General features: G+C 42.3%; 1 protein-coding gene across 1 annotated transcript; it reads right to left on the bottom strand.

The window, feature by feature from the left end:
* Positions 1-13,897: 13,897 nt before the first annotated feature.
* On the bottom strand, positions 13,898-64,098 carry LOC147032053 (alpha-actinin-1). Its single transcript, XM_085869340.1, has 19 exons — positions 63,957-64,098; positions 60,200-60,286; positions 59,930-60,017; positions 57,353-57,431; positions 54,737-54,818; positions 48,745-48,830; positions 45,825-45,917; positions 44,979-45,209; positions 38,021-38,168; positions 30,266-30,416; positions 24,669-24,777; positions 24,302-24,442; positions 23,641-23,823; positions 23,301-23,435; positions 22,957-23,136; positions 22,625-22,771; positions 21,715-21,795; positions 17,580-17,738; positions 13,898-16,711 (listed from the first exon to the last, which is right to left on the bottom strand). The coding sequence occupies exons 1-19, from the start codon at positions 64,042-64,044 to the stop codon at positions 16,553-16,555; spliced, it is 2,427 nt and encodes an 808-aa protein (XP_085725466.1). The 5' UTR covers positions 64,045-64,098; the 3' UTR covers positions 13,898-16,552.
* Positions 64,099-72,089: the final 7,991 nt, after the last annotated feature.

The raw sequence follows: 72,089 nt of genomic DNA, 5'->3' as shown, positions 1-72,089 counted from the left end.
AATGCTTCCCTATCTGTTCCTTAATTAACTTCTCCAACTCCTTCCCCACTGTTGAAGTCAAACTAACAGATCCATAATTCCTTCATTCTTCTCTGGAAACTTTCTTAAATAGCGGTGTTTTACATTTCCTACTCTCCAATCATTTGGTACCTGTCCCGACTGCAACGAGCTGTTAAAGATATCCACGAACACCACGATGATCTGTACAGCTATTCTCCCTCCATCTTGTTCTCCTCCCTCCAAATTATTCACCATTTTTGGGATCATTGCTTAAAAAAAAGAGCGAACTCCACACTCCCACCGCACCCTCATGGGCTTTTCTACAAAATCCCTGCTCTTTCCCCATTGCTGGACCCAATTTATCCCTGGAAAATTAAAATCCTCCACAATTAACACCACTCCTTCTTCAGGCCTTTCTGAAATTTTCATGAACCCCTCCATCTTGTTCCTCCATTATGCCAGGAGCACTATAAGTGCATCCTACTGTTATCTTACTATTCTTACAGTCACTAATCTCAATCCACACAGACTACAGGACTTTTCAAAGTGATGTACGAATGTTAACGAGACCTCTCAGGCACGCGCTGTGTGCATTTTCAGTGACTCACTTCCACTAACTGGGACACTTTTAACCTGCCATTGCTCGGGCAAAATGTGCAAGTCAAAGTCTTTTGAACATAATTTTCAGCATTTAAATGAAAGAGTGGCAATTTCAAGGTGGTTATCCATAGTTGTTGTGTTCCTGGATGCAAATCGGACTCACGAAAATATAGAAAATCCGAGAAATATCCGTGGATGAGAGGCATCGAGTTCCCAACATTTCAAGCTAGCGGCGGCACCCAGATACACGGTGGCTATCCGTCGAGGTCCGAGGATGATGTCCATCCAGCAAAAGTGGTGTTGAAGATGATGATGATGATGAAATGGATGAAGATGTCATTTAAAAAGTCGATGGGCAGCAGTCAAAGATGACCCCACCATTAGTGTGCTCGTAGATAACTATTAAGACCGACGCAGGAGCCTCGGCTGCACCCACAATGTATACAGTCAAAGTATGTCGTCGTCATCGTCGTCGTCGGGTGGAGTTGACGCTCCATTCGTCGCCTGTGTTTTTTTTCTCATAATCCTGCATTCCATCGCGTTCAAACTTCTTAACTCCATCCAAGCACACTGTCCTGCATCCGGTATGATCAGCAGTGGTTTCTTCCCAGGTGTTCACATTTATCCCATACTTCTTCACGTTGGTCTTCAAAACATCTGAGAGTCGTTCCCTTTGTCCACCTGCGTTTCTCTGCTTCGGTAGCTGGGAATATTGGACACGTTTTTGCAGTCTCGAGTCTGGAATTTCACACAGATGACTGGTCCATCGCAGAATACGGAGAATGGAGTGGAGGTGTTGATGAACACGCTGAAGTGACTTGATATACTTTGGGTTGGTAACCCGGGTCTCACAACCCTATAAGAGAGTTGGAATTATTACCGCTTTGTAAACTTGTATTTTGGTTTTTGTTTTCAAGCCTTTATTGATGAAAACACGCGTTTTCAAACAACCATGACCTGCATTGGCAGATTTAAAGTGAGCCTGGATTTGTTCTTCAATGTTTGCATTTCTTGAGAGAATTCCACCGAGGTATGGAAAATGCTTAACTGACTCCACAGCCGTGCCATTGATTGTAATGGTTGGAGTGTGAGCGGCGCTCGAGTTTGTCGCTGGCTGGAAAAGAACCTTAGTCTTGACAACATTTATAGTGAGGCCAAAACGATGGTACTGTCGAAAACGAACGATGGTAGGTCGAAGTAAAATTGATAAAAGTAACTGCATTTATTCGGAAGACTGGGTAACAATGGCACAGTTGTCTCCATACTGCAGTTCTGATATTGTGACTGGGTAACAATGGCACAGTTGTCTCCATACTGCAGTTCTGATATTGTGACTGGGTAACAATGCCACAGTTGTCTCCGTACTGCAGTTCTGATATTGTGACTGGGTAACAAAGGCACAATTGTCTCCATACTGCAGTTCTGATATTGTGACTGGGTAACAATGCCACAGTTGTCTCCGTACTGCAGTTCTGATATTGTGACTGGGTAACAAAGGCACAATTGTCTCCATACTGCAGTTCTGATATTGTGACTGGGAAACAATGGCACAGTTGTCTCCGTACCGCAGTTCTGATATTGTGACTGGGTAACAATGGCACAGTTGTCTCCGTACCGCAGTTCTGATATTGTGACTGGGTAACAATGGCACAGTTGTCTCCGTACTGCAGTTCTGATATTGTGACTGGGTAACAATGGCACAATTGTCTCCATACTGCAGTTCTGATATTGTGACTGGGTAACAATGCCACAGTTGTCTCCGTACTGCAGTTCTGATATTGTGACTGGGTAACAAAGGCACAATTGTCTCCATACTGCAGTTCTGATATTGTGACTGGGTAACAATGCCACAGTTGTCTCCGTACTGCAGTTCTGATATTGTGACTGGGTAACAAAGGCACAATTGTCTCCGTACCGCAGTTCTGATATTGTGACTGGGTAACAATGGCACAGTTGTCTCCATCCTGCAGTTCTGATATTGCAGTGAGAGAGACTTTAGTTTTTGATTGAAGTCGTCACAAATTAAATAATTTACCAAATACTCGATATTGCATTTCTATACCATACGTGATTTCTGCGGCGACTCGAATAAGAAAGGCAGCCATAAAAAATTAAGAACAAGGTTGGTGCTCACGCGTGTCCCTGCTTAAGGCCCAGTCACACCTTGACGTTTTAGCCAGCGATGGCAACGTATTAAAATGTATGTAAAACGCTGGCTTACATTGAACTTTTGATGTTTTTTTTTTTTTAAGATTCGGACTTATTCATAACGACTTGGTGTTATGCATAACGTATTAGTAACGGACACAGAACGTTTCGTTGTGTTATAGATAACTTATACCAACGAATGCTGAACCTGTTGTCGGCCTACACAACCTATGCCCAACGATAGTCTAACTTACGCATAGCGCTGCACGCATCGCCGACGATGACGTGGCGTAGGTTATGAAAAGGCTGACGCACAACGATTCAAATCATAACCGCCGCAGAAATGGAAGTGTCAACATCGCAGTCACACCTTGGCGATCTTGCCAGCGTATGCCAACCTCTGAAAAATGCGTCTAAAACGCTGGCACACGTCGAATACGGTATGGGTAAGTTTGGTATACGTGAATAGAACGCTAAGGTACGCTATCATACGTCGTATTAAATGGAGTACGTCTTGTAATTTTAAACATGTTGAAAATTTTACGACGTACTTGCCGTATGACACACGCTCCACATGCGATGGGAATAAGTTGTTCGCACGATATGCGATCGTTGACACACATCGACACATGTTACTTGAAAGGTACTCATAAGTCGAAACACGTCAAGGTAATGGTTAGCGTCAGTGTTCCAGACTCCCGGTTTTTTTTTTTCTTCGGTATGACGGTGTTCAGTGTACAGTGCGGTTATGATTTAAATCGTTGAGCGGCAGCCTATTAATTATATTATATTATAACCGCACAAGAAATCGAAATGTTAACATCACCGTCATACTGAAGGAAGGAAGAAAAAATAAATAAATAAATAAATAAATAAATAAATAAAAAACAGGGAGTCTGGAACACCGACGCTAACCATTACCTTGATGTGTTTCGACTTATGAGCACCTTACAAGTAACGTGTGTCGATGTGTGTCAACGATCGCGTAACGTGAGTACAACACATTACTCATGGGTTAGAAATAAGTTTCGGGTACGCTAAACATTACCTCGACGTGTTTCGACTTATGAGTAACTCACAAGTAACGTGTGTCGACGTGTGTCAATGATCGCGTGATGTGCCTACAACTTCTGGCCAGCGTTATGCGGAACGTGTGAGTCATACGCTGGCATAAGTCTTAAAATTTCAAGCATGGAAAATATGACAACCGAAAAGTACAACGTTTAAAGCCAGCGTACAACGGCGTATGGCAGTGTTTTTCAGCGTGCTCTCAATGTCATCAAAACTTACCCATAACGTATTCAACGTATACCAGCGTTTTAGACAAATTTTCTGAAAATCGGCATAAGCTGGCTAAAACGTCAAGGTGTGACTGGGCCTTTAACGCCGGTCTTCATCGGAAAGTGTTCCCATTAGTTTCCACAATGGAGAACTTTTCCCTTCATAATCTCATGCAATTCTTTTAGGAGAGATAGATATTTTGAAAGGCAACCGAAACGTTGAAGTATCCTCCACAAGGCATTTCGAAAGCTTTTGCCAAATCAATATACACAATGTTCAAATCTTCGTGGTGTTCTTTGCTTTTCTCTAGTATTCGTATTTGTATTTGTCTGAGGCTTTAAAGAATGAATCAGCTGTTCCGTGATTTGGTCTTCAACTGCACTGGGATTCCGGTTGGAAATCCTCCGCCAATGGATTAAGTTTGTTGGCGAGAATTTGAGGCGGTAACTTTCCTGTTATCGATAGTTTTCGCAATTTGATTGATCTCCTTTCTTCTGATCGATGCTTACGATCATTGTATCTTTCAAATCTTGTGGAACAGTCGCTTTGTCCCATATGTTCAAAAATAATTGGTATAATTGACGTGAAAGCAGATATCCTCAGCACTCAAAGAATTCACAAGGAATTCCATCAGATCCGGGTGATTTATTCTTTGGTAATTGTCGAATTGCCTTCAACACCTCAATAAAGCGTGGAGGGAATATCGAGCTCTGCTTTAGTAGGACATTGTGGTGTTTCGTCACATTCCTCGTCTGTGACGGCGGTGTCTCGATTGAGGAGCAGGAGAAGTGATCTTTCCATCTATTGAGGACACCATCTTGGTCTGTTAGAAAGACATTTCCATCAGTTGATCAGACTGGCGCACCATGTTAGAAGATGGTCCACAGATAGCGTTGACGGTGTTGAAGATATTACACACGTCATGACTATCTGTGTACTGTTGAATCTCTTCAGCTTACTTTTTGCACCATTTATTCTTGATGTCATGAATTTGATGTTGGACTTCTGCATGGGGATCATGGTATGGATTTCTATTGGACTCAGAACTAATATTGTTTTGCCAGAATGTGAATGCAGATCGTTCACGATGTATTGTTATGAATTTGGAAGCTTACTGCACACAACAGCCATATACTTATAGAACAGTTATATCGGTGTGTGTTTCTAGTTAGAATCCATCCCCTGTGTCTAATGGGAATTAATTGTACGTGCGCTGTTGGTTATTTTATAGATCGGATTTTTTACATCACTTGCAACAACGACAACAACGCCCATCTTCGTTTTTACAACAACACTCTGCTCTCAGCATTCTCTACGCGCTCACTGGTATGCGGGCATGTGCGGAATTCCTTTGGAATGGAATTCCATTCCAAATATGGTCACGAAGAATTTCGCTTTGGCTGTGCGCCAAATAAGGGTATGCGTCATTTTCCGGCCAATGGGCGACGAGCAGACCAGAGCCGGGGCGGTCCTTTGCAAGAAGGCGGAGCCGCAACACGCGGTCCGCCCAATGAGAGCAGGCCACGGATGAGCGGACCGCGCTCCGAAGGACAGAAGAAGGAATTAACGATTGCGTCCCGTCGTCTCAAAGCGCTTCTGTCTGGTCTGCGCTGACTGCATCCCATGCATCGGTGGTGTCTCGTCTGGCGCATTGCAGCGAGCGGTCGACCATTTTGATCAAGGGAGATCACCTCATCTCGCCTCCTCTGGATTCGGCTGCCCTGGTCCATCCTTTGGTGACTGGTGCTCTGGGAAGGAGCGGACATCGAGCCGTGCGAACTCAGCCAGGTAGCCAGCACATTCTGACTCCCAGCCGAACTATCCTCCTCGGCTGGAGAGCCAAATAACAGACCCGATGGGGTCCATTTCTTTGGGTGTGTGTCTGAGTGTGGGCCGGTCTCGAAGTAGAATTGTTAAGTGCTTTTGTTGTACGTTATTTACATTTCTTATTCGGATAACTCTGCTCTATGCGTGTTCCCTTGCCCCCATGGTAAATAAACCCCCTCTTGTTGAATGTCCCAGCTCGTCCTTGTACGGGGTACGACTCGGATCCGGCTCGGTAACGGCCCGGATCGCGCAGATCCTGCCGAGGGTGAATTTCCCCGGTAGTTTGGATGACGTGGGTATTTAGGTAAATAGAAATTGGCAATTGACCCTATCCCACGTGGTCGACCTATTGGCGATCTTCGGTCTGATAAGGGACCCGTGACCTTTCGGATTTATCTGGAAGGTACGACCTAAATTCCGGGTGTTTGGTGGAGCCGACTCTACTGCTCCATCTCGCGGTCGGGGTGCTCGCCACCGAGACCCGGCACCACAACAGTATTAGCTGCTTGATGACTTTATCATTTTCATCAAAACAATCTCGATTTTTCTGATTCACGAAGCCAATTGATTCTTTACAATCCTCCAAATTATTGCTTTTTAAGGCCTGCCATTGTTCTTGCACCCATCCAGCGGTATTTGGAATATTGCAAAGTTTCTGTCCAATAAGAGTTCTCAGAAGTAGAATATTTTCTTTATCTTTCAGTGTTTATTTTCTTTCTTGACCTCTTGTTTTCGCCGTTCAGGGGCAATCTGCATCCATAACTTGGATCTTATCAAATGGTGATCCATCCAACAGTCATCTGCATCTCACATGGTCCTGGTTATCAGAACATCCTGACGGTCTCGGGCTCTGACGATTACATAGTCCCTGAGATGCCAATGTTTTAAACGAGGGTGCATCCAGGATGTCTTGAACTTATTATTTTGCCTCAATAATGTGTTGGTAATAATAAATCCATGTTCCACACATTTTGTATGAAGAAGCAGAACATTGTCAATTACTTTTCATACTCCTTTGCCGATTACACTGCTCCGCAGGACACTGTCTTTTCAAACAATGGCATTGAAATCATCCAAAGGAATTATTTTGTCATCAGTGGGAACATTTGTGAGAACTGCACGATGAGATGCATTGAAGTCCTCCTTGACCTCATCATCAGAATCAAGTGTCGGGGCGAAGAGCTGATGAGGAAAGCTTAGCGTGAATTCCTGAGAGGAAGACTTTCACTCGTAAAGGCATCAGTCTTTCATTTAAGCCTGGTATTGGCTTAATGGTTAAGGTGACTGACTTAAAATATTAAGGTCTTGAGTTCAAGCCCTTGTCGGGCTGTTGAATCAACACCAGATGGGTTGACTTGGCCCGTCATCCTTCTGAAGTTGGAAAAATGAGTACCAGTGTACTGGTAACAGGGGGCATTGAAACGCAGTTTTGAGTTGCTTTTTTCCTGAAACAATTGAAAATCATAAATGACGGTATAATTTGAAGAGGGAAAAATATTGAAATTTTTTTTCCCCACTCACAAAGTGCCAAAAAACCACTAAAGTGTCGATTTTAGATTTTTGCCAGTGACGTCACACTCAGAACACACCCTGATCCAACCGGTGGCTAACATAGAGAAACAGTGCATGTCGAGCTCAGATTCCCATACCAATTCCACCGTCATGATATTGAAACTGATCAGCAGAATTTTGAAGAAACTATTGGAGACAAAATTAGTGATGGAAACGCTTTCGGGGGAATTATGGAGCCGTATTGTTTCAAGCCTTATGCGAGCGATTCAGACAAAGATGGTGACAATGGAGGTGTGAGTGAAGATGAAAATGCTGGTCACATGTTTACTAAAGATGAGTAGGATTTGTTTTTCCGTTCAATTGACAGTTTATAAGGGCTTTTGTATTCATTGATAAATCAGAATATTACTCAAGCAGAAACATGGCACAACACGGACACGGCCCGGAAATGATGGTGGGAAACGGCACGGGTAAGAACGGTGGGAAACGCACGGCAATGGTGATGGGACATGGCATGGCACAACTCGGACATGGCCCTACATGTACACAATACGAACATGGCACAGACACAGCATGGACACCGCCCAGGCACACTCGGACACAACCAACAAAACGGGGGAGGAATGCTTTGTTCCACCGTCGCAGGCTGACCAGGTGTCCTGTATGTTACGGCATTGTCCCATTTCATACTTTCCCGGGATGCCATTTGTGTCTGTGCCACGTTCCACCATCATGTCCGTGCTGTCCCCCACCGTTATGTTTGTGGTGGTGCCTCACTGTCATGTCTGCAGTGTAGTGCCATGTCCGTACCATTTCCGTGCTGTGTCATGTTCCACCATCGAGGTGGGTGGTTATTTTATTTTATTTAGTATGTAGCCTGTGGCTGCTTCATTTTCTGGGGGCCCAGCTGTGCCACGAATGCAATGCCCCTATTAGCAGAAAGCTGGTACTCATTTTGCCAACCTCGGAAGGATAGGCTGAGTCTACCCACTTGGTGTTAATTTAACAGTAAGACAAGGGCTTGAACTCAAGACCCTCAGATCCTAAGCCAGCCACTTTAACCGTTAAGCTAACACCAGGCTTTGAGGTGGCAAGGTGAGATCGGATCGGTCACTCAAGCTACTTGTACCACCCATTCACCACTCAGGGTCTTCAAGCCATTGGTGTGGCATGAAACCGTCTCGGTTAGTATTACTATACAAGTACCAAGGACATGACGACTCGGCCTATTGTGGAAAATCGCATTGTGAGAAAATCGAAAATTATTCGTTTGAGTTCAATTGTACCATGATATAACCCCTATACAGTGCAGATCTGGTGATCTCCTTCCGTGTGTGACTTCACAGATAATCTGAAGAAGAATTCGATTTTTAATCGCAAAATTATACTTTATAAATCGCAAATCGGAAAAAGACACACTGACGATAATCGATTCTGTAAGGTATCGAGGGATAGATTAGTGTCGAGGTGGTCTGAGCGTTTGGGTTCCCCTGCACCCCAATCCTCGATATAAACTTTCCTGTGATCGTTTTTAAAAAGATTTCTTGTTTTCCCCACTCTGCTTTACTTTCTCTTTCTATGTATGCCTTTGAAATATGTATCTTTGTCTTTCCCAGCTCGTCATTGGAAGTCAACATGTGCCTTTGGTTTTCATCTGCAATACTTCTTGCCTATTCTGACAGCCATTTAGTCCTGTTATTTCTACTTGCTTTTGGGATGTTGTTTTTGGCCTCTTCTATCACAATGATTTCAAACTCTTGCAACAATTCTCTGGCGTTCTGTCAACCAAGTACACCTCACAAAAAGCTTTTTTCTTTTTAGCCTTTAGTAAGCCTCCCCCTAAAGTATGGGCAAAAGGGAAAGGTATATTATTGTTGAATGGTTTGTTTCTACATTTGGCACCCCCAAGTTTCCAACTTATCAATTTCCAAGCTGTATCTCAGAGCCGGCTGCTACTTTTGGAACGAAATTTTGCATCAATGATGGGAATATAAATTATGCAGGGTTGACCTAATTTGAAGGTCATGACCCAATTCGAGATTTAAACGTTTTTCACCAAAACTCGACAAATTTGTCCGATCGTAACAAAATTTCTCTCCCTTGATAGCTGAGCCCCGAGAAAAAGCAGCTTTTCAGCATAATTTACATCATACCCCTCCAGGTTAAAGGTCAAGGTCTTGCACCTCTAAGAGTGCTAAACCACCATTTAGGTTTTTCTCTCTTTTGTGCCAAATTCTGAGCTGTATTCAGAATGAAAATTTGCATGGGGCTTTCAGAATGAAAATCTGCATCAAGAACAGGAAGAAAAAGTTTGCTGGGCTGACATTTGACCTTGACCCAATTAGACATTTTAACATTTTCACTAGAACTTAACTTAAGGCCCGGTCACACCTTGACGTTTCAGCCAACGTATGCCGATTTTTGATTTTTTTTTCTAAAACGCTGGCACACGTTGAATACATTATGGGTAAGTTTTGATAACATTGAGAGCACGCTGGCATACGTCGTAGTACGTTGCCATACGTCGTTGTACGTTAGCTTTAAACGTTGTACTTTTCGGTTGTCCTCAAATTTTTTCATGCTTGAAATTTCACGACATATGCCGGCGTATGACTCACACGTTCCGCTACGCTGGCCACAAGTTGTAGGCACGGTCTGCGATCGTTGACAGACGTCAACACATGCTACTTGTAAGTTAATCATAAGTTGAGACACGCCGAGGTAATGTTTAGAGTACCCGAAACTTATTTCCTACCTATGATTAACGTGTTGTTGGCACGTTACGCGATCGTTGCCACATGTCGACAGACGTTACTTTTAAGTTACTCATAGGCTGAAAGACATCGGTATAATGGATCGTCCTTGCGTCAGCGTCCACGGCCACGGCCAGGACACTTATTTGCAGCATTCTTCAAACTTTTCTTCGGCATGACGAGGATGTTCACACTTCCATGTCTAGCTTGGCTATGATTCCAATTGTCCATCGGCAGCGTCTATTTAAAATAGTCGAGTTTGAGCGTTTTAACACGTTCAGAAGAAACGTTTCAAATTTCCAAACCCCAGCGTCAAAAAAAAAAACAAAAAAAAAAAAACAAAGGCGAGTGACAGCAATTTAAATCGTTCATTGTAAACAATGAAAATAGTTGAGTGGTACCGTTTAAAAGTCGTTGAGTGTAAAAAAAAATCCAATTGTTGAGCGCAAGCGTCTACTTTCAATAGTGGAGATGCAGCCATTTAAATCGTTGAGTGGCAGCCTATGAACCTACCCGTGGACACGCGGACGCAAGGAGGATCCATCATAACCCACACCCTCCCCCTCACACTCACCTACTACTGCCAACATGAACAAACTACTACTAATACTAATACTAATACTAATACTAATACTAATACTAATACTGATACTGTTACTGCTGACATGGACATCGACTCAAAAAGGACTCGAAAACACTGTTGGGTTCCCCTTTTATGAACACCATTTTTATATACCAATTCCCAAAATCGCTGGGAACACGTCTTTATATGGCAGTTGTAACCTAGAAACACGTTCATTTATTTTTTTTGTCGACCGGAAGACGTCATTGGAATACGTCTACATACATCGATGTGTGTTGGGGCTACGTAAAGAATTGGTTCAAAGCACGTCAAACATAAGTTAGAAATAAGTTTCGCGTAAAAAAGACATTACCGCGACGTGTTTCGACTTATGAGTAGCTTATAAGTAGCCTTTGTGGACGTGTGTAAGCGTCCACATATCGTGTGTAAAACTTATCCCCATCGCATGCGGAACGTGTGTCATACGCCGAGTACGTCGTAAAATTTTGAACATGTTCAAAATTTCTTGACGTTCTCTACTTACTACGACGTATGATAGCGTATTTAGCGTTCTACTCGCGCATACCAAACTTAGCCATACCGTATTCGACGTGCCCCAACGTTTTAGACACACTTTTTGTTACGTCGGCATACGCTGGCAAGATCGCCAAGGTGTGACCGCGATTTTGACCCTTCCATTTCTACGGCAGTTATGATTTGAATCGTTGTGCGTCAGCTTTTTAATAGGCTACGTCACGACATCGTCGGCGATGCGTGCAACGCGCTATGCCTAAGTTAGACTATCGTTGGGCATCGGTTGTGTAGGCAGACAACAGGTTCAGCATTCGTTGGTATAAGTTATCTATAACACAACGAAACGTTCTGTGTAGTTACCAATGCGTTATACATAAGACCAAGTCGCTATGAATACGTCCGAATCTTTAAAAAAAAAACATCAAAAGTTCAACGTAAGCCAGCGTTTTACGTAAATTTTAACACGTTGCCATCGCTGGCTAAAACGTCAAGGTGTGACCGGGCCTTTAGGTTTGTCCGATTAGAACAAAATTTCCCTTTTTAGATAGCCCAGAACAAGGCACATTTATGTTTAATTTACATCATACTGCTCCAAGTTGAAGGTCAAGGTCAAATGGTGGTCTGAAAAACACTTTTTTGTCATCGCTTAATTTTCCCAAAGACCGCTTGGCCTTCCAAGAAGGTCTTGCAACATAATCGCGTACCTGGACTGATGTGCACCTGATATTTAATTTGTGTGCTTGACATACTTTTTCGGATTGTGACCGAATTAACGGAAAAAAACACCTTTTTCATTGTAACTTGAATAATATTCATCATATTTTCATTTTGTTGACTTTTATGGATAGATTACATTATTTACACATTTTATAGAAGGACACATTTTCTGAATTTACACTCTATCCCAAAATGTTGAATGTCAAGGGGGATATGGTGGTCCGAAAATAAATGTTGGCATCATTGGATCATAGGCCAAGGGTAAGTTGTGGTCGATCACCCAGTGGAAGCCTCGCACGGTTGGGGGAGGCTTACCCTTAGCAATCGCTTTGTCATTGCAGATATCGAGTTGCATATTGCTTAGATACGTTTTCAAGGTCATATCTGGTTGGCGTTCCCCCTCCCCCTCCCCCTTTCTCAATCGGACTCATAGTTTTGCCACAAGGAGTTTATGATCTGTCCCATAATCTGTGCCTGCCAGAGTATTGGCACACTGCACAGCACTTCTCAAATTATTAGAATGTATCAATCTGATTTATATGTTGCACATCCTCCACATTTGGCAACTTTGATTATGAAAGACTTGATGGAGTCTTTTCCATTTGTGGCAGCAAGCAACTGACAAAGCACCAATTTTATGCATCACCTCTTGCTTGACCTGTGCAATGACACCCTGATCCGTAGGTTAAATTAATGATGTATTTTGAGCCAAAAACGTCGAAAACTGTGCAACTCCATGTGACATGCGGGAGATGTCACGCTTCACGCACTACGTCGGTGCTAAGAATGGCTACTCATGTCACTATGACTGCCCTTTAACATGTTGACCCAATTTTTAATTTTTTTTCTCCACATTCTCATAATAATGGTTTGTTGAAATTTTGATGACAAAAGCTCAAATGGTAGAAAAAAATATAAAAAATTGTGGCCTGACAGACATGTTGAGAAAGCAAACTTCAACAGCTGTGCCGCAGGATTCATTGCACCAGGGTCAAATGGATATATATGATAGCCGTAGATGGGATGGGATAAACCAGTGCATGAGGGAAAACACATTTTTCTGAAAGCATTTCCAGGATGAATCAATATGAAATGCTGTGGAGATGGCAGTCCAATCCTTCGAGGGCATATTGCAGTCCATGGCAGTTAGCTTGTGCGAACTGTAATATTCTGTGTTAGAGGTTTCTCCCTCACAATAGCCAGAGAGATGTGGCCTTTGACAAGAATATGGTAAGAGGAGGCAAGAGAGGCAGAGGAAGATCAAGAGGACACGTCACTTGCATAAATCCGGATTTCAAAGTTTACATATTGCAGGAGACCCACATAGCAATTGGAATCACCACAGATGAGGAACAAACATGGGATTGAAAGTTACAAGTTGATCCACATTCAAGGAAATAGTCATCCTCATTTGGTGTATAGGCTCATCTAAATTTGGCATATGACAAATTGCAGCTCACACATCAAAGTCTAAGTTGGACAGCCAAGTCACAGCACTTTCTGCTGTGTGGTGGATTGCTCTAAATCCTTCATCAAATTTCTGTAGGTGACACTCATTCACAATGTGATGAATAGTCTGATCTGGGTGACCACTGTCACGTGCTGGGCTGTCTTTGAAATTTTATTTTAATTCATTTATGTGGTGTGGTCAGATCACTCACCAGGTCTTTGTTAGCAATGCTGTTGTCTGTCCAGAGAACGTGCACCTCACAACAAACATCAGGTGGTTCTGGCTGGGTATGTGGAGCCAAAGGTATTCCAGAAGGCTAGGAGGGGTTCATGTGGACAATGGTCTTAAAAGCACAGACCAACATCTCCCAATCAGTATATCAAATTTCTACCATTGTAGACCATCACTGCAGGTGAATACATTGCAGACTAACTTCGTTATTGCCCAATAATAAATTTCATCCAAAAAGAATGGCTTTGAAAATTCATTTCCAAGCAGTAAGAGATACAAGACTGCTGCCAAACATTTATTGATTTTTTTTTGTATGGTATGTTACAACAATTACAAAAGGAAAAGAAAAAAGAAACAAAGAAAATAAAAGCATACAACTTGATTTTCAAAAATAAATTGCAGAATACCATGTTTATTTCAAACTATTCAGATTGGGTGGAATGAAAATAAAATTTTCAACGTTTCCAGGGAACACCAAAGGTGAACGACCAACGAGCCTGGTGTATTCATACCATCGAATGGGAATGGCTTAAGAAGGCAAGTTAGACATCACTATTGCTGTGAACATTCTTCAAAAACCAAATGCATTTTGCGCTTGCTACATGTCACTGATCTTCACATTTCAAGCTCGATTTTTCGAACATTAACGTCAAATCCTTCAACATTGTAAGAATATCCAAACATCAATGATGACGCAATAGGCAGAAGAAACAACACAAAAAATGTGGCTGTCGGTCAAATGAGAGAAACATGAGCCAAGAGCTTTATGATTAATCAAGCTTTATGATTGCCCAGCATAAAATCAATTACATGTGATCAAAATGCTGGTGAAAAATTGGATAGCACTTAAACAGTAGCCATTGCAATTGCCTACAGGTCTGATGCGAAGATAATTGGAAATGGGTTCATCCAAAATTGGTTAAACCAATAACAACTTGCAAAACATTCAAAATACATTTCAACTCGACTACTCCACAAAAAATAAAAAAAAATTGAGCTCATGTAAATACATGATCCTTTCTGCCGGCTTTAATGACTTGATATTGTCGGCAACAGTAAATCCAATAGCTTTACAAACAGGAAAAATACGAATAATGAAAATAAACGCAAAAGGTTTGAAAGGTTTCCTTTGCCGATACTTTTAAAATGGCATGTAAACGATGCCTAATCATTCTCAAAAATCAAATTGATCAACCCTCGGGTTTAGAATTTTCCTGGAAAGAAAGAGCATGATCACATTCACCTGTTCACAAAATCTAGTGCGTGCAGCAATTTAGCAAAGTACGAGTCAAATAATGAAAAGCCCTTGTGGGGAAAAATCAAATAAAAATGAAAACGATACTTGCGTTTCTCTGGATAACCAAAACTCCAAGCTTCCGAAAGCAATGGCATGAACCGAAATGACAATACGAGTACGTACACGGTTGTGACTCTCAACTTCATAAGCAAGCAGCACACGAGTGGACTCGACTATTCACTCCTCGAAGACATTTGGGAAAATCAATTGGTCATTTTATACGCATTAAAAACAACAAAAAAAAAAAAAGTGCAATGGTGAAAAACAAAAATCACCACCATGCCCAGCTACACATAAAATTTGGTCTCTAAAAATGTCAAAATCCAATTTTGTAAACATGTTCTGCATTACCAATCCTGATTTCTTTTTTTTTTTTCATAGCACTCACAAACCTAAATCTACTGTGCCTAAAAATTGTCTTTGCATAGATTACACAAAACTACCGAAGATACATCAAGTTCGATTCTCAAAAGCCCCGTCTACCAAGATATCTGCAATACAATTCTTGCAAGAGAAAATGCAATAAATATAACCCTTGCTTTCCACAGCACTTCAGACAAGGCCACTTAGCAAATATTTTGAGAGGACCTAGTTTAAATGTAAATGATTGAGTGTATCAAAAATCCCTAAAAATGTCATCAGCAAAAGGGCTGCGTAAGAAATCCGTTCAAACTGTCAGCGATTATGTCAAGGTATTTATTTATTTATTTACTTACTTATTTTCCTCAACCTGGAACTTGGTTTCATCACGAGTGCAGGGAAATGTTTAACTTTCAAACAGAAGTGGCAGGGATATTTCGACTTTTTTTTCCCCCGTTAGATTCTCGATTCTATTCTTCTCCCGCTCCCCAATAAGGTGATGAACAAATCAAGAAATTATCCCACCACGTCAAAACCTGAACGCGATCAGTTTGATGACCGAACATTTTGATTGGCATCTCAAAGGTGGAAGTGAAACATATCATGAGGTTGACAAGCCAGGAATGCAATTCAATGTAGGGTATCAGACCCGACAGCTTGAATAAGCCTATCCCATATCCCTCGACTTAAAATGGACCCTGTAAGGTGTATGCGGAAGTACGAGTACCTTCCAAACATCCTTCAAAATTCAAAAGGGGCAGGCTTTGTCTACACGGGTATCAAAATAGTACGGTTTTACGATTCGACTAAGGAATGTTGTAATTTGTATCAAATATAAGAATTATTTTAGTCATTCATACAAACCAAAAGTAAATCCCCCCGTTTCTTTCGGGATTTTACAACCATCCAGCAGGGGGAAAAAAAGCCAACTCGATGTTGAGGGAATCTTATGCTCATCAAGCAGCATGTATCCCACTCAAAAATTGTGCAAAGGCTTAAGCTCGTTCTTTCCCTGCACAGTAAGACAATGACATAAGTATTTAGGCATAAATGGCTCCATTTGGAAGTCACCACATTGCTGGTTTCTCGACAATGACATTGTATTTAAAAAAAAAACAACAAAAAAAAAACAACACCAACAACAACAACAACAAAAATAAAACGAAGAGTTGATGTGTTGTAAATTTTGGTTGCATCTTCTCGGGTTTTATTTTTTTTAAAAACTGTTAGGTCAGGCAGAGGCAGTTATGTGCACAGGGACAGAGCGAAAGTGAGTCTAATCAAAGGTCACTCTCCCCATAAAGAGCTGTGGAAAAGGACATATAGTCCAATGCTCCAGGCAAAGCGTCGGAACCACGGTATGGAGCCATTCTTGCGATACAGTATTCAGCTTGGTCTGGAGGAAGTTCTCGTCGCAGTTCTTCTGCCGTGATGAAGTTCTGTTGTGGAATGGTAATAAAGAAGAGGGTAATTGAGCTCCAGCATTTAATTTCAAAAACGGAAGAGAAACCAACCATGAGAAAATATAAAGATCAACTGGTCTATCATAAGAGTTTGAGAAGTACTTAACATAGAAACTACACTACAGGGATTTCAATTGTTTCATCAGATATTCCAGCAAGGAATGGTAACAAAAGTTCGCAAAACTCTTCTTGTGTCCATACTCTGTGGATAAAGCATCGATGCTGCTGAAGCAGTCTCATAGGAAGGATTGTGCTGGGTCGTTTGCCATTGCCTTTCCAGCAGTGAGTGAGGGTAGGAATTTTGAATTTGCTCAGGGTTCCGGTGATAACTTGCATACTCTTTGCAAAACACAGTGGGATCTTTAACGTCCACCAACTAAGGCTAGCAGATTGAACGCCCGGCTTAACGTTCACCCGACAAACGGCGCACTTTGCGATGCAAAGCCCTGCCTGTAAAGCACTGATCCAACAGTAGAGTCATGCCAATAAACAAACCTGAAGTAGTCAGTTCAGAGGAAGTGTGTTACATCTGTACCAAGCTATGTGACCAGAGATAAATGAAGATTAATCATAACAATAATAAAAGTAAAGTTTAAAAAAAAACTTTAAGTTTTTAAATCTGCCATTCGTTCAAAAATGAACAGTAAACGGCTCTGTTTGACATCATGGCAACAGTAAAACATGGAGAAAAAAAAACCTTTAAGAAAATAAAAAATAACCATCAAATCGAGACCAAAAATAGAATAATATAAAGCAAGTGGTTTGGTCTGAATCCTTTACAGCAAGGTGCAAGCACAGATTAATGCAATAAATCGGATGGTGGTTCATGACAGAGTAATCTGACCTTATCACCGGCAAGAATCTTGAAGGAGGCAATGACTTGATCTGCTGTGTCCGTGTCTGTGGTCTCACGGGTCATGAAGTCGATGAATGATTGGAATGTCACGTAGTCTGTGCGGTTCGGGTCCACCACTGTCATGATGCGTGCAAACTCAGCTTCACCCTGTTGGCAATCGCAGCCCACATTTTTTATCAGGAAAGAAATTGACAAGCGCAACGTTTGTCCTTGTTATCGGTCACATCACAGTGCAGTAAAATAGAAGTGTCAATTTGCTTGAAACGCTTGCATAGTTGCATCAGATTCTGTTCAAAACTAATCGGGGCCTCTCGAATGGAAAAACGGGGCAGTCTCCACATAAAAAAAAATGGGAAATTGAATGCTTCATTTCATGTGTGTTTGATGGAGAGTGGAGGGAAGGGGTGAGGGAGGAAGGAAAATAAAACAGCGATCTGATTCAATTCTCGGTACTGGATTTGAAATTTGAGTTGAATTTTTGCCAAGTTGCTTTTCTTTTTTTGTGTCTTTGGATTTAGTCAAGTACAAACATTGCTCGCCGATGCACCAAATGGTCTTCTCTGGTCAATAGCATTTCAAATTCTGTCTCGGCGGAATGCAAAACCCACCAAGCATCAACTTTATAACCCGAACTTCCATCAGAATGATCATTACTGTCACTCCTTGGAATCGGGTCTATTATATGTGGAAGCCAGTTAAGTGAAGTTTTGCAAGAAATGAGGAAAATAATTTGCTGCACAAAGTACCAGAATGCACACCATGAAGGCATTAATGTCGAATTAACAACCAATGACCCTGGTGACAAGACATACACGGTTGTGACTCCAAACATGATCATGAACTCGAAAGAGGATTGAGGAGGAAGAAGGAAGAGTGGCAAAATGAGATTGAAAGTGTTTGGGGGTGAGGGGGGAGGAGGCCTGCTCTCCCAGGAAAATATTAACAATTAAATGTGCATTTCCTTCATTCGATGGCACTCTGATGTAACAGAATATAAGTATTACCTGCCACCTCCACAATCCAATAATGTGACAAGAAAGCATCTGAAAATGCTATATGTATATATATATATATATATATATATATATATATATATATATATACATATATATATATATATATATATATATATATATATATATATATATATATACATATATACACACACACACACACACACACACACACACACACACACACACACACACACACACACACACACACACACACACACACACACACACACACACACACACACACACACACACACACACACACACACACACACACACACACTATCACAAAAACCTATCATGGACTCTGACCTTTGACCTCTTGATGGAAAATCTAATCAATTCATATTTGCATCATAATACAGTAAATCCTAAATAGCACGGGTTTGAATATTATAGGTTTCGACCTTCCCGGGATACCAATTGTGCTCCGATTACCTCGCATTACGAGCATTTTGTTCTTTCTCGTGCACTGTTTTTAATGAGCCCAGGTGTAAAGTGATAGACAAAATTAGTTGTGCAAAAGGCAGAGAAAGATTATAACGTTATGGGGGGGGGGGGGGGGTGGAGAAAAAAAATCGAGTTTTTATATCAGTTGGCAAGAGGTGAAAGTGTGGCATCTGTGGGCCACCATTATGGGATCAACAAATCTACTGCTCAGTATATCCATAAAAGTGAGTCAAACATCCATGCATTTTTCTCGTTGTGGCGGTATGTGCTCTACCGAGTGCCCTTCAAGTTTTATACTGCATTTATTTTATTTACATGTTTATTTCAATGGTAACATGCTTTATGTATATATATGTATATATATATATATATATATATATATATATATATATATATATATATATACATATATATACATATATATACATATATATACAGGTAGTTGTCGACTTATGACCTATGCGACTTACGACTGTTCAACTTTACGACCACGTAAAGTGGCCCCAAAAAAAAAAAATTTTTTTTTTTAGTATGCAAAATATACGTTGTTCAACTTACGACCGGTTGATCGGAACCAATTGCGGTCATAAGTTGACTACTACCTGTGTATATATTTTTTTTTTACATATTTATTAAAATTCTCATGGGTTTCTGGCTACTACTGACTTTCCTCTATATTTTCTCAAAGCCTGGGAACCGGACCCCCCCTTTTCCCATCGTCCCTTGATTTTAACTATCGCAGCATTTTCCAAGAAAGTAACCACCACGATATTTGAGGTTTTACTGTATATACTTCCGAGCAAAGGTACCTGGCATTTCCCGGCAACGCCAGGTCCCTCCTCCCACCCATTCCCCCATACCCCTCTGGAATCCCATCCCACACCATCGCCTCCACTCTCTTTCCCCCACCCCACCCCTCCCTCCAGACTCCCACCTTATCCCTTCCCCTCCTCCTCCCTCCTCCCACCTCACCTCCTGTCCTTGTTTGTTAAAGTAATTTGGACAGAATTTGCATATTGCCTTGCGAGGATGCCATCCGAAACCAGTGATGCGAAATGGGAATGGGCATTTTAAGTTCCATCACGACCAACACCCTTCATTCCCACTTCCCACTGACTTTCAAGGCTTGTTCTGGATCTGCTCATGAGATCGAAAGGCTTGTGATCGAAAGAGGATTGATCAGGAAGAAAAGGGAAGAGTGGTGAAATGAAAAATTTGAAGAGATCAAAAGAGGATTGAGGAGGATGGAGGAGGAGAGTGGTGAAAATAATTTTCAAAATTTTCCATCGTTAATAGTTCACGCAGTACTTTGAACAGAATAAGTAATCATGGGCAAGGTTTTTTTTTTTTCAACCAAGTCAATCGATGATTGCCTTCACCCGAGTGTCTGCCATTGGGAAGGTAAAGGGCAGAAGATGGAGTTCACAAATGCGAGCAGACATTTTTTGGAGCGAAATATGTTGCCAGTGAAAGAAGAAAATGACATAGTGTGCAGACATACATAGATTTTTATTTCCGATTTCATTCTTGATTTCAACAATTATTTCAACCACGAGTTGCGATCGTCAAATGTGGAATCCGATTTTGAATATCAGATTTTCATAAGCCTATACGATACATTATTCAATCTTGCCAGGAGCCAATCACATTGTACTTTTCCTCAAACAGGCAAACAACGTAAACGGTGAACAGATGAACGGACAGCCATCTCTGTCTTATATGTTATCATGTGACACATTTACAGTTGGATTCCTTCATTGTATCCTTTGCTGCAGTCATAATCACCATCTTTACAGCTTAGCTTAGATATTCATAATTATTTAGCAGATTTATAAAGAATCTTTTGTGGGAGGAAGATGCCAGTGAATATCCCCTACCCCTTTCTTACACAAGGATAGATAGGAAAATTTGATGCAGGAGGAGGTCATTTGGCCCATCATGTTCCCTGACTGGTACCCTGACAACTTAAATTCCCTGACTGGTATGAGGGAGGAGGGAGGGGGAGGGAGGAGGGAGGAGGGAGGGAAGAGGAAGGAGGAGGGAGTGGGAGGGAAGATGAGGGAGTGGGAGGGAGGAGGGAGTAGGAGGAAGGATGAGGAGTAGGAGGGAGGAGGGAAGAGGGAGTAGGAGGGAGTAGGGAGTAGGGAGTAGGAGGGAATAGGGAGTAGGAGGTAGGAGGGAGGGAGGAGGGGGAGGGGAGGGAGGAGGAGAGAGGAGGGGGAGAGGAAAATCGTGGTATTTTGCCGATTTATGGAAATCAAACTGGCGTGCACATGGGGAATGGAAAGAGGACAACCATCACTCCCACAAGTTCAACAAGTGTACATTTCCTACAAGATTAAACGGTGTTGACATGTAAATGCTGAAACCATCCTACCTGACTCGTATGTAAATAAATATTTTTTTCAAGCCAAGAAGGTTGTGCGGCACGGCATAGCTGTGTAAATGTGAAACCACAAATCTAAGAATGCCTTGAAAGTTTGTGGAAGGCAAAGCCACAATGGGAGTAACAGGACATAGGCAGAGTAGACATGCATTTTGAGATTCACAAAGCATGTAGGAGTGTAAATCAACCACAAGAGATAGGCAATAGGCAATTAAGGTGGTGCTCTAATGGTGTGTGTGTGTGTGGGGGAGGATTGGTTAATAGTGTTTCTTACCTGCTGGTCGTTACCGACGTCGAATCCAAGGCTAATGAGACAAGCTTTGAACTCCTCGGCTCCCAATTTTCCAGAGTGGTCCTGCCCAGCAACCAGTAGAAGACAACAGACCAATATTTTAGTTCCGACAATCAGCTGAAATTCAATTGCTAATCTTCAGCAACACCATAAATAAATTTGGACGAAAGTTTTTCATTCGAAATATATTTTAAGCGATTAAGAAAACAAAAATCTCAGTGTGATATTTCAAGATATTATACCAAGTAGGGTTGACAGGATGGCCGAGAGCTACGCACACTCAACTCAAGTTTAGCCTGGGTTTGAATCTCCACCAAACTATAAACCGTCATCCCGGTGTTTCATAGGTCACGCGATTCATCAAACGAGTGTGTGCCGTCCCTCGGATGGACGTTAAACTGGGCATCCCATCTACCGGCATTAGTTGGTGGATGTTAAAGACCCCACGGTGTCCCTCACGAGGAGTAGGTGAGCTATCGCCGGCACCACAAACATATTACAAATTCCTGCCCTAACGACTGCTGGGAAGGCAATGGCAAACCACCCAGTATAATCCTTGCCAATAAACTGCTTCAGCAATACTGAACCTGCCTTTGGGGTGGAACACCAGAATAAGAGTCCGAATACCAAGTAGCAGCAGGAAGTCATTTTGAAATCATGAAAATATGACTAATATGGCAACACAATATTCCTGATCATGAAAGCTTCAACTTCTCCACAAGCCGGACAACCTTACCATTTTGATTGAAGTGTAACGCTTAAGTTAAACATGTGCAGAGTAAAACTTACAGCATGCATGTGGACTAACAAAGGAGCTTCACCATTGCCGATCATATCTTTATCCATTATTTCTGCTGAACCTCTTAACCACATATGTTTCTCAAAGGATCACCTTGTCAAAGTGGTTGAAAGAAGCTCGGAATTCATGCATCTGCTCCTGGCTGATGCCCTTGGCATCACGAGTTAAGATCTGCGTCTCCACCTCATTGATGGTGCGAGCAATTGTCGTTAAGAGTTGTTCCCAGCCAACACGGATGTGCTGAATAGTGTTGGTAAACAGCATACATCGGGGAAAAAAAAAAAACATGACGTTTGAAAAATAACACAACGGGCATATTCATGTTTGACATGAGAAGTGAATACACTGATGCAGCAACATCGTTTCTTTTATTTTTTGAAATACTTTTATCATACGAACGCAACTACCCATTAACTTTTGCGAACCTCCATGGTGAAGTTTGTGAGCTTGTTGTCAAAAATGAGAGCCTCCTGAATGAGCTGGTGCTCACTCTCCAGGTGATCCATATTTGGTTTATAGTTGATTATGCTCTGTTCATAACGCCGGAGCTGCCCCAACTGGTCCTCCAAAGTGCCGTGCATCTCAATAGAAATCCGCCCAATCTCCTGCAAAGCCACCACCAGAAAAGGCAACCACACATGGTAAATAACAATGGCGCCACATAGTTTTGTTGAATGAATACAAACAAGTACAGCAAGTGTAATGGTTACCTGTATTAATATCCAAGGATGGATTTTAACATGCTCTGCCATGCAGTGTGAGATATTACCTCCATTTTGTTCTGAATCCATGGCCCAACGACGTTGGCCGAGTTGGCAAACTGACGGCGAAGCTTCTCATTGGCCTGCTGCCTTGAAAATTCATCATGAAGGGAATGATCTCGTGCTGGAACCTGCTGCTTCATCTGCAGGTCATAACAGGTCGTCAAGCTTTACCAGACATGTTAACATTTTGTTTGTCCTAAATTGCTTGGCTTGAAGGGCCACCCAAACCCCCCTCCCCTTTCCCTCCCTTCCATCACAGTTCATCAGCTTATTCATACATCAAACGATTCACAAATATAACCCCATCATGAAAGTTCACATTATCAGGATATAACACCCTCTCACCTCCTCCCACTTGTCCACGATGTCCTGTGATGTGATGGTGGTGTAGGGATTGGGCCCACTCAATGAGATGTTGTATATTTGGGCCACTTTCAATATCTCATTGTGTACAGCCAAAATAGAGTTCTTTTCCTTCTCGGCATCGGGCAGTGTGGCTTTGAACTGCTCGTGAGCTGAAATAAGGCCCTGTCGGGCCACAGGAAAAGACCTCATTAGCATAAGTATATAGCACTTCTGCTTGGTGTTTGTGAAGCCAATCTTTAATTTGGATCATCCAAGCGTGTTTTTTGTTTACAGTGTCGAGGCTCGTGGAGGAGCGAGAACACAGAACACATCAGGACGTAACAGAATGAAAAGAACAACAGAAAGTGAGCAAGATGGATACAGTCAGAAACTCTCAATCACAGAAGTTGAATGAAAAACTGCAAACTCAGAAAGAGGTTGGCTTGGGGAGGGTTAATGAGGGGAGAAAGGATCACGGTTGTGGATGGCGGATGTCCTGAGATGGTGGTGATCAGCCGTCTTGCAGCTTGAATGGGAAGTCACAATCAATACTTTTTTAAAATGCAAAAAATTCCACCAAATAAACACAAAACAAGATTGGTAAATGATAAAGACAAATATTCACCCTTCCCCAGAGCTGCTGCATCACTGCACATCATACCTGGATCTCATCGATTGTATGCACAATGAACATATCCTGCAGGTCCTCAACCGCTCCATCCATCCAGGTGTTGAATGGAGCTGCACGCTTTGCAAACTCCAGGAACATCTGGTCTATGGTTTCCAAGATCTTCTCAGTCCTCTGAAAGCAAAATACAAAAGGGGGGAGGGAGGGTCAGGGAGGGTCAGGTCAGGGAGCATGTGCCGGAGCCAGCAACCGCTACATTAAGATATTGCCAGGAATCTGGTGCAAACGGGAGGGGGGTGGGGGGGGGAAGCAGTGATACAATGAAATCAGTTGTTAGTCGCCCCTTTTGCATTTTATCTCATCCCATCTCATTCCCAACACCTTCTTAACTCTGACACACCTCCAGGGCCTCCTTGCGTTTCTGCGTCAACTCCCCAAGCTTGTCCCATTCATCACAGATGTCTTGGCAGTGAGTATTCACACTCGCCACATCATGATAATCAAGTTCACTGCAGAAGAAAAGAGGAGTCGTGGATGAAAAAGATGGCTGGACAAAAATAAAGATAAATAATGGTACCCAGAAGAGCAATTTTAAGAGGTGCAACAGGAAACATTATCAAACTGAAGTTGATTTGTGCTTCAACTAAGTGCATTTATTTCAATAATTAAAAAAAAAACGATTTCGGTTCTTGTTCTGGCTTTTCTTTGGACTCTCCAATCGATTATGTTCAAGAAGAGCATGCACACGCCTCTACGATGTAACTGTAGTACTTCAAACAAAAAAAATGGAGAAAAGGGAGGAGAGAGGGAGGGAGGGGAGCGGGGCATGATGTTAGTTTATGCTCCACAACTCAGGCCGACTGAGATTTATTGGAATCCAGCAATTATTGCTCATTGTGTGGCTCCAACTATTCGACAAGGTAACAATAGCAACATCACCAACTTTTGATTTTTCAATGACCCCCCCCAAAAAAAAAAAAAAAAAAAAAAATCAAGTAGCACTCGCAAATGTAGGATGTAGCATTTTGCCACTTGATTGCTGCAGCATTGTGGGCTTCTGTGCAGTGATTTGTAAGGATAGAGCAAATGTGAACGATGACGGCTAAGAACCTGACACGTTTTACCCAAATATGCAACTCGATAAAAACGTCTTTTGGACAATGATCTTCACTTGACAAAAGCAGAATATCTCAGCATCCCAAAATCCATGCTCTTATTATACAACAAAGTGCAAATGATCATAACTGAATTATATCTTTTGTGACCGAGCAATTCGAGGACTGTAAATCAGGCTTGGTGCGTTGTTACTCCTGCCGAATGGGAATGTGACCACAAAACCGTTTCATCCGTTACTTAAATTAGCTCATTACGATGCAATGCATTCAGTATAGACAGCCAAGCTTGCATGTATTCGGTGCCCAACCTACTCATATTTGCAATGCATACCGATGAGCCACGGGTGAACACTCACAGGGCTTTGCAGTCTCGTTAAGATCGGTCGTGCAACAGGCGAAAACAAATGATCATGGAGACAAATTGGGATAATTTTCTGCTGGGAAATGGTTTCATCAGCACCTCATCCAAATCTATCCTGGTTAGTTCAGGTTAGCATCAACGGTCCACTTCAGGAAGGAGCTTGATCAACAACTCTTGCAAATGAAATGTGAGATTATTATCATGGACTGCAAGCAATCTCACCCAAACTGATATGTTGGAATTAACGTAACGAGATATTCTAGAAGTGTTGGAGAGGAACAATAACAATGACAAAAAACAATACGAAACATCAAACCCAAGTCTTCAAGGAAAAGGACACCAACAAAATGGCGATAGGAACAAAGTACAGAGGAAGTCGAGTACATAACCAGTTAAAGGGATATCAATATTGAACGGCAACCAAAGTAAAACTTTGCTTTACCTCCTGAGAGAGCCACGTTAAGTGCAACCCATGGGCATTCAAAGTGATAGGACTGGATCAGCAGATGGGAAAGTCTGCAATCATGTGGTAAGGATGGGAAGTTTACAGACCAATGGAAGCCAGCTGGGAATTATGTCAGAGGGTCTAAAGAGTTTGTTTATGACAATGCCAAAGCAATCTCATCACCTATAATGCCCAAGGGTAGGGAGACTTACAAAAGGCTGCACAGGGGAAGTAATGGATGATTTCAGACCAGGCCCAGTACTTGGAGTGGAGTGCAGAATGTGTTGGTGAAACGAGTAGGAAGTACAAAAGACTCTAAAAGTAAAAGTAATATAATACTTGTGCTCAGAGCAGATTGAGGAGAAAGGAATTAAAAAGTGAGGAATTATGAACAATGAAAAAGACATTAGCATATTACCAGGAATCTGGTGCAACGACCTCATCAGCATTCAGCGACTCCACAAAGAGTGCAGCTTTTCTCATTAATCTTACAGACAGGCGATTGCTTCGCCAGTTGAAGACGATCCAAACCCACTGACAAACGATTCCCTTTTTCAGGCGTGCTCTTCTGCCCACCCACAATCTGCTCTTGCGTCCATTGTTCAAATCTTTTGGAAAAGCGAGCGAAATTTTGCTCGCTAATCATGTGAATTGCCAACGCCAGCATCCTTAGAAGTGGTCAACAATTCGAAACAGAGAATGATTTAAAAAAAAAACGACAAAAAAAAACCTTTGCAACGGCTACAAGTTGTGCCATCACTGCAACATACTGGATGCTTTCTGCAAATTAATCACATTTTCGAGAAATCGTTTTCGTGAAAATTCCAACTGGACGTTTTCAGGACCGACTAAAGGATGAAGCAGGATTTTGTGAGAAATGTGAAGATGTACAAACCACCATTCATATGTCCATACTTAGTGTTCACTTATCCCTTAAAAAGGCTGTAGTTTTCCTGTAACCGTGACAGAGCACCACTCGCAACACTAATTAATAAGTCGATGCAATGCACCAAGTATTGGGGAGCTTTCAGCAAGCCTTAAAGGCATGCCTCAGTTTTCATACAGGGCTGGGATGTTTAAACGTACACAAAGGTCAAACATTTCAAATGACGAATATTCAAAATGGTCCACATTTACCTTTTTGGAGGGCAATGGGAGGTTTGTACATTTATTACATTCACAACCAATTGGACATGAGGCAACACAATTGTACAGGTACCTATAAAATGCCTGTTAATGTTTTGTGCTTGTTTCAGCTCAATGTAAATGTTATTATACCTCCGCTGATGAAGTCACCGGTGGCATTTTGTTTTTGGGTTGTCTGTCCGTACGTACGTCCGTCTGTCTGTCCATCCGTGCTAATTTTCTCCGTTTTCCCTGCAACTCCTTATCTGATTGACACAAAATTTTCACCATAGGTGCGACTACTCATGCAGAATGTTTTAATGATAATTGTTACGTCATAGGTCACGTAGTGTGGCAGCAATGTTAGAAAAAAAAAAAGAAAAAAAACTTTGGACCTCCATCTCTAAGTACTCCCCGTGGGGAATAAGAATGATTGTTCTTTTGAAGATTTCATAGGACGCTTTGTCATGACATCATAATTACATACATCGGACGCTTTATCCGATGAGTATGAAATTTTTTGAGGGTCATCTATGGCTAAATTGTATTGGGGGGGGAGGGGGGGTTGATGACGTCATCAGGCACGTGGTTTGGCAGCCATGTTATTTTTTTACATAAAAACCTTCAAAAATCTCCTTCTCCGAAACAGCTGAACAGATTGAGGCGAAACTTTACAGGTATGATCGCCTATCCACGAGGAACAAAAAGTTGTCCACCAATGACATCGTAGGTCACATGGTTTTGGCAGCCATATTGGATTTACCCTAAAACCTTTAAAAAAAAAATTCTCCAGAACAGCTTGATAAATTGAGGGGAACTTCACCCACATGTTCCCCCAAGCATTGGGGACAACAGAGTGTTCATGAATAATTAATAATTAATTTATCACATAGTATGGGAGCTGTATTGGATTGAACCAAAATCTTTAAAATATTTATATTTCTCTTGAACCGCTTCATCAATCGATGTGAAACGTCGCAGTTATGACAGAGTAGTCATGGGCAATATATGTTTTAAATTTCAACATGATCAGACGCATGGTTTAGCAGCCAGAATAATTTAATATTTTGAATCTTGGTTCAGGGATTTAAATCAAACTTGGTACAAGTGTGTACAATGATGTAATAATGTGGGCGGAGGCATATCTGGTGACGTCGGGATGTCAGTGTCCAAGTCATTTTCTTTTTTACTTTGTGTGTGTATATGTATATATTGTTACGTGGAAAGGAGGGTGGGATCAATAGGCAGATCGAGGGGAGACTGTCAAAAGTAAGCCATATGTAATATGTGCACTGAAAAGGTGGCGGTTGTAATCTGAGAACAGTATGGAGTAAGGTTGTATTATGTCTGACCTTATGGATAGGCGAGGCCATATGAGGACTTGTGGCACCTGGCAAGACACATGCAAAGCACTTTGCACTTTAAAGAACATCAAGGGGCATTTGGCCAGTACACCATAAGCCATGACAGCAAAGTAAGGTGTAGATCCATGCTTGAAAGAGGAATGCTTTTTGCTGAGGGTAGTCCCCCAAAGGGTGGCAACACCTTCAGACAGCAGATGACCAATGCTAGGACCCACCACCCATGAAGGCGGTTCCAGAGGTAAGGAAGTGCACTTTGCAACGATAGTCCGCATTAGTTGGAGTCAGACCTTTGGAGAGGCAACCTCTCTCCTTTCTCTCTGTTTATTTGCTGTCTGAGGAGGATATATTGGAGAGATGTGACAGCTTACCACAGTCTTTAATCACCATTCCTACTCACGCCATGCACCACGAGCTGCACTTTGCCTGTGCCACGCCAACCTGCACAACCACACCACCTAGACGAAGCCAAGCTCGTGCCTGCCTAAAGTCCTTGCCGTTTCCCTTTGTTGTATGAAGCTAGTATTGTCAGCACCATCTGCAGGTCATATTTAGTTTTATTGTATCTAAGATTATATGTATGTGTGTACATGTACGCATGTACACATGCACGCACTCATTCGATGGAGGTGGATACTAAGATCTGGTAGGTGTCCGTTCCATTTACTGAAACCCACCGTGTGGTGGTAGCAGTCAACAAAAGTAACTTACATGCACACACACACACACACACACACACACACACACACACACACATACACACACACACACACACACACACACACACACACACACACACACACACACACACACACACACACCAAAGCAGCTGAATGCAGACCACCAGTTGTTATTGGAAACCCTGCTCAAATACTAAAATGGAAAAGAAAAAAATTGTTTTTTTTTTAAAGATGACAAAGTCATGCTGTCAGTGTTGACAACTGAAGGTGTAAAAACGGTTAAGACAAACTATGAACCATTCTCCAGCCAAATTGGATTTTGAAAGGCCAAACATGCTATCCCGTAAATGAACGGAACTTGTTGTTGGTATTCTTGACACCTAGGGTGGCTACACCAGCAGCAAATGTTGGAAACATTGGTGTGTGTCAGTTTATAATCGGTGAGTTGTGGAAGTAATGTCAGCCCAGTGGCAGAACCCAACAGGACTATAATGGTTAAGCAATCCATCTTTATAATGTTAGTTTAATTTAGAACAATAGCATGATAAACTGAACAAAGCATGACGACAGCCACTCCGATGAATTGAGGCAGCAATGTTTCCCACCAAACTGTATGGAAATGTAGTGTGCTGCATAAAAGAGATGGGCTGCCTTAACTTCGCTCAAACACCAGATGTGTTCCCCAAGTTCACATACACGAGATGTTCACAGATGTTTTTATGCAGAAAAAATATGGGATGCATGTGCTTAATCCATGGAAAAGATGAACCGATTAATGCAATCAAATAAAATACCAAATACAGGATTGGAGCCATGAGGAGGAACCCAACCAAATAAGATAACTTAATTTTTTTTAGAAAGGAAGCAACATATAAAATGTAAGAAATGAAAGTTAGGAAAAGGCACACACTTGAGCTCCTGGGCGATGGCAGCTATCTGTTCAACACGATCCTGGTGTGCTGCGAGGTCGCTCTCAAATGCCTCACGTTTGCGGAGAAGCGCCTTAAGTTCGGTAAGGGATACAGACTCGTAATCTCGTTGCAGCAGCAGCGCTTCCTTGCCTATGGACAGAAATATATTCAGATGAAATAAGTTTTGAAATTATCCACACAATATATATATATATATATATATAAATATATATATATATATATATATATATATAAATATATATATATATATATATATATATATATATATATATATATATATATATATATATATATATATATATATATATATATATATATATATATATATATATATATATATATATATATATATATATATATATATATATATATATATATATATATATATATATATATATATATATATATATATATATATATATATATATATATATATATATATATATATATATATATATATATATATATATATATATATATATATATATATATATATATATATATATATATATATATATATATATATATATATATATATATATATATATAATCATTGAATATACTTCAGTGTCGAGAGAAAATAGTCTCCAATCAAACCAGAGCTTCTTTTTCCTCTGCCCTTACCCCTTCACATGCCTTCTCCTTCTCCCACCTTAATCTCTCACTCCCTATATCCCTGTCATCTCCTTCTCACACTCCAACTCCCTCCACATTAACTTTCTCACCCCCTCCAAACACATTCCTTCACCACCCCGACCCTCAAACACCCATTCCTTCACCAACACCCCTTTCTTCCTTTACCCACTCTGTCCCTATCCCCCTTCCATCACCCAACCTCTCCACTTTCCTCTTTCTTCACCCACTGCCCTCTCCTGTATTCTCAATTTCCCTTTGTTTGTGATACAATAAATAATACAAGTTATTAAAAAACGTCCTCAGGATGAAAAACAAAACGAAAACAAAAAAAAACAAGCACTATAAAGCTTGAAAAGCACTTGAACTTATTCATGCAGCTTCTCTTCCCGATCAATTAAATTACTGTACAAACCCCTTTAGTCCTGGCTCTGGGTGGGGTGGTGGAGGGTGGGAGTACGTGTCCCTATTGTTTATGTATGGTGTCAACCAATAATTTCTTCTTCTATATGCCAAGACCTCTGAAAAACATCTGGATGTCAATCATAGATCGAGTCAGGTTGCTCTGCAGTCACTCAAAGATTTTCCATTACCCCTAAATTAGCGCATCGATGATAATACAAATACGCACATCTCCTCCAACAGTAGTGGAAGAAACATGATCTTGGTGGCTAATGTGGGGACTTTAACCATGGGGAATCCATTGGCGGCATCACTTGTGATCAGAGGTCATCTAATTAACATAAATGTCAGGTGGCCATCCAAATAACCATGAAATAAGGATTTTAACAATTTTGCAGCCTTACTCATATGTGTGTATATATATATATATATATATATATATATATATATATATATATATATATATATATATATATATATATATATATATATATATATATATATATATATATATATAGTAATATAATATGATGATGATGTTGGTGTCTTATGGTTGTTTGTTGACCACAGCAGTTTTTTTTCTTCATTTCCAGGTGTGTTGAGTGCTGCTTTGTTGAGGTGTAACGGTAAATAATGAGTCTATTGCACAAATCTTGACTAATCGCGGTATCAATGATTATATCTGTTGCACTACAAGAGTCATCAGAAGATGCTTCTATTGATCTTGAAAAATGTGTTCGTTGTTAAAAATGAACAAATGACCAACAGATGAGCACAACCCATGGATGTGAGCGAATTGCAGAGGCATGTGATGTCCGCAACGACTGTTGAAAAACAAGTGAAACTGGTCGAAAGTGATGAATTTCTCTATCAGGTCTCAAATCAGTGTTTGTAAGAAGCACACAAATATTGTTGCGAATCTGGAAGCTTACCTCAACATTCAGGTCTTATATTCAGGTCTCAACTTACCTCAACATTCAGGTCTTATAACTCAGTTATTTCGATAAGTGAATATGGATAGATAGCTCGCTTTCCCGAGTCTAATGGGTTAATAAATGTACATGCGCTGTGCGTTATTTTGATAGGTAGAGTTTTCTTTTCTTTTAACACCCCTCATCACTATGACAACGCAGCATCACCTTCACCTCGCTCTGTCCGACGCCATTGCCTACGTGCGTGTCAGCACTACGTGGGCGGAGCCCATGCAGAATAAAGTTCCTCTGGCTGTTTGGTGGGCAGAGCCCACGCAGAATAATATTCCTCTGGCTGTTTGGTGGGTGGAGTTCAAGGAGGAGCCTCGCGGTGGCCCTTGACCAATCTGTGTGCTTCAGGTGGAATGACCGCTGCTCAGCCAATCAGATCCCACGACAGGGAGAAAGGGGTCCTCGTGACGTCACCACGCCCCCGGGCCAATCGACGGACTTGCCGCTCGTTTTGGCCAATGACAGGGCGACGAGGGATTCTGCATGCCAAAACCGTCCAGTGAGGGAGAGCGAGGAGGGCGGAGGTGTCCCCCCCCCGCCCCCCCCCCGGGACAAGGTGAATAAGGGTGGGGCGCGATCGGACCAGGAAGGCTTGAGCTTGAGAGATCCTGGGAAGAAGAGCTTGAGAGATCCTGGGAAGAAGAGCTGGAGATTGAGAGATCCTGCCGCCAACAGAACTGAAGGGGTGCACGTCGTCTCTCTGAAGGATACAGAGGAGAGGTTTGGTTGCCAGAACGAGCGCCGAGCATAGCTGAGGAGGCTGATCGCGGCTCGCCGGTCTCTGGATTTGGCTCACCTCTCGCTGGTGCCCAGTTCGAATCAGCGCGAAGACCACACAAGGTGGACAGGTCCGAGGCAGGCTCTGGTCTTCAGCTCGCCTTCCCCTCTGAGCTGGAGGCCTCAATAAAGGCTGTGGCCACCGTTTCGTGTGTGTGTGTGTGTGTGTGTGTGTGTGTGTGTGTGTGTGTGTGTGTGTGTGTGTGTGTGTGTGTGTGTGTGTGTGTGTGTGTGTGTGTGTGCGCGCGCGCGTGCCAGTCTAGCAAGTAATAAATTGTATTAGTGCCTTGCTGTGCACAAGTGCTTCTCTATTATTCGGATAACTCTGCTTCTTGCGTGCCCCCCTGCCCCATTATAAATAAACCCATGTGTTAAATGTGTCAGCTTGTTTTGTGTTTCTTTTGTTGGTTTAACACGGTGCGTGTTGGAGAATTAGCCAGGCCGTTGTTGCGGCCGTAAGGGAACATTTGGACCGACGGATCTCGGTGATTATCCGCTCGTGTTGCACACAGTTAGAGTACGCTAGCAGCATGCTCCGTACGAGCGCCGTCGAGGGTGAATTTCCCTGGAAGTTTGGACGACGTGGGTATTTAGGTAAATTTAAAACCCTACCCCACGTGGTCGACCTATTGGCGAACTTCGGTCCGATAAGGGACCCGTCGGCTCGGGAGTTAACCGGGGTGACGACCTATAAATTCCGGGTGATCGGTGGAGCCGACTCTACTGCTCCATCTCGCGGTCGTGCTCACAGCCAATACCTGGCCCACAACAATATTATCCTTTTAAAACGCATTATCAAAGACAGAGAATCGTAGGATACGCAGCCAGCTCCTCAAGAACCATGCCATGCTCGTGAGTCTACAACTCATTCACATTCGGTCAGACGTCCACCTCAAAATTTCCAAAGTACAGGTAGTGTATTACACATTGAAATGCCTTATTTGTGACAAGAAGTCACACAAAGGAGACTATGCCAAATATCGTATATCTAAGTCAAATTCTGCCAACTCATTCCTCGCAGCAACAAACTTTTCAGGATGCCATCGTCACACGAATATGTGACCTTCAAGATGAACATGCTGTTTTCAGCGCCAATTTGTATAACCACAGACACTGCACGACGATGTATGTTCAAAGTTTTCAATATGCCTCATGTTCATCTGGTGTGACCCCCAAGTTGATCCAAAACAACATGCATGGGGCGAGATTGCGCCAGAGCTGGAACAGGGGCTGAACAATGGCAAAGGCTATGAACTCAGTGACATTAGAGATCACTTGAATTGCTCTCTTGTTGATGACAAGAGTCAATTTTGCAATACAGATGTGAAGATATTCTTGATAAAGCACTTTGTTAGTACAGTTGATTTCACTTATCCTGGTGAGTTACGTACATCTATGATGGTGCTTGGTTTGTCAAATAATACTGCAGATGTGTTAGCTGAGCAGATTCGTACTGTTGATCCTGTAAAATATGTGCTCGTGTGTTTAGGAAGTCTATTGATCATGATTTTGATTTAGCTGATAGATTCTGTGATGCTCAAGATCTTTAAAATGCATGTTCACATATGAACATTCCTGAACCTATACTTAGGTTTCTGGGGTATTTGTACAATTTCAAACCTGAAACATATCCAAAAGCAGTCACAGCAGTCATGATGGACCATTTTATTCCGAGATGACCCTCAAAAATTTTCATACTGATCGGATGTGGCATTCTACATATGCAATTATGACGTCATAACGAGGGCACTTCTGACGTCATAAAAAAATTAAACTCATTCTCCACGAGGAGTACTTGCTATTTGCCAAGAGGTCCAAAATTTTTCTGTTTTCTCAATATGACTGCCACACCACGTGACCTATGACGTCATAATTATCAATGAAACATTCTACACGAGTAGTCACACGAACGGTGAAAATTGTCTCAATCCGACAAGCGGTTGCGGAGAAAAACACGAGAGTTCTGTGCGGACAAACAAACAGACAGACAAACCCAAATGCAATACCCTCTCCGAATCCTTCGGCGAGGGTAACTCGGCCGAAACAGTATCCTGGACAGTAAACCCCAACCCATCCATGACAGTCAAACTACTCTCCAGATCCGATCGTGTTCACCTTGCACACCACACATAGCTCCTCCACAACAAGCACAGACTCACCGACACCACTGTCGACACCTGCAAACTCTGCCAGGCTGCCCCACATACAACAAAACACATGTAAGACTGCCCAGTCCTGGCTCCACTGAGACAAGAGCACAACATCGATGTGAGGGATCTTTAGGTCGCTCCTGGGAGATCGATCGGCTATCTCCGTGCCGTGGGCCTGTTCGAGCAGAATTGACCGGCAAAACACAACAGCAACAACCACTGTCAGCGCTTGAATGCTACATATCCATCCAAATCATCAATAGCTGGATCTGACCGGTCGTCATGTGATGCCGTTCATCCCATCTCCGTTGCCCTGCAAATGTGTACAACTAATGATGATGTTGGCTTGGAAATTCCAGTTTTCATTCTGTGTGTTTTGTCACAAATGTCATGTATTTTTTCATTTGTTCATACTGTTGCGGTTTTATAAAACGCATGCCGAAATTGAAACACACATAGCACGTATGATCTTGGAATCGCTGTTTCCATAATGTACGTTAAGAAGAGCGCCTTCCCTGGCGGGGTTATTATGTAATTAAATGCATTGGTTGGATAGCTAGCACCCCCTCTAAAGCCATTGCGATAATAGCAACATCAGTGCGTAATGACGTGTGCCGTGACTGCCGTCATCACATTAGGAGTGCCGTGTATTTACTGCCATGGCTGCTTAGCGTGTGCGAACACCACCAGCATTCTGGAACCCTCGCCGAAGCCATGGCTTTAGAAGTGCACGCCAAATTTGTTGTTATAAACTCAACCAAGTTCTTGTTTGTCAATTAGTCTGTATGGACATCTACCAAACGAACCAGGTTGCGGATCTCCTCTCCTGGTGACAGCTGGAAGGACCAAATGAGTGAATATTCAGGTAGGCAGCAAAATGGGCGGGGCTGCGGGGAATCCACAAACAGCTTGCATGGGGCCAGCTCGGAAGATCTGACGTGGCTCATTAGCTGGCCCCAGGCCACCTCGGAGGAACTGACGTGAGGCTCTTTAGCCCTGCCTGCCATCGGGGCTATAAATCTGCGCCTGACACGCTGGTTCTCTCTCGGTTCTGGTCGTCACTGTCGATTTTGCCATGGTCATGGACGCTCTGCATCACCCTTGCTTCTTCCTTGGTCCCAGATGCTTTGGTTCGTGCTCCCGACTGAGCTCGTGGAGCCTCGGTTGTGGAAAGCAGTGTCGGAGCCATTCCGAGGAGTGGCAGGGAGAGCGGTACCAAACTGGGGAGGGAAATGGTTACGTACATTTCGGTAGGCTGAGGCCACCCTACCCCTCCCAATTTGTCTCCCTGTGTGTGGTCTGATGGGTACCCTGTCTTGTTATCCAGTTGGTAAGGAATAGGGTAAGCTAAGTCTGTAACGTGAATTTTCTCTTCATTTTTGTAAATCCACACCTTGATTGCTTTTCATTGCATTTCCCCTTTTCCTGCCCCGGTTGCCCTGTGATTCCATTAAAGCCCTTGAGTTCCCTTCTCTACTTCCTGCGCCCGACATTACTTATTGCAAATAAATTTTTCTTGTTCAATTATATTTCCAATCTGCCCGTGGTTGTCCTTTCTCCCATTGGTCGAGCAATGTCCGTACATAGATTAGCCAGGAGATTATAATTCCCCAACTAATTGTCTCTCACATCAGTCAGGCGTTGTGCTTGCGGTAAGCTCGGCCGCCTTCATCAAGATCCAATAAAATGCCAAGGGCACGATTCCCTGATAAGGCGACTGTGTGTTCCCAGTTAAACGGTAGTCAGATGGAGGACACTGGGTCATGTGGTTAAATTGGTGGTGTTTGCGGTCGATTAGTGCCCTGCCGTGACATGGACGTATTCGTGTGCGACGGCTTCAAATCTCGGTGAGTCCGGGGAAGAACTGGGGATACCCCCACCCTCGTACCCCCGTGACCCCGGGTCCACAACGGTTTGGTTGTCAGGAGTGCGGATGTGATACCCCCTGACAAACGTAACAATACTCTTGATTTAAATTGCGGTGTCCCAATTTGTTCCAATAAAATTGCCATTTTCCACACAAATAATAATCTTTAAAGCACTCCACACAAAGATATTGTTCCCCATGTTCTGATCCCCACCTCCAAACGAACATAACTTGATTGCCAGTGGAAATGCCGATCTATATCTCTCTCTGTGTCATACTGTCCAAGCTGGCCGTTGGATGTGCTGAATTATGACCGTCGTACTCTGAATTTAGCTGAAGCCGAAAACTAGACTGCATGTGCGAAATTAAATCGGTAAATACAGGAAAAGTACTGAAAATATCATCCTTGGATGGAATTCCAAGGGTTGAAAATTCATATCACCAAGTTTCATACTCGTAAATGGCATAGCTCTGCAGCGATAAACATACGAGTACGAGTATGCGCATCGGCTCCCATCTCTCTCGTACTGCGCGCTTAATGGGTCACAGCTTGCTGGGGAACATGGCGCCTATTGTTCAGTTGGCCAGACTCTCTTTAAATACGGCAATGGATGTACTGTACTCGACATTCAGCAAAAAACATACTGTAGATTTTCTATTTAAAAATGACAAAAAAAATGCAATCAGAAGCTGTTAAAAAAAAGGGGCTGTCGAGCAATCTGACTGGATCTGGGCTTGACACCCAGACTTTTATCAAAGGTTGTGGCATATAGAACAAGATAATCTTGTGTGACGCCATGCATAAACAATGGACACGAACTCCCCACCAGAATCTAGACTACTTCTGGCAAAGGTGAAAGGATTGGAGAGTGGGTGAGAGTGGGTGGAAAGTGCGGGGCGGGGGAGAGTTGTGAGGGACACCTTCAGTCCAGGCCACGTGGATTGCAGCCTTCTGCCGAAACTTTTCGGCAAGATGGTCAAGACGTTCCAACCTGCGAATTTCGTTCAACAACCACTCCTCATAGCCCTTCTCAGCCTGCTCCAGGCACCCCCACGCATTTGCAATGTCCTGCACAAAGGATATGGGCCATGATGGAACATTTTGTTTTTAGTGCTGTGCACCAGGCAGTTGGAGGAAAAAAAAAATCATCATAGATGTACATTTTCTAACCACTCACTCACTTGCTCATATAAATGTTAAGTAAATTAAATTAAAAAGTAAAGTTAAAATAAATAATTCAAGAGCAGTTTGTATTTTGTACACACTGAAACTTTATATTTATTATGAATTTGTATTTACACTTGAACATCTCCGGTAGTGATGTGAAAGTGCATACCAATACATAATTAAATGAGAAAGAGCACTCGGTAGAGCGCATACCTCTGCCATGTCATGCCTGATCCACAAGAACATATCTGGCCCAATACATTTTTGAAATATCATGCTATATATCGTTTGAGTCCTATCTCTCAATGGTGAAGAATCACTTAAAAAATTCAAGTAGTCGAATCCAGATTTGGATCTTCAGAAAAATCGAATCAATTCGTCATGGTCACACACCCAATATGTCCACCAAGTTTCGTCCAGATCCGTCCAAATCCAAATCCAAGTTTTGCGCAAATGTTCCTTGATTGAATCCGTCACGTGACGGAAATCGGGATGGGCAAAACCTGAGAGCTGCATCCCCTGTCCAATTTGGCGAGTGCCGTCCGCATCTCTGCTGCTGTTGGCATCGGCTCTGGTTCGTCGTTGCTTTCTTCCCTTGGCTATTGGGATTCGGGGTCGGAGGGATTCGAGCGGCGGCAGGATTCGAAGTCCATCACCAGTTGCTGTTGTTGTTGTTTTTTGTTTTTTTTCACTCTGCGGCAGCGCATACTACATCAAGCTTCGGTTGAGACCGCGCACATGCCAATCAGGTGGATTTATTAAACGGAGGATTTCTCAATGTAAAATTCCGTTCCAACTCATTTTGGTCACAATCAGTGGCTGGATTTTATAACCATGGATTTATAAAGCGGCGTCTACTGTATCTTCTATCTATCTATCTCTCTTCTACATATTAATACTGAAGGACCAATTTTGTGCTCCTACGAGCGGTCGCGTCACGTTTTTCTCGGTACTGTGACCTGGACTGAAAGAAACTTCGTACCTGTTAAAGTGCATCGCACATAGTGGCAATAGTCAACTTTCAACGCTGAAGCAGAATAAACACTTTTCGTTGAGATGAGGGCGAGGAGTGGAGGCGGGGGAGGGGGATGAAGAGACGGGGTCAGGGAGTGAAGAGGCGGGGGGCAAGGTAAGCAAATTTTTGGGTGGAGGTAAGCAAACTGAAAGCGGGAGGCAGGGGAAAATGGGGCAGGGGCTGGGTTGAATTAGGCGGAGTTGAGTGTGAGGGGTGGACAGGGGGTGGGGGCCCGGGGGCAAGTGGGGTGGGGAATCAAGAGACGGGGGCGGGGAGTGAAGAGGCGGGGCCGGGGTAATTACATTTTTGGGCAGGGTTAAGTAAATTGAATGGGGGCATGGGCGGGCGGTGAGTAAGCGGGGGCAAGCACACCCTGTCCAGTCCATGTCCCTTGAGTGTGTGTGAGCTGGTGAGGGTGGTTAAATGAACGGAATCCGTCTGTGACGGGGTTTCAGCTAGTTGTTATGATTATGGGGGTAGATGGAAGAATCTAATAGGGAATAGCATTGTGTAGTGTTGCTTGGTCCATGGATGAGTAGGAGGCATCTTGATGTTGTAAGTAGGGAATCTGTGAACTTGTGTTTCCTGTCACTACACGAGGGGTGGTGGGGTGTTATTTCGCTTTGGGAGCAAGAACAAGTTCCCCAGGACATGATTTCCCTCTGTGATTTTTCCCATGTCTTTATTTTTCAATATCGGCAAGAAAGGTGGGGAACATGTCCATGAAACCACAACAAAACGGGTAGAAAGCCACGCCATCAAAGTTGACAACAAGCGAAGTCACGCCCCCGAAGGACGATTGATGGGCGTGACGTCAGAAGCCAGCCGAGAAGGCAGAAGCCTGCCTTCCCTGGTTTCACGGGAGCAAGCCACGCCCCGGAGGCGGAGGATAAAATAGGACAGAGAGAAGAGGAGTGGTTAAAGGCAGCTTGCGGATTTTGTTGAGGATTATAGTGGAGCATTTTGAGAGGCGAAAGAAAGGGAGCGCCCAGGAGAGGTTTCGCATTTCAGGAGGAAGGAGGAGTTAGTTGGCTTGGCATTTTGGGAGAGCCGTGATCAGAGTAGAGGCATGAGGTGCATTGTTTGGAGAGGCGAGAGCGGAGATCGAGCACACACCAAAGAGCGTGAGATTTGTCAGGATTGAAAGACATATTCCACGTGTTGTACCAGCTTGCGATTTTATCCAGTTCTGCAGAGTGAAGAGGATGCTGCCTGCTGATATGAGGGATGAGAGATGGTACTGCAGAGGGTGGAGTAATCAGCAAAAAGATTTTCCAGCGAGTCGGTGAGATCATTGATGAAAACCAGAAAAAGAACAGGGCCCAGAACGCTGCCTTGAGGAACTCCAGCATGGACAGGAAGAGGAGATGAGAGAATTCCATTAAGAACCACGCGTTGACTGCGACAGGAGAGAAAGTCCGTGAGCCATGGGTGGAGATTGCGTTGGATACCATAGAAAGAGAATTTGGTGAGCAGGAATGGGGAACCAGACCGTATCAAAAGCTAACAATATGTCGAGGGAGATGGCTCTGATTTCATGTCTGGCACTTAGGACCTCCATCCATTGTTGGGAAAGCAGAAGCAACATATCCAGGGGAGAGTGACGTGGTGTGAATCCAAATTAATGATCGCTAATCAAGCCATTGGAGAAGAGGAAGGATCTGATGACAGAAGCGATGATGGATTCCATGACCTTGCTGATGATTGGGAGATGGATGATTGGTCTGTAGATGCAGAGTTCTGTTTTGGTACCTTTTTCATGTGGAGTGGCAATGTTTGCTGATTGGTCGTTGACCTCGAGTAAATGAGAGGGTGAATCGAACAGAGAGAGGGTGAAGCAAGAGCAGTATAGCAGGCTTTTAGGACACGTGGGCTGATGCCGTCTGGACTGGTTGCAGAATCAATCAATGTTTGACAGCAAGCTCTACTTTGTCAGGAGAAAAGCACACAGAGTCCAGGAACAGCTGGGTGTGGCTGGGCAAGATAGTTAAAGAAAGTGATTGTGTTTGCTTCAAAATTATGAGTCCCGAACCCGAGTTTAGGCATTCAGCCTTAGCGCATGTGTGTCGACTGTGCAGCCCATTGAGGTGAGGAATGGATGGAAGAGGAACATGCATCAGAAACAGACTTGACCAGATGCCACCAGGATTTGGAGGAGAGAGACAGGTTTGAGAGTTCAGACTTGAGATGAGAAAGATGTTGTTTTCTGGCTCTTCCAAGGGTAGACACTCACTTGTTCCAAGCTTTGTGGAAGGAACTGAGATCGTCTTCAATTGGCTTTGCCTTCCATGAGGTGAAGGCAAATCATTTGAGAGCAACTGCCTTGCCACAAGCTTCAGTGCACCATGGTCAGCAGGAAGGGTATGACAACTGAAGACGAGAGGGGATAAATCTGTGTGAGAGAGACAGAGACAGAGACAGAGACAGAGACAGAGACAGAGACAGAGACAGAGACAGAGACAGAGACAGAGACAGAGACAGAGACAGAGACAGAGACAGAGACAGAGACAGAGACAGAGACAGAGACAGAGAGAGAGAGAGAGAGAAAGTTTGATGACTGCTTGAAGTCCTTGCCAATCGGCCTGAGTGAAATGGCAGACTCGTTGGCACCAAGGTGGTTCTCTGAGAACGGCCAATGATGTCTCCTTTAACAAGCATATGGGCAGATGAACTGATTTGAGCAGAGGAAGAACAGAAGATATTTGCAAGGAAATTGGTCAAAACCAAATCCAGAAGAGATGGAGTACCATTGGCTGAGATCCAGGTCAGGAAGTTGACAGACTGTGTCCATCCCAATGAGTCGCAGAAGTCCTTTGCCGAAGTGCTATGGTGGGTGACAGAGGTACCCACACCCAGCCAACTGGCATGATGACAATTGAAATCACCACATATGAGGAACAGAGAATGGCATTACATCTAGAATCTCTTCGTCTGTGCCAAATTTCAAAATTTATACTTCTTCATTGACTTCAGCAGTAGTTCCGACTGCTAAAAAAAACCTTCATTTGTCCAATGCAGACATTGCTTAACATTCTGGGCATCTCTGGGTGCATGGTGCTTATATGACTGATCGGTAATAGCTAATCACTTGCCAAGCCAGCCGTTCCTTATCAACCGTTTCATTTCAGTGCTTGCTTGAGTGCTTACACGACTTAGCAAGACAAGTGCCATACAAGCTGCTTGGTTGTTCGTTTCCAAGCCATGTCCATACACGGCAAAAAAATATTTGCAATGTCACTGAATATATTGAAGCAAACACAGAGTTTGGGCATTCAGCCTTTTCGCACTAAATATTACGTATGTGAAAATTAAGGGACAGACATAGCTAGACGAATTAACGAAAAGGAAATCGACAATGGATTAAAAAAAAAACATGTTGGTATGAGGGAGGAAGACAAAGAGCAGAGATGGGGTGAAAAACATGGATCGAATAAAGTTCAGGCCCTACTCACCTGTGTTTGGCACCGCGTTGTTGTGCGGTCCCTTACGCAGTGGCTCGCTCACTGAAAATGTGCAATTTTATTACGAAGTTTCCCCCTTTTTGTACAAATTTCTTTCGTTATACGACCCGTCACTTTGACAAAGTTAAATGTATAAAAAAAACAAAGAAGATTAAACGTTTTGTTTTTAAAATCTCTTCAAGCATTTTGTTGGAGTGCTTGCTTGGAGCGCTCTTCAAGATTCGATCTCGACAAGCTTTCATGGCAATAACGTGGCTCAGTTCTCCGTGGGGACATCTCCAGAGTTAGGAAGGCAAAATAAATTGGATTATTACAATAAACAAAAAATTGTTTTCAGTTGTTGTGAAGTAATGAATCGCCACATCACAACAGGATAGCCAAGAGGTACGCACACTTGCTCTAAGCCTGGGTTTGAATTCCAAATGACCTATAAACTCTCATCCCGCCGTTTCACAGGCAGGGTGATTCACCAATGTGTGTGTCATCTCTCGGATGGACGTTAAACTGCGTGTCACATCTGTCAGTTTTGGGGATTCCATGAAATGCCCATTAGGAAAAATTTAAAGGATACACAATATTTGGGTATCACTGTTGACAAGAAATGGCACAAGCAGAATTGGCAGAGGTGAAAGTCAGCAAGCATTGGAGAGTGGGATCGAGAGAAGGGAACAGGAGTGAAATCAGTATTGACAAGATCATAATTACACTGAGAAGTACAGAAAGCACACAATTACAATGAATAAAGCATTTCGGTACAACGACAGTTGTACAACAGTGAGGGCAAGACCTTTTATTTTTTTATTTTCATTAACAAAATATAATTTATTGTATTTGAAAATGAACACATTTGGTGGTTGGAGGACTTCGGGGGAGGAAAGTGAGCAGAGCACAGAGATGGGTGTAAAGATAAAGCCACAAGAAACAAAAACGCTAAATACAAAATATTACGTATGTGAAAATTAAGGGACAGACATAACAAGACGAATTAACGAAAAGGAAGTCGACAATGGATTAAAAAAATCATGTTGGTATGAGGGAGGAAGACAAAGAGCAGAGATGGGGTGAAAAATATGGATCAAAACTAGTCTAGCACCCCAGCCAAATTCCAAATTTCACCCCAAAGCTCCAGTTGAACATCCGTGTGTGTGTGTGTGTGTGTGTGTGTGTGTGTGTGTGTGTGTGTGTGTGTGTGTGTGTGTGTGTGTGTGTGTGTGTGTGTGTGTGTGTGTGTGTGTGTGTGTGTGTGTGTGTGTGTGTACACGCACGCACGTGCGGTGTCAAAGGGTTAGCAATAATTGAGAAAGGGATGGAGAGCTGAACAACTTGTCATCCACAAAATATCCCATGTGGTCTGCATCTCAGATAGCCTCTCCTATTCAAACTCCTACTGCACGGCTTCCCGTGCCGACCCATTTTGAGCCAAATGCAGAGGTGTGAAAGGCGGGTGTCTGGCACCTTAAAACCAGGTGGTAGGTGGAACTCGTTGGCCTTAATTGGCAGTCTGCCTCGGAGGACAACTCTGGTTTCACACCATGGCAGGTCGAGCTTGTTCTTCTCCTCGGCACACTGCTGATACAAGGCTGACAACTCCGATTTCAAACCCGAGTGGGTAGATCTCATGAGCCTTTGTCGGCAGTCTACCGCCAACAGAGGTAGAGGCAACTCCCGTTGCCTCGACGTGGACTAGTTTACCCCTTCCATTTCCACTTGCACTGTAAAAGAACTGGATAACTCATGTTTTGCTTCAGAGCAAAGAGCTGGTTGTTCCGCCGTGTTCTGGGGTCTTGGTTTCTGCTCTTTTTCTCATCTACTGACTGCTGATCGACATTCCGTGACCTACCATTCTAAAGCGTGCAGGCCAAAAACATGTTGCAGGTTATGACTGTCTGATAGTGCAGGATCCCAAACTCGGTGGTAATACATTGAGAGGCTGATCTATCAGCAGGTGTTAAATGCCAAGGTCGGTGTACTGCCATGGACATGCATAGATGGTTCCCTATTAATCGACCTCTGGTTGTTTTTCTGAGGCCATTGGAGTGCCCCCTGCCATGGTAAGTTTGTATGATCTCCCGTTTTTGTCCTCTGTGGTCTTTGGTTTGTTTTTTGAAGCTTTAACTGAGTTCCCCCTCTTGTCCCTTTTTTTCTTTATTCATGATCGTGAACATACAGAAAATACAAATGTTGAGATAACGTATCCCCCACTATATATAATCAAACCAGGAAGAGGAAACTCACCGAGACAAGTTTGCCCTCAGAGGGCATGAAAGCTGGGCGGTTCATGAGCCGCAGCTTTGTTTGTAGGGTGTTGAAGTTTATCTCCAGTTGGCATTTTTCCTGAACCTTAGGTGGCTTATGCAAGCGCCGGTAGTCCCTGAAGTCCTCCAGCTTCTGCTGCATGGCCACCATCGTGTTCTCGGGATTGCGGTCCTCGAGCCAAGGAATGGTACGTCGTATCCAGTCCAACAGCTGAAGAAGAATAATAAACTGTAATCAGGCTTGGTAGGACCAACTGTCATTGAAATTTATACAAGACCTAAAAATAAAAGTAAACAAAACCAGCACGCCTGCATGCACCCACGGATGTGCAAAGACACGTGCATCTGCGAGCAAGGGTGTTACCACATTGACAGGCATGTCATTAAAATGTGGTGTTTGCACTTCCTAAGTGCTTTACTGAGAAACTTCATCTGCAATGGTTTAATAATTTGATATCTTTGGCAATGTGGGATTTGCACGCACTGTTGCTGCCATTCAAGGTGGAAAAAGGGGGAAGGGAGTAAGCTTGGAGGTCGACTGTAGACACCATAATCAGATAGACCGTTTCTGTTTTCTTACATACACCTCAGCCTTTGAGTGCACAGTCTTGCATCATACTAATATTGGAGAAACAACACGATATATATTAAAGTCATGAAAATAGACCTCGTGTAACAGAATCGGCCACTTAATTTCAGGGCCTGCTTATCAAGGATCATTTGCAATTGGTTTGGAACCTTGCAGCACTTCCTGTTGGAATCCCACAGTCCTATAGCTCCAAGCTTCACCATTAATGCAAGTCAAGTTGTGCAGGCAGGCACTCACATCGCTTGCCAAGTGTTCATAGTCCTCCATGAGCTGCTCATTCTCTTGGTTCACAGCCAAGACCTTGCAAATGCGGTTAGCAGCAGTTTCCGCCTAAAAGAAAAAAAAAAATACCAGGTTACATGGACTGCACTTTTCACCAATCTGCACAGAATTAGAAACAAAATTGAGAGCAAAAGAAAAAAAATACACTTGATGATTTCAATAAATTAGTCGAGCTGGGGAAAAGGGCAAGAGAGGAACCAAGGAAAGATAAGGGAAGAGAAGGAAGGGGAAGGGGAAAGGTGAGGGTGGGTGAAGGTGGAAGAGAAAGGCAGAGGAAAAAGGTGAGGGGGAAAAGGTGGAGGAAAAAGGTGAGGATATGGCATGTGTGATGAAATATCAATTCCAGGCATTTGTCCATGATTTGATTGGCAAAGTTAAAAGACGTAAACACTCCAAATGATTTTCCTTTTGAAAGACACAACATTCTACAACATTAGCAAAAACAACATTAGAGTCGATTGGCGAGTTTACCCGTTTGAGACCATGGACTGGCAGGGGGCGCCAAATTCACGGCTTCAAAACGATCCCAAAACTCTTTTGAAAACAAGTCGAGGACATATCAACTTCGCTCTCGTTTGCATTACAAAGACAGTCGATAACGAAAATGTCCACAACTTACAGACACCATGGATGGACAAAGTGACGACACACATATATCAAAGTCACAAAACTTCTCTCCCCAAAGAATGGGAGGATTCATCAAATAATGTTTTTTTAATTATTCCAAACACCATTCCCATGCGATCGTTTGAACATGGATCACGCAGAATTACAAAAATAAACTCCTTCATTCCTGGAATTGAACCAAAAAAACAAAAACAACAACAACAATTTTGTTAGATGTCAACAAAACTTAATTCAACACCGAAGCGTTTGAAAAGCTGTTTTATAAAAACATGCAAACCCGTGTACGTCCCAAAGTACATGGGCATGCAAACCATAAGCATGTGTACACATACACAGCATGCGTACACCCATGACACACAAGCGCACACGCACACGCACACGCACACACACACACAATCCCTTTACCGGTCCAGATCAAAAGAAAATGCATGAATAAGCTAAATGGTGGGAGAAACCTGTGCAAAATCTGACAATTCAACAAGAACCTCATGTATGGTGCAAGGCACTTACATTTCATTGCAGATGGTGGTGACGAAGGAGGCCAAGAATATGATAAAGCACATTGTACACCAAAATATAACACTGTTACAGATATGGCCTCGGGGCTAATTGGGAATAGCTTATACTCGTTATTTTATTTGTACATGTTCAGCATAAGCGTACGCAATAAGTGAATGACAAGGCAGGGTTGAGTTTGTTTTTGGGAGCTCCCTCGTCTACCCTTCAAAATTGTTTGTGTCTTCGCTCCTAATCTCTTCACCTTTTTATTGCTTGGAGTTTTCCCCATTGTCATTAAGTGTTTCCCTCCATTTAAATGACAGTGCAGACGTTCTACAAGGCATCATCCACGTGGGATATACAGGCCACCAGGGGGCTCGGAGACGGAAGGGCAACCTTGTGTGCCCATGTCACCCGGCAGCCATGTGCGTCCACGAGGACAGAAACATCAATAACAAGAAGGGCACTCAGTAGAGGGCATATCTCCGCCCTGTAATGCCTCATCCACGAAAACACATCTGGCCCAATACATTTTTGAGATATCGTGCTAGTTATCGTTTTTGGCCCCATCTCTCAATGGTGAAGAATCACTTTTAAAATTCTAGTAGTCGGATCCGGATCTTCACCCAAATCGAATCAATTCGTCATGGTCACACACCCAAATTGTTCACAAAGTTTCATCCGAATCAGTCCACAACTTTTTGAGATATCATGTACACAGACAAACATACAGACAGAAACAGGTGAAACCATCACTTCCTTCACCTTTGGTGGTGGAGGTAACGAGGTGTACCGACGTGGCTCACACGGGGACTGCCTCTACGGTACCAAGAGTCTCCGAAAACGGTGGGGGCAACCTTCTAGCAGAGCAATCTATGAGCGCACGATAGACGGGCAGAGATGTCTACCTGAGCGGAGATAATAAAAATACGTGGCAAACGAAAAATCACTCTTTTGGTTGTTATTGGACAGAGGGCTTCAGGATCATACTCCCAAAAACAAGAACTCCACACATGACACTCATGCTCTTCGCTCTGGGATTTCGACCCCCACCACATCCTGGACCACCCATATGAAAGAGTTGAGGAGTTAAATAATTAAGTGTGACGTGACATCGAGGGCACGGGGTATATTTTTAATTAATAGGTGTTAGTCTGTGATTGCTGCTTGTGGCCAATTCTCTTCCTTTCTCCCCTGCCCCATTTATTGTTAATAATTTGCTTGTAATTGAGAAAGCCACCTGCGGTCATTGTGAGGATACGGAACTCCAGAGCACAATAGTCCAATTGGCAGAATAAACCCACATGCTGGTCAATTGTAAGAGGGCGCATTTAAGGCACCATTATTTTCAAGTCCAGACAATTTTGGGAGGACAGATTTGTCATGGCTGCAGGACGATTGCCGGTCCGTGTGCAAAAAGCGGTGGTGGAGACCTGTCAACCCCTTCCAAACTTGGTGAGTGTGCTGGTTGTTCCGAGGCCTGTGTGCCGTAACAATATCATCATTGACTAAAAAAAGAATATCCAAGTGGCAAGCCAAAAGAATACAAGAAAACCACTGGCCAAGGTGTGGATATACTACATTAGGCAAGAGCAATTTTCCTCGACCGTATAAACGCTCCTAACTTTTAGGATCGTTTCATCACACCAAATTGACAACTTATTGGAAATTTAAAGCTAATCACTTGCATATTGACTGAAGTATCATTTGGCCTGGTTTGGAAAATACACAACTCCGGTGCCCGTCTCACCTTCTGTGCACCAGAGAATGCATGGTAATAACTCGACACGTAGGTCATGATCGCCTTTTCGTCTGGTCGTGCCGTCGCCACAATGTCTGTGTAAATAAATAAATAAACAAACATTTTTTTTAAATAATAATAATAAATAAAATGTAAATAAATAAGTGAATTTTAAAATGTAAATAATAATTAAATTCATGTAAGTAATAAATAATTGCAATAATCCATTAAAACGTTAAGAAAGCATGATCTCGGTCAGACAAGTACAATGTAGATTACTTCTGTCCCACAAATCCTGTTGGCAGTTTATGGAGCTCTGGGATGGAGAATGAGATTTTGGATCAAGAGTGAGTAAATATTACAATACTATTCAAAACAGTCAGTGCGACAGGAAGCCCACCATGGCTACTACATTATGGAAGAAAAAAAAGAAAATCTTGATTTTTCTATGTTCCAACTTTGATGACATTCACTTACCAAAAATTCCTTTTCACATTATGGAATTGTACAAATGCCTTCATTGAGCTCGTGGAATGGGGCACCAATTTATCCTTGATCCTTTTATGCTCTCTATCATTCAAATTGACAAATTCAGTGTCGTTATAAAGAAACAAAAAACAACAAGGAGATCCAACACAGGTGGAGGCCATCCAGCCCATCATGCCTGTGTGAACACCACACCAACCCAAGATCATTTTACTTAATGAAAGAAAAAAAAAATTGTATTTTTTTTCGTTTGTTTTTGTATTTATTTATTTTTTCAATTTCAATTAATTTTATTTTTATTTTCCTTTGTTGTAATTTTTTTTTATTCCCCTTGGAGAGGGGGCATGGGCTTGGTTAAAACACACATCAACCACACAACCGCCCTGAACAAGACCCCCACCAACAGCACTCCATACACAATCACAAAAAAACAACTGCAAAATCATTACCTTTCGTATAAATCTATACACTATAGTAGATAGCATTGACATTTACAAACCAGATCACATGACAGAACACCATACCATACAGCTGGATTAAATACAGAAGCGCATTGCAGCAGCAGAGTCCAAAAACAGAATGAAAACAATAAAAAGAGCAATCAGAGATTGCAAACCCTCACCAGGACTTGTTTTGCATGGCGTTTGTGTACTGATGTGTTATGTAATGAATAAGAGACATAATTAGAACTGTCACTTTATAACTGCTGGCAGTGATGACTGCGTACGAAGAAGTCCCGCTTTGATGCAACCCTGCTTTGAACGGACACTTGACCCTGACCCATGGCGTTTCTTATTATTCAACTTAATTCAGAATCGGATTAAAATAAATTCAATTCAAATCAAATGGAAGACCAAATAGGTTCAGTCCTGCGTACGATTCACATTTCAGCTGCTGCTCCTCTACCCTCAAACCCATACAGGCACAACCAAGTGAGCCTTTTTCAGAAATAAATCAATAAACAAATAAAAATGAAAAAAATAATAATAAAATAAAAAATAACCAAGAACAAAAAATAAATTCTGACTGCCAAACCATGTGACCTACCAATTAATCCTTAACAAACTTGTACACCCAAGGCTTGGTATGGGGAACATTTCTTTGAAGTTTCCCCTCGATCTTTCCAGCTGTTCTGGAGAAGATTTTTCATAGGTTTTTGGGTAAATCCAATATGCCTGCCAAATCATGTGACCTATGAGATCTATGTGTGACTCTTTTGTTCCTCATGGATAAGTGGTCATATGTGTAAAGTTTCGCCTCAATCTGTTCAGCCACTTCAGAGAAGAAAATTTTTGAAAGTTTTTTGTTTGTTTGTTTTGTTAAACAATATAGCTGCCGAATCTCGTGACTGATGATGTCATCAAATTTTATTATGTGGACCATTTTATCCCAAGATGACCCTCAAAAATTTTCATTCTGACCAGATGTAGTATTCTACATATGCAATCATGATGTCATAACGAAGGCACCTTTGACATCATAAAAAGAAAATCACACATTCCCCATGAGGAGTACTTGCTGTGGCACGTTTCAATTTTTTCCTTGTTGCGGGTTCAGAGATATAGAAGTCCAAAGTTTTTCCATTTTTCCAATATGGCTGCCACAACACGTGGCCTATGACGTCATAATACTTCCAATTAAAACTTTCCCAATGATTAGTCGCACCTACTGTATGGTGAAAATTTCATCTCAATCTAACAAATGGTTTCAGAAAAAAAAAAACACAAAAGTTCTGTGCTGACAAACAAACAATCAGACAGACAGACACAAACAAACGGACCTAAACGCAATACCCTCTCCTTCAGTGAGGGAAACTGGAAGGGCACTCGGTAGAGAGCATACCTCCGCCAGGCTGATTAGTCTATGTTGTGTATCCCACAGATGGGCTGGATGTGGATTCATTATCACAATTGACATGAAATCCTTCCTTTTCACCAACAATGTCATTTCATATCACCAATTCAGATTCATACCACGTCACTCCACCTTGGACACACTGCTCCTACTCTCCCACAATGAACGGAAGGCCTCGATATCAGACATGGGATCAGGGTTGTCTCTCTTAACACATCTCATGCATTCGATAAGATCTGGCACCCCGCTTTGCTCTCCAAACTCTCTGCTGATGGCTCCCAAGGCCAATTCCACACATGGTTTACGCACTTCCTCTATTCTCGTAGCCAACATGCGACTCAACGGAACCCTTTCATCTCCTCTCCCTGTCAAGGCTGGAGTCCCCCAAAGCAGTGTTCTGGACCCAGTCCTATTCCTGATCTTCATCAAAGGTCTCTCTGACTCTTTGAAAAACCCCTTTATGTCTTTGTTGATGACTCATCCTTCAGATAGGCAATCTGCAGCCTCTTCAGTCATGGTCTTTATTGGGCAAACCACATTTCAAAGTTGGCTTCCAAAGCCAGCCCTCGAATGGGCATCCTCAATAGTACAAAGTTCTTCCTTGGCACACCTGAACTCCCATCCATTGACAAGGCCTTCGTGCACAGTTTGATGGAGAGTACTGATCTTCCATTTGGGCTGGCTCCCCTGCCTCACAGCTTTCTAAACTTGATGCCATGGAAGCCAAGGCCTTCAATGTAATTGGAATCTCCCACGATGAAGCAGAGTCTGTGGGTCTATCAATACGCCATCACAGACAGGTTGGTGGTCTCTCAGTCTTCTACAGTCTCCTTTCTTGTCTTTTACCCTCTACTCTTTCCATGCTTTGACCCCCCCCCCTTTCCCCAGGTTTCTGTATGGCATACACGTTCTACCATCAACCCCCTTCTGGTTAAACTTCCTAAATCCAGATTCACTGCTCACCTCGACTCAGACTTTCCTCTTTTCTCCTGCCTGTGGAACCAACTTCCAGACTCTCTTCAATTTCATTCTTCCTTCCCTGTCTTCAAGGCAGCCATTCAACACCATCTCAGATCATCCCCAATCCAAAACCATGATCTTTTCTACCCTTGTTAATCCACTTTCCCTCCCCTCCCCACCCAGAACCCTCCTCCTTCCAAATTTCCAGTTTTCCTCCCAAGAGTTTCCTTCTGTATTCATCTCATCCACCCTGTGCATCCTCTCCTGCCCCTCATTTCTCCTCCCACTCATTGTTTAACTAAGTCTGCCTCGTTATTAGCCTTCAACTCTCCGGTTGGTGTTTCCCTCCTCTCTCAAGTGTTCCAGTTGTCCTGTTGTGTCCTGATCCGTTGTGTACCAATTCTAACTCTTCCACGAGCCTCGACTATGTGTACAATTTTTTTCATTCAGCCATCCTGATCCGTTCTGTGTTCTAGCTCTTCCATGAGCCTCGACTTGGTAGCCAAAAAAAAAAAAATGCAAATTCTGAAAATGGATTCCTCCAAAGAAGAAGCTTCACATACAAACTAATCAAGGCCTTGTTCCTCTGCATTGCTGGTGAGAGCTAACTAATACTTGTAGAGTGCAGGTATAATCATCAATATATTTTGGACCAGTAGTCCATGGGCCCAGGCCAGAAATTCCACTTGTCGGTACCATCTAAGGAAACCAATACGAGTTATGATTTTTGAATTGGTGTATAATATATATATATCATATTTTGATGTGATAACCATTGCAGACTGGCAGCTTATTGGTAGTTATCATCTCTGGAATGTACCCACCCTCCGCATAATGAAAGCGAAAAGGCAAACTCAGAAACATTCACTAATGATGCAATTGCTGTTTTCACATGGGGCTAGAATGAACTGCAAACCACAAATACATGTCTGAAATGCTTTATTTATACCATCCGAATAATCCTTTCTGTCATTCCTGAAGGCAGAATTTGTTTTATGGCAGAAAAGGGCAAACAATAGGGCCTTTCAAAATGTTGCTGATTTGTGATTTTCAGTACATTTTAATTTACAATATTGTCATACAAGTTCCCTGGGTAGTGCTACTGAACCGCAGTAGCCTACAACATGCACATGTTGTATGAGGAAAACATTTATGAACATTTTACAAGTTTTTACCACAGTTAAAGGAATTGCCCTTCCCCTACCCAAGTTCCAACAAGCGTCCAAAATGTGAAATTTACGGATAACCCAAATTTCACCACGCTACTGTGGCATGTTTATGTACTATGTTTTACTCATGCATATTTGTAGCTATGAAGGTCCATGTGATTGTGCCAAAACATTCACACCATGGATCAGTAGTCTAGTCTTCATCACTGTTATCAGCATCAGAGTCCTCTAGGTCAACAACCTCTTCCTCGACATCAGTGGGCTGGTTGCTGCAGGTTCGTAACTTGCACATGTCAGTGCACTTCAGGCTATTGGCAAGGCACGTGCAGTCTGGGAGTTTGCACGACCGTCCACATTTGCAGGAAAGCATTTGCAACATTGCATCCGGTGCTGGAGAACCCTGCATCCACTCGATGGCCAGCTTCCCATAATCATCAGTGGTCCATCCACAACCCTTGGGACTTGGAACATAGGGTTGGCATTGCAGACAGCACCTCCAAATAGCAGCCTGGTAGTTTGCATGGAGGATGTGCATGAAGAGGCAGTCTTCACATGGTGGAAGCTGACTGGACTCTATCTCTCCCCGTCTGGCACAGAAGAGTTGATGTCGGAGTTCCTTGACTTTCATGGTGTTGGTAGACGGCACGTACATGTGGCAGGTGACCTCTTGCAGCTTCTGAAAGAGCTCGGTGGATACTTCCCATGAATGATCGAGCTGACTGAAGGCCTCTTGGTAGGTCTTATCCGACTTCATTTGCCCTCAAGGTGCCCATCTTTCCCTGGCCTGCAAAGGCACTGACTATCACAACCGGAGAACACGTGCAGTCCAACCAGGGCATCACAGACACTGTCTCCCATCAATCTAGCAAGCTTGTCAATGTCTAGGAACAGTGTGCGGGTTTGCGTACCACACTTCTGATACACGGGGCATGGGATGTCCTTATTGAAGGCAAGACACAGCATGAGGACATCTGTATCTTCGGCAGTGATCACCACAGCCTTGTACCCAGCCTCTGCTGCATGCAGAGCATGCAAAAGCATTCGGGTGTCTGCTTCCTCCTGCGTGAACTTCAGCTCTGCCACTTCCTCCCAGTGGTCCTTGGTTGTTTTTTTTTATTTTTATTTTTTTATTTTCCCCCGAAACGTCAATATCTCAGAATGGTAAAATGGTAAAAATGCAAAATACATACACTAAGCTGCTCTTCTGGAACGGTTATCACATATCGAAATAATCATATAGTCCCTACCAATAACCTAGTAGACCTAAAGTTTGGCTTCCTCAGATGGTACCGATATGTGCCTGGGCCCATGGACTACAGCTACAACGAATATTATGTGGTTAGGTTTTTGGTCCAACTTGCTGATAAATAGCCGGTCATATTTCACATGCTACGGCCAAAAAAAAAAAAAAACAAGCTAATTAACTCAAGCATAAAAATAAAATCACTTTTTTGTATTTTTTACAGTACTCCAACAGCAAAGATACTCCACCAAAAAATAATTACTTGGCATTCCAAATTCCTATTCCACACCTTCGGCATCCAGCATCTTGGGAATGTCCAAGTATTTCTCTGCAACCTCAAAAGCATTGTTGAGGTTCGTGATCGGGTCATCCTGGAACGAGAAACATGCTTGTAGGCTCTGCCCAATTACACAATGCCCCCACCAATACTTTTGCCGTCTCATTACTGGCATCACACCATCAGCATCAAACACCGCACTGCGAACAGCAACCCCACCTGACAGAACCACATCACTCCCTCCTTTCATCCAACTAATCAGTAATGCGTCATATCCAGTGATGGGGTGCAACATGTTACTGAAAGCAGATTATTGAAAACCGACAACTGAAATCCAGGACCATGTTTACACCTGTAATCCAAATGCAGAGACTTAAATGTATTAGCAATCTTCTTTGGGATTCCATTTAATAGAGAGAAATAATAATCTTTCAAACATATAAAAGAGCAATCTGTACAAATGCATGTATAAAGCACAAAAAGGTCGCAAACAACAATTTCATTTAAGGATGCGCAAGTATATCTTGTGATGTGACTTGTAGCATTGCTTCATTGTGGTGTAATGCATTTGGCACCATGCAGTTGTTTAAGATGCAACCTGTTCTATACCGAAAGTCTCAGCAGCGATAAATCCAACCATTGGGCTGACGGCTGCTAAAAGGACTACATTTGAGATGGAATTTGCATCGTTGTTCATACGCAAAGAAGGGAAGGAAGGGCAGTGCGTGCTTGTGTGAGGCCTGGAAATACAAATCACCTCTATCTCGAAAGACTCCACAGACATAACACGGTGCTCGATATAGGTAGTGGTAAATGGCAAACTTAAACGGCAATATCAAATTGTCGTGATTTCGGTAATTTGTTCACCAATCAATTAGAAGAGTAGGGCAATCATCAGGGTTTTACCTCGTAACCAGTTGTAGGTAGCACGTTCAAATGCATTTGAAAGAGTCCGATTCAAAATCGAGGAGTTTCAAAAAAAGAAAAAAAGAAAAAAGAAGGATGGGGGAGGGGAAGGGTGGGTGGGAAAGAGTAGTGTCTAAGTGTATGAAATAAAAACTTGAACATGCATGATCAGGACTGTCATAGGTGCATTGCAATTAATAAATGTCTCCAAATCACAGAATTTGAAAAAAAAAAAAAAAAAGATTAAAATGAAGGTCGTAACCGAATTATAGGAAGCATTAAAGAACAATCATTGAAAATAGTGGGATGGGGAGGAGGAGAGAGGGTTAGACATTCTGAGCTCTTCCACCACCCCCCTTGGACCTGCTCAAGTTACTTTCATTGATTTACCATCAGGAAAATTACATGATGCTCACTTCAAAACATAGTTGGGGAACCTTTCCTTTTCTGAGAGTCATAGTTTAACTACTGTTAAACTTGCTGCCGGCAGGATATATACTACGTGATTTGTTGGTAATTGAAACAGCACCTATGCAGATAAGTAAAGTAACTAACAACTCTTATTTCCTCACTTCTGAATGAAAAGCACGTCGCTCTGCGTCAACTTTCTGCTTCTTCACGCTGGCCATTTTAGCAACCACCGCCAATTAAAAAAACTAAATATTCCATTATTTCACAGCTCTCAAACTGCTCAGACTTTTTCTTTAAAAGGCAATGGTCATAAAAACAAAAATTCCTATTCGTACTCGCTTTTATCTCGAACTAGCAGGTTATCTGATATGTACGAAGATACAGAGCAAGTGTATGGTTGTGAAGCGAGATCTTCCTGTTCACTTCCTGACAAGACTGATGTGAATCGCTTGTAGCAATGAATGTGGTCATATACAACTTATGAGGATTAAATAATGTAAACATTTCTTGGGAAATAAATTTTGTGTGACTTAACATCAGCAGGTAATTTTTTTCTTCTTCTTCTTCTCCTCCTCCTCGGGCTAAGAGGTGCACAACACTGCCAAGGCAGTTTCATTCCGTTTGGATCGGCCAACGGGGGGGTTACAACCTCGATAGGTTGCCACTCCGACGCAGGGCACTTGATTGCGAATGTAGGAATTTGAAACCTGTTTAGCGTGCCGGCGATAGCTCGCCTTCTCTTCGTAAACGACACCATGCGGTCTTTACCATCAACCAATGCTAGAAAACGGGACACCTACACACCAGTAAAAATAAACAAACGAACGAGAAAAATAATAGGAGTAAACTATAACGGTAACTGGGAGAGCATCCAACTCCACCAGGCTGAATAGTTTACGTTTTGTATCCCACTGATCGGCCGGATCCTGAACCAAAAATCAAATCGGCTTGTTCTCGTCACCTTACCAATGCATCCACAACGTTTTGAAATATCGTGCTATATATTGATTCCAGTCCAATCTCTCAATGGTGAAGAATCGCTTTAAGATACTAGTATCTGGATCCGGATCTTCACCAAAATCGAATCAATTCTTCCTTGTCACCTTGTCACCCAACCCGTCCCCCAAATTTTGTCCGAATCCATCGATAACTTTTTGAGATATCCTGTTCACATACAGACAAACAGACAGATAGCAGTGAAAACATAACCTCCATCCACCTTCGGTGGTGGAGGTAATGACTGCAACAATAATTTCCTGTTGTAAACAAAAAAACTAAAACTAAAGGTCCTTTGGATGTTTTGTTTTATACCTTTCTGAGCTTTTCATAATCAATGAGGTCTGGTCTGTGCCTGTGGATCAGTGCGTTGAATGCCAAACCATCCTTCCAGCTGTAATGAGAACAGGATCATCACAACTACATTAACATGTGCACATTACTCTCGCTGCAATTTGCATGTTTAAACTGACAACAAAAGCAGTTGCTATCGTTTATAATTAAAAAAAAGAAGATAAACTGCAAATATTCCAAGAACAAATGTATCACACTGCCTAGAGTAGATGAACAAGTGTGAGGTTGAGGGTGGGAAGGGTGAGAAGGATGGGAGGGGATATTTGGAGGAAGCGTCATAAACAGAAATTAAATCAATATTCAAAAATTAGAAAACAAGAAAATGTGCAATCAGAGATTGCAGACCCTCACCAAGACTTGCGTTGTGTGGTGTTTGCGTGGTGTATTTTATGTGCCGTTTGCGTCCTGATGTGTTATGTAATTAATACGAGACATAATTAGAACTGCCACTTTACAACTGCTGGCAGTGATGACTGGGTACCAAGACGTCCCGCATACAACCCCATTTTTATTGGACAACTGACCCTGACATGACATTTATTAACAGTCATTATTATTAATTGAATTCAGAATAGGAATATAAGAAATTCAATCCAAATAAAATGTAGGACCAAATAGGTCCAGTCCTGCATTGGAGTAATCAGAAGGAACCTGAACAAGCAGAAAGCAAAGATGAAGTCATCAGGAGGAACCTGGATAGGATTCAAATTTCAGTTGCTACTCCTCTACCATCAAACTCATCTAGGCACAGCCAAGTGAGCCTTAATCTAAAAACTAAAAATAAAAAAAATTCAAAAACAACCCATATCAAAAAATTAAATAATTGTGGCTTCCAGACCATGCGTCCGATCAAGTTGAAATTTAAAACCTGTATTCCCCATCACGACTAGATCATAAATGTGAAGTTTCACATTGATTGCTTAAGTGGTTCCAGAGAAAACATTAATTAATCTTTTTCTTCAATCCAATATGGCTGCCAAACCATGTGAGCCATCAGTTATTCCTTAAAAAGCTTTTACACCCAAAGGCTTGGGGAACATTTGAGTGAAGTTTCCCTTCAATCTGTCCAGCCGTTCTGGAGATGTTTTTTTTTATAGGTTTAAGGGTAAATCCAATATGGCTGCCAAACCATGTGACATATGACGGCATATGTATGAACCTTTTATTCCTCGTGGATAGGTGGTCATACGTGTAAAGTTTCACCTCGATCTGTTCAGCCACTTCAGAGAAGACGATTTTTGAAGGTTTTAAAAAATAACAACAATAATAACAATATGGCTACCAAATCATGTGACCGACGACATCACCAAGTTTTCCTGTGGATCATTTTATTCCAAGGTGACTCTCAAAATTTTTCATACTGATTGGATGTAACGTTCTACATATGCAATTATGACGTCATAACGACGGCAGTTATAACGTCACAAAAAAAAAATCACACCTATTCCTCATGAGGAGTGCTTGCCATGTGCCAATTTTCAATTTTTTCCTTGGTGCAGCTTCAGAGATACGGATGTCCAAAGTTTTTCCAAGATGGCTGCCACACCACGTGACCTACGACGTCATAATTATCAATAAAACATTCCGTGGGTTGGCGCTCCGATGGTGAAAATTTTCTCTCAATCTGACAAGAGGTTGCGGTGAAAAAACACTAAAGTTCTGTGCGGACAAACAAACAAACAAACGGATCCAAATGCAATAAATACCCTGTCGTCGGGCGAGGATAATGACTCGATAAGAGCATCGGTACATTTTGCAATGAACAACTTTTTATGAAAAGTGCAGCAATTTTTGTGGAAGGAGCCATGTCTTAGCATTAGTGAAAGACAGGCGAGATAAACATGCGATTCACAGTCAATCTAATTAATGGATGATGATTGTGAACAAGATGACATTTCCCCTGTGTGAAAAACAAAGACTGCACAAAATCATTCTCGATGGCTTAAAACGAAAATGATATCACGTGTAACCTATAAATGGAATGCGCTCGATATTGACCGATCAACTGTCCGCATTGTTAACTACATTTACATCCAATGATTTTGGTCCATAACGTTTGACGGTATCTCGTTGGTGACCGTCCACGTGGGCGGACCTCTTGGAAAGCACCGAAATGCATTATCTTTTTTCCAACAATCATAACCATTAACTTCCTAGATACATACAACATCGATTCTGTGAACATTGACAAAAGACAATCCATGGATATCAATTGCTATAATAATAATAATAATAATAATAATAATAATAATAATAATAATAATAAAAAAAGAGTCAATTATAGTGTATGTTCTTATGAGGGGTAAAAAAATGATGACGTCACAGATAATAATTAGTGTTACTTGCATGAAGCAACACAATGCAATGTTGTTGTCATATGACAAAACACATTACAGCAATATCCACAATTGTCCAATTAATGGCATGAAAAATCTCAATGTGGGCATGAGATGAAAACAATTCAAAGACTCTTAAATAGCCGCATGCAGGTACGACGCCCCCCAACACTTTTAAAAGATATCAAAATGAAAGCCGTACCTGATGTGGAAGTTCTGGACGTTCACATTTTTATACGGTGCTGTTTTCCTTTGGCACCACAGTAGCAGTCCCTCTTTGGCAGACGTTTCTGCAAAGTAAGTAAATAAATAATAATGGCAATAATAAAAAAGGGTGGAACAAGAAATACAGGAAGTACATCCTGTGTCATACCACACCTTGTTCCTGCAATACACAGCCTCGACCTGAACCATCGCAGGAAATCATGCACACAGTGACGTTTCAATCAAACCACCACACAGACCCATTTACCTTCAACTGAGATGTCCTGGATAGCAAAGCGTAAGATTATTGTCCAGATCATTCCTAGTGTCATCTTCGCATTACCGTCGACGATCTCTGCAGGAAAAGAAGTGCAGCTATGCATTAGACAAACATCATTGCAAAAGGGTCTAGTTGCATCACATGAAGTCCACTCTTCAGGAATAGTAGTGGGCTGGTAGGATGACCGAGAGGTACGCACATCTCCCTCTAAGCTGTTCAGCCTGGCTTAGAATCTCAGCCCAGCCACAAACTGTCATCCCGCTGTTTCACAGGCAGGGTGATTCAGCAAAGTGTGTGCCGTCCCTCGGATGGACGTTAAACTGCTGTCCCTTCTGCCGACATTAGTTCGTGGACGTTAAAGATCCCATGGTTTCTTTCGTGAAGAGTGGATGAGTTTTTACCGGCACCACAAACAAATTACAAATTCTTGCCCTAACCTACAGGGGCAACTGCACCAACAGGCCACGCACTCAGCCAATGATACTACCCCACAATCTTGTACTACATATGAAAGAAGAAGGAATAGTAGACATTGAAGGTGTCAACAATAACACTACTATGATCTACCCACTATTGGCACTTTTCAGCTTTCTGAAAGCTACAAACTTTCAATGAACGTTACAGCAATTTCATTAACAAAAACTTGATAAACTCTAAAAGAAAACCCAAAATAAGACATCTGAAGGGAAACGTGCTTCAATTAAAAATAGATACTATTGCAAAGGTGCATCAATTTGTACTTTTATCATTCTTGAGTAAGCACTTGATGAAACTTCTGCAACTTATTTAAGGAGAGTTAAATTTTTCATAAACAAGCTAACTATAAAACATATGCTACACCTCCACACAAAAATATGATGCTCTACCGAACCACCCAACATTATCTCATGCCCCACCCTCGTAACTATTTCAACCATCGCCTTCTGTTGAAAGAACATAAAATAAAAAAAGAGGCAAAGGTAAGCAAAAACAACTTAAAAAGAAAACAGAGCTTTTGCATACAACGATGAATATGTGAAGTAAGCAATGCTTGCCATCACGTGGCCATGCCATGCCCCCGAAGAACATCAACCAGTCTCTCTTTTAAATGTTGGGTGCAAGAAAGCAACACTTACCATTTTCAAACTCTTTGGTATGACTCAGCAAGAGTTGGAATCAAACTACAGACTCTAACCAAATTGGAGTAACCAAAACCACAATTTCTGAGTATGGCATTTCAGTAAAATGGTGTTTTTATCCCAATCTCACACACCCACCCCTCCCCCCCCAACCAAAAAAACAACAAGGATTCAAACCTGGAACTATCTGGTGGAGTGATCTTATTCAACATGTGGGTGGATCAAGTAACAGTCATTACAATCTCGTCGTTCTTCATCCATTCAATTTGAAATATTGGCCACAAAACTACATACTCTAGTGTGGACCTTTGCCAGCAGGATAAGACAGCATTACATATAACACCTGCTCTGTTCTTAATTGTCAGTCTGCACCATTAGGCATCATTTGTGAAATGTACAAATAATGTGAATTTTTTCAAAAAGTACTTTGATTATTTATTTATTTTTCTGCAAAAGTTGAAATTTCGGTTGCTGTTCTGTTAACGTTGAGCAAAAAATGTGTGCCAAGTTGATGGAGAGGAAGCACAATTTACCATGGAGCTGTCTAGTCTGCATTGAATTATTGGCCTGACGATAAACTGCCGGATTGGTGGTTCACAGGCAGGGTGTCGCATCACAAAGGACACCGTTCCTCGGCTGAACGTTGAAGCAGGGGACCCATCTCTCAGCATTAGATCCTTTTGGTTGGTGGATCCCACAATGTCTTTCAACGAAGAGTAGACAGGTTATTGTTGTTCCCCTGACCAAACTCTTGTCAAAAATGCAGGTAGCAAGTGGTTTGGTCTCCGCAGATATTGTTCGACATCTTAATGACCTCAGAGTTTAATTAGTGTGTGAGCTGCAGCTCCAAAACCATAAGGAACTAAATATCTGCGATCACACAGCGATTGCCAAGGGTAAGCCTCCCCCCACGCCCACGATCCAATGATGGCACATTTTGTTCAGACCGCCATATGACCTTGACCTTCCACATTTAAGGATGGAGTGTCGATTAAGAAAATGTGTCCCCATCTGCAATCTATCCATAAAACTCAACATCATGAAAATCGGAGGAAAATTACTTTAAGTTGTGATCAAAAACGTGTTTTTTTGTTAATTGGACCACAATCCAAAGAAAAAAAAAAGCAGGTGAAAGGCAAGAATCAAAAAATAAAAATAAAATAAATAATCAGGTGCACAACTTCAGTGCAAGTACACTACAACGATGGAAGACAATCTTGGAAGGCCAAGCGGTCTGAGATTCCGCAATGGCAAAATTGAGCGGTGACAAAAAACAAAGCAAAAACACATTTTCTTTTTCCAGACTGCCATTTGATCTTGACCTTTAACTCTGAGGGGTATGGTGTAAGCCGAGCGTAAATGTGCCTTGCTCGAGGGCTAGTCTATCTATAGAGGGCAATTTTGTTCCAATCAGACAAAAATTAGTCGAGTTATGGGAAAAATGTGAAATGTTCTCGAATCAAATATATATTGATAAAAAAATATATATTCATTCCGAAAGTCCCAGCTGGCTCCGAGATAGAGCTTGGAAATTGGTAGAAAAAAACCTAAATGGTGATTTAGTACTCCTTGGGGTGTAAGAAATTCTGAGGTACCATTAACAATATTAGGGGCACTAATTGCAGGAAACAAATCCTACAACAGGTACAAGCCTCCCCCTATCCTATGTGGGGAGGCTTAAAAACCACGCACCCAGGTGTTTGCACGTCACGTGTAAACGACCATATTTGACCACAAAGGTAAACTGTAACAATAAGGAGTCGTCGTCCAAAGTGATCAACATTTTCACAGTATTACAAAGAGCAGCACTTCAAGATTCCTCTCCACGCAATTAGGACTGATCAACATTTTCAGACTTTGTAGTCTTAGCCAAAACAAGATATTGTACTGCACCATCACTCTTTTGCATTTATGTGCGATATTTTTATTCTCCAATGGACCATTTTCACTTTAAAATCTCAAATTTCAAATTGAGCCGCACCACTGGTGTATGGCAGAACGGCGGCCGCGGAGCGCGCCAAACGTATTGAACAAGCAACATCACGATAACTTGAAGGTATGCTCGATTCTTCAAAAAGAAGCCGAGCTCATATTACAGTTAAATACAACCAACGGCACAGCTGTTACCACATTAGGATGGAGATGAGCAGAATGGTTTGTAAAAGTCCTTACCAAATTAAATAGGGAAACAATTAATCTAAGGAAACGTGGACAAAGCTGCTAAAAGTTTTCAGCAACAGGATGGGCAGTGACCTTGGAATCAAGCTTACCAAAGCAAATTGATGAGCCTGTGCAAAAATAAACCATAGTCACCAAAAGAAAACAGATTACACACTCTTTACATAGTCTGAAATTTAATCTGGGAACAGGGACAGAATACAGTGCATGCAATGCAAGTAAACAAGTGAAGCTGCTATTTTACGGAAAGAGACTCGTACAGAAAGCCATCGAGGTAAGCAATCCTTGGTAGCAGAGGAAACAATGCAGAGTCTGATTGTCGTCAGAGGGACTGCCAACGAAGCAGACAAAGTCACGGCCATTTATATATAATTTGGCACTTTATAGGAAACTTACACTGTGATCAAGCAAAATGAACAGGAAGTTTTGCGATATGAAAGAAAGCCCACCTTCTGCCCCGATAGATACCAACTTCACGCCTTTACTCGCAATGAAGTCGAGAGCTTTATTCACGTTGGAGATCTTGTGCACCCTCATTTTCCCTCGTTCTGGCTTTGGTAGCCGCTCTCCTGTGGAAGACGAAACCTTTGATCACGTCAATGGTACACATTTTTACCTACATGAAAACCAAGCATCGATCAGCAACGGTTGGCAGAGGTTAATGCAAAGCGAACAACCACGTGGAGAGTACGATTCTTATTTCTCCCAAACAATATGAACTATTGTCCACATCTGCTTCTATGGGTGAAGGGATTAAAAAAGGTAGGGTCATAAGTATTGCTTGAAGAATCTTCTCGTTGCATGAAGTTTGGGATGGAGGATGATGGTGTATGAAAGTGCAGGTCCCAACTCCAAAACAGAAAGGCCTGGAATTTATTTGATATGAGGGTTACATCTGCCACAGCATGGTGGTCGTGGGGTGGGTGATGCCTCATTTCATTCCCCTCACTCAAATATGTTTGACTCCAATTGTTGCTCAGAGTAGAAACTTCCACACCTTGCAACATATCCAGTTTGGTCTTAAGCCACGGACACAGTGACGTTTCATCACAGAGCTCCTCGATGCCCTGTCAAGTGCATCCGAACTCCACTACGAAGGTCATGAATAAATAAAAAGACGAACAGAACGGCACTCGGTAGAGCACATACCTCCAGCAGGCTGAATAGTTTGTTTTGTAGCCCACTAATAGGCCGGACCTGCATCTGGACCGAAACCAAACTCTAACCGGCTTGTTTATGTCACCTACCCAAATCATACATTAAGCTTCGTCTGAATCCATCCACAACTTTATTGAGATATCGTGTTATGCACCGTTTTTTTTCCCCATCTCTCAATTGTGAAGGATTACATAAGTAATTGTAGTATCTGGATCAGGATCTTCACTGAAATCTAATAAAATCGTCATTGTCACACACCCAACATGTCCACCAAGTTTTGTGCGAATCCATCCCCAACTTTTAAACATATCTTGCTCAAAGACAAACAAACAAACAAACAAGAAGAAGAAGGCATCGTGCAGAGCACGACACTTGCAAAATCCATAAAACAAATTTGACCTCAAAAATAATTAGTGGTTGAATTCAATGACAAAATATGTAACTCCTCTTCAAATTCCAAGTGAATCGGACGAAAATTGACAGTTTTAGAAATTCGGCCTATGTTGAACACCTTTTGGTCGATGTTGACCTCAAAAATAATTGGCTAGTTTAATTCAGTGACCTAAAATATAAATCCTCTTCAAATTTCAAGTCAATTGGATGAAAATTGAGAATTTTAGAAATCTCACCTAAGTTGTTGACCTTTGGCCGATGTCGACCTTTTGACCTCAAAAACAAAAGGCTTCTTCTTTATGACAAAAACTACACCATGTGGTGAAGTTTCGTGAAGATCGGTTTAAAATTGTGACCTGTAGGTGACAAACACAGAGAAACAGACAGACAGACAAACAGACAGACAAACATACGAAGCCGGAAGGTGACATGGGTGGTCGCTACATAATTGCATACTAGTCATTCAGTTCTTGATGGATCGGGCTGAAAATTTTTGACAAAGAGGTTGATTATAGTGCGCATAAAAGCGCGGAAGCAGATTTTTAATTTTCGTAAAAATATAGAGATAAAAATATTTTTAGGATTTTTTCAAAAATTTCAAAGTCCCGCTGCGAGGCAACGGTGGTGTCCATAGCAACGGTGCTCAAAAGCATACAACTAGATCCTGGTATGAACCTACCAGTCATGTTTCATCAAAATCAGTTGACTCCTCTGGCCTCCAGAGCTGCCCATTACATACATAGACAGACGGAAAACCTGAGAATAACGGTAATGTAGCGACCACCCAACAGAAAAACAGAATAACAAAATCGACTGACCAATATACTTGAAAAATCTTCGATTTTGCAAATAACAAACAAACGCGTGAAAGCATAACCTCCTTCACCTTCGGTGGCGGAGGTAATAAGCAAGTGGTTGACTCCGGAAGTTGCGAAACGAGATGGTCAGGATATTTCCACGCGCTTTTACACATAGAACGGTTTTGCTGTGACGTTTTCCAACATTAGCCTCATCAAAGAAAAAAAAAATTTTTTTAACTCGTATTACACATTGCATGGCAGGAGGTCAGGTCAAATCTTGGCGAATGAGTCACCAGAAATATGTGCTTCCAAACACAAATGATCCATCTTTAATGAACAAAGGAGAATGATAAATTTGGATGATGTACAAATAAGTTTTAGACCAACACACAAACATCCCTTTCCTCCCCTTCTCATTCGCCAGTCTCATGCCAACTTTCTTTCCCTTAATTGCCGCTCCTCCTCCCCAACAACCATACTTAACGTATTTGAGATGAGGAAGAGTTGCTGAAATGAAGGTTATCAAGTCCTTTGCCCAAACTACATAAATGTACATGATAAAATTAACACACAATAACACACTGCCTTATTCAAAGGTCAAGTTATCGTGTGCAGCTAACCAACTACACTGGTCGAATTGAAATGACTGCTCTAATATAGCGGGCTTGGACATTCAGGACAATCGCGTCCCAAGAAATGATGCAATCAGCAATCGGGGGCTGCTTAACTAAAAAAAAAAAAAAAAAACAACAAAACATGAATCAATTCGTGTACAACCTCACAAATGGCCCGATTTAGCATCCTACCATAAGCATGATCTGTATCCATACACCAATATGGAAAGTCCGACCACAAAACCACCCCCCCCCACCTCCTCGAGCTACCCTCCCCGTGGGCTACCCCCTTCCTCAAACCCTTCACCAACAAAACCACAATCTAAGAAGAAACGAATGTGGCACTAAAGAGCATCATTGCAATCATTCTTCCAAACACAAACACAGTCGTTCTGAGATTCCACGACAAATCACTTAACATATAACAAACTGCACTGGTGGTTTAATCCAGAGGCTAGCATGTTCTTCAGAGTTTATTTCAATGTGAAGAACAATAAGGTGGGGTTTCAAACAGCACTTTTAAATCTGGTGACAAGTCTGAAGACGACGATGGTTCACGAGCGGTATTTGACGATGTAGATTGTTTCAGAAGTCAAGGATGAGACAATGTGATAATTTTTGACCAAGTTATAAAAATGATCAACATGATGTGGTACGAGTGACAGGTTATTCGCTGCAAAATGTCGAAAACCCGGTTTCGTTCAACAACTTTCAAAATTTGACCTTTACATAACCTTTAATGGTCACAAAACAATGTTGTGGACATTAAAATATGGAAACAGGATACGTGCTATAGCTTAATGGAGTTAGTTCGTCGAAGAAGGTCGAAAACCCGGTTCGATTCGCAGAACTTTGAAAATTTGACCTTTGTGAACTTTAAAGGTCAAAGGTCAAGGATTATTTCCTTTGGTGCAAAACTTCCTCTGGAACATTCCAGGAGCAATATAACGTCACATAGGCTATATGGAATTTCGCACTCCTCGGAATTATAAATACTTTGATGAAATCAGCGTAAAAACAAACTTGAAGGGGACGCCACGGGCAAGGTGTTCAAGATAGAGCAAAATGGCTTGTAGACTTTAGGTGGGGAATGACCTCAAGATTATGCATAAAAATATTGTCATCCCAGCTCTCAAAGTTTGGGTGGTCGTATGATTTTGATGTCAAAAATCGCAATTTTCTAAGTTCGTGACCTTGTGGCCTTGACCTTGGGATGAAAATGAAAAATCGAGCTCTGTGGGGCTATGCAGGTGCCATTGGGCTAACCAAATACTGAAACCCCTGCCAGATTCGACAAACCCCTCGGAGAAGAAATTTTTTTATGTCAAAATCACAATTTTCTAAGTTTGTGACCTTGTGACCTTGACCTTGTGACCTTGACCTTGTGACCTTGACCTTGGAACGAAAATGAAAAAAAAAAATTGAGCTCCGTGGGGCTATGCAGGTGCCATTGGGCTAACCAAATACCAAAACCCCTGTCAGATTCGACAAACCCCCTAGGAGAAGATGCAAATTGAAATTGGCTACCCCCTAAAAACACGTTTTTTGGGCGTGGCTCTGCCAATAATGGGCGCACCACGCCCATTTTCAGGAAAAACACAACTAGATCATGACATAAACCTCCCACCAAAATTTTATCAGGATCGGATCAAAACCCACGGAGCTATGCTCGGGACAGACAGACACACACAACAATAACGAATATAGTGGTCACTTATTTTTTTCGTGAAAATATTTTTTCACTTTTTTCATGAACCAATATACACACAAAGGCAATGGATCTCTGGACTATTTTAAAATAGACATCAAGGATCATTGAGGAGCTGAAAGACAGAATGGGGGCATAAATACCAACAGTGGAAAGGGATCGTCAATTGGATTCATGGAATGATAGAGTCGGAGAAACAAAGAAAAGATGAACTTAAAAGCAAGCAACATATTTGATACAGGGTGATGACGACTTTGAAGAGGCTGGGATATGGGCTGGCAGAACGGCCCAGGGGTATGCACAGTCGCCTCAAAGATGTCTAGCCTGGGTTTGAATCCTGACCCAGCTATAAAACAGTCATTCTGGTGTTTCACAAGCAGGGTGATTCATCAATGTGTGCCGTCCCTCGGATAGACGTTATTCCGGCCGTTCCATCTGCGAGCATTCGTTGGTGGACGTTTAAGGTCCCAGTGTCCTGTGTGGAGAGTAGGCGAGCTATAATCGCACCCTGAACAAATTACAAATTCCTGTCCAAACCGTAGTCGAAAGTCAGGACTGGCAAGCTGGTTCATGAAGAAGACTTGAGCCAAGCTTCCTTGAGCCAACCACACAAGAACGTGCAAACAATTGTGGCAGTTGAAGAAGAATAAGACGAGGAGAAGCTGGAATATGGTTTCAGAGAGTGAAAAAAATGGGGGGGGGGGAGGGATGAAGGCTTGCAGGTGAGCAGTTCACCTGGATTTATTTAGACAAATTGCGAGTGGAATTGACAACGAAAGCGGTTGATCAAACGAGGCTGGAGTGGGATGATGAATGAAAGAGCGGATTGTGGAAGACCAGAATGGAGTCGAATGACGATGTAACTTGGGTGCTTTCAGGCCATCACACGAAACCACATAACCACGCCTCGTCTTTTTGAAAGACCAGGACGTAGATTCGAAAATCATCTCCAGAAAATAATTCCAACATACTTTGTTCAAGTTTGAAACTTGAAAAGTACATCGACTCCAGATACCACTACTGGGACTTGACTGCTGGGAACCTTGTGGCCGACAGAGTTAAACTACAGTGTTGTTTGAGAACCTCAGATTAATAAAAGCGGAATCCTCTTCTGTTGCAAATAATTTGATTGATGGAGTGAAAAACTAACACAGGTACACACGAGTTTTGGCAACGAAACTTACACTCAACTAACAAAAACAAGAAAACTAACAGTTTGAACTGCAAGAGTCTTTGCATTTCCATCAAAACAAAAATCCCGGGAGGAGGAATTATTTGCACAAAAAGCGGATTCCTTCAGCGCCGTGCCATGCTCAATCTCCCTCCCTTGTTTCACCCATACCACACATGCCCAAATAAGGCGACAAAATGCTATGTCCGCCACGAACGGCGTTTCAAGTGTGTGCACGAGGATTTTGCAACTCTGATCCCCCCCGCCGCCCCCCTCATAAAAAGAATGCATTACAGCTTCGTTCGAATGATTTTCAGAGAGAAGAGTACAATCGAGTTTCAAACACCCATTTACACTCTCGCATCGAGTCTGTGGCCAATATATTTTCTCCTGCAAAGATGAAAATGAAAGCACTGTCCCCACGAGCTAATCGGACATGCCCGGAATGCTTCCCCATTGCTCAATAAATAAAATGCTGCACCATTTCATCACAAGGGCCTCAAAAGCAGGCTTTCTCATCGATTTTAGATGAGCAGGCCTGGGAAAGAAAATTACAGAGTGCAGCAAAGCACTCAGAGGGGGTTCAACTGGCAGCAACTTCGAACCTCGAATACACACGTGCGGTTGAAGTAGACCATCATGCGTGGTGGCAAAATACCTCACGTACACAAAAGGATTACAACACTGTCGCTTTGCAATTCCACTGATCATGCAACGAGATGTGCTTCACGTGCATAATGTGTTGAAAGTGGCTTGTTACACAGTTTCACGGGGCAGTCCAAGGCCAATGTAAGCATGTTGTGTAGTCTTGCAAAATCCTGAGAGGAGGCGAGGGGGCATGGGGGGGGGGAGGAAACGGAAATGGCTTCAGACTTCCAGCCACAGAACAAGACCCAACCCTTCAGTATGTAATGAATATTTCGCCCCGCTGGATCAATTCCCAACTTTGCTCGGCATGCTTGACTGCACAAAACTCAAATGGAAAGATTCCTTTGACTCTGGAGGCTTGAGTGTCGAGTTAAAAACAAATATCACGTCAATATGTGATGATGTGCGGCTTTCCGTCAGATATTTTACCAACTACAAGGCACGACTTCATTATTAAAGAACCACAGGGAAATGGAATGGAACAATCTCTTTGCAGGCTTTTGATTTCAAGGGAAGAACTACATCGTGTATCGTGCACAAAGTTTGCACCGAAGACGCTCCCTGGGCTCTCCAAGGTTAAAAAGACATAACAATAAAAAAAAATCCATCAGAAAAACAAAGGGTAAAGAAAGTCGGGTGTAAGTCACATACAACTGTCCAAGAGAACCGACAAAGCAAACAGATCCCTTTCAATGAAGCTGCGGGTTTGTGTAATTGCTGGCAGCATGGCTGTGCTACTGATACATTGCCCCCTGTAGGTTTGGGCAGGAATTTGGCCAGGATGTCAGCAACAACTCACCCACACTTTGTCAAAAGACATGGGTGGGAACTTTAACGTCCAACAACCAAAGCGAACAGACAGGTCCCCTGCATAACGTTCATGCAAGGAACGGTACACTCATAGATTTAACAATGACTGCTAAGCACCAGTCCAACAGTTTATAGCTGCGCCGAGAATCAAACCAAAACTCGACGGCTCAGAGACAAGTGCACAACCAGTGATTTTTCGTTTCAAAAAAGTCCCTTTTCTGTTTCATTTTTTTAAAAAACCTAAATTCCGCTTCATGGCTTCAATGGAAAATGAAGCATTTAATCGGGGCACTTGCATTGAAAAAAATAAATAAATACAATTTTCCTCAAGTCTCCGCACCTCAAAAACCACGCGGAACATTTTGCCACCAGAGTGACGCAGAATCACAGGGAATAAGACAATGAAAATCTAATTTATAAACAGGTGGGAAAACTCTGGAAACCGGGTCCATGGGACATGGCACTTCAACCTAAGTCAATTTTTAAATGAAAGACAAAAAAACCAAAACGATAAATGTCCACGTATGCTCATCGACAAAGGACGTCTGCAGATGTGGCAGTTTGCACATGTAAATGAACACACTGGGGGAGGGGTGGTCGTGGGGGGGCGCAGGGGGTTGCCATCACTTCCCGAGCACGTCTCTATTATGAGTGGTTAAAGATGGTCCTCTATGATTAGTCAATACCGCACTTGTGATTTTGCTTTTCAGGTGTTTCTTTTGATGTTTTTTATTATTATTATTTTGGGTAGTCTCACCTGTAATTTGAGGATATGTTTTACTGTAAAAAATATTAGTCCCGCTGGCCACTGAATTAACATCAGGGGGGTTGACTCAGCCTGTCATCCTTCTAAGGTCGGCAAAATGAGCACCAGTATACTGGAAAATTATGCCTGCGTGTCGAAGGCGACAAACAGGTTGGCGTCAGGAATGGCATCCGGCCGTTAAAAAAAAAAAAAAAAAAAAAAAAAAAAACATTGCTACAAGAAAGGGTACCATGATTGGAGCCCACAAAAAGCTGACCCCTGCTCAGGGATAAAGGCTTTAAAATGGTGTGATGTTTTACTGTAAAAATATTAGAGTTTCTCCAAAGTTGCACACATACACATGTAATGACCAACATTTTGATTTTGCTAGTGATCGTACTTTCAACAAAGTGGAACACTTTCCAATATAATCACCGACTTGAGAGATTGTTAGACAGAATTTTATTTCGTATGAACAAATACAACCCGTCACTTCCCTAACGGTAGTGTGAATGGGAAGGCAGTCGAGAAAGAG

The sequence above is a fragment of the Eptatretus burgeri genome, chromosome 2, assembly GCF_056783735.1.
Source record: "Eptatretus burgeri isolate ZD-2024b chromosome 2, Ebu_testis_v1, whole genome shotgun sequence".
Lineage (NCBI taxonomy): Eukaryota > Metazoa > Chordata > Myxini > Myxiniformes > Myxinidae > Eptatretus > Eptatretus burgeri.
Note: the sequence above shows the minus strand (reverse complement) of the source record. Positions and strands in the feature narration are given on the sequence as shown.

Excerpts from the sequence above, each read along its gene's own strand:
- LOC147032053 (XM_085869340.1), bottom strand. The coding sequence starts at position 64,044 with ATGAGGGTGCACAAGATCTCCAACGTGAATAAAGCTCTCGACTTCATT. Across the intron at positions 45,210-45,824 it reads ATGAACACTTGGCAAGCGAT|CTGTTGGACTGGATACGACG; the intron begins GTGAGTGCCTGC and ends ATTCTTCTTCAG. Across the intron at positions 17,739-21,714 it reads ACGTCGGTAACGACCAGCAG|GGTGAAGCTGAGTTTGCACG; the intron begins GTAAGAAACACT and ends GATTGCCAACAG.